The 70,794-nt window shown below is 48.0% G+C and overlaps 4 protein-coding genes and 1 pseudogene across 12 annotated transcripts; 3 read left to right on the forward strand and 2 right to left on the reverse strand.

The window, feature by feature from the left end:
• Window positions 1-17,636: 17,636 nt before the first annotated feature.
• On the forward strand, window positions 17,637-22,737 carry LOC136505207 (DNA replication licensing factor MCM7-like). The gene is made up of 15 exons (XM_066500349.1): window positions 17,637-17,731; window positions 17,857-17,924; window positions 18,023-18,082; window positions 18,198-18,427; window positions 18,816-18,993; window positions 19,197-19,319; window positions 19,435-19,524; window positions 19,778-19,920; window positions 19,999-20,176; window positions 20,282-20,473; window positions 20,817-20,989; window positions 21,080-21,283; window positions 21,463-21,628; window positions 21,708-21,929; window positions 22,031-22,737. Exons 1-15 carry the CDS (start codon window positions 17,701-17,703, stop codon window positions 22,133-22,135), a joined length of 2,163 nt encoding a protein of 720 aa, XP_066356446.1. The 5' UTR covers window positions 17,637-17,700; the 3' UTR covers window positions 22,136-22,737.
• A 120-nt stretch (window positions 22,738-22,857) lies between these two features.
• On the reverse strand, window positions 22,858-25,563 carry LOC136502807 (uncharacterized). Of its 2 annotated transcripts, none has more exons than XM_066498048.1 (3): window positions 24,951-25,563; window positions 23,910-24,025; window positions 22,858-23,515 (listed from the first exon to the last, which is right to left on the reverse strand). In XM_066498048.1, the coding sequence occupies exons 1-3, from the start codon at window positions 25,059-25,061 to the stop codon at window positions 23,176-23,178; spliced, it is 567 nt and encodes a 188-aa protein (XP_066354145.1). In that variant the 5' UTR covers window positions 25,062-25,563; the 3' UTR covers window positions 22,858-23,175. The 2 variants fall into 2 exon arrangements, with proteins under 2 accessions (XP_066354145.1, XP_066354144.1); XM_066498047.1 differs by having other exon boundaries at window positions 24,945-25,563.
• A 1,258-nt stretch (window positions 25,564-26,821) lies between these two features.
• LOC136503776 (uncharacterized) lies at window positions 26,822-31,264 on the forward strand. Its single transcript, XM_066498745.1, has 3 exons — window positions 26,822-28,305; window positions 28,691-28,937; window positions 29,804-31,264. The coding sequence occupies exons 1-3, from the start codon at window positions 26,822-26,824 to the stop codon at window positions 31,262-31,264; spliced, it is 3,192 nt and encodes a 1,063-aa protein (XP_066354842.1).
• A 1,257-nt stretch (window positions 31,265-32,521) lies between these two features.
• LOC136502809 (disease resistance protein RGA5-like) lies at window positions 32,522-34,481 on the forward strand (annotated as a pseudogene).
• Window positions 34,482-34,555: 74 nt separating this feature from the next.
• On the reverse strand, window positions 34,556-37,412 carry LOC136502808 (uncharacterized). Of its 8 annotated transcripts, XM_066498049.1 has the most exons (5): window positions 37,144-37,412; window positions 36,625-37,035; window positions 36,378-36,549; window positions 35,072-35,634; window positions 34,556-34,933 (listed from the first exon to the last, which is right to left on the reverse strand). In XM_066498049.1, exons 1-3 carry the CDS (start codon window positions 37,200-37,202, stop codon window positions 36,438-36,440), a joined length of 582 nt encoding a protein of 193 aa, XP_066354146.1. In that variant the 5' UTR covers window positions 37,203-37,412; the 3' UTR covers window positions 34,556-34,933; window positions 35,072-35,634; window positions 36,378-36,437. The 8 variants fall into 8 exon arrangements, 1 of the variants encoding a protein (XP_066354146.1); XR_010770716.1 differs by having other exon boundaries at window positions 36,378-37,035; window positions 37,141-37,412; XR_010770717.1 differs by having other exon boundaries at window positions 36,378-36,556; window positions 36,625-37,412.
• Between the last annotated feature and the right edge of the window lie 33,382 nt (window positions 37,413-70,794).

The raw sequence follows: 70,794 nt of genomic DNA on the forward strand, positions 1-70,794 counted from the left end.
TAGCAATGCAATAGCAAAACCGGAGTTGCACATCTAGATAGATTATGTTTTGCATAGGTTTTGCTAGAGGTAGAAAAAGAGGCCATAGTTTTGGAGTTAGATTTTATAAGTTGCCTAATTCACCCCCCTCTTAGGCGTCACGGTCCCTTCAAACCCGAAGGGCAGGGTTGTAACCCCTGGAGTTTTCTGAGCAGCCTTCGATAGATCTAGATCGGAGGGTGGTCGGCGCTGAACTAGAGTGTCCAGAGCCGATTCAGCGACGAAGAGGCAATCGGCGAGCTTCAGACCGACCCGATCGATGGATGCAATCAGATCATCGTTGTTGATCTGTCTCCTCTGGTAGCGAGGAAGCGGGTGGTGAGTCGTCGATGAAGGGGACCTCAGAGGCAGTTTCGAGATCGAAACTACAGTCGCAGGTGCGGGGGTGATCGGCGTAGAATTGATCTACACCGGCTCAAGGAGCTCTCTGACTCCATCAGCATTGATGATCCATGAGATGGATCCAACCGTGAAGATCTGGCTGGGCTGCGGGAGGGATGAAGAGCCTGTAGAAAAAGCTATCTTGTTCGATAAGGAAATAGCACGCACACCCCTACTTGGCGCGCCAACTGTCGACATAATATCGTCGGCAGTCCTCCGAGGAGTATCCCACGAAGGTAGATTGATCGGCAGAGAAGCGTGTGATCAAGAACAAAGAAGGCAACAGAGACACACGAGTTAGATAGGTTTAGGCCGTCAGTATGACGTAATACCCTACTCCTATGGTCTATTGGTTTGTATTAGCTATCGTATGATATTGCGTGTCTACAGATATATGTATCTTGTCCGCTAGGGGACCCCTGCCTCTCCTTATATACTATGGAGGGGTAGGGTTACAAGGAAAGTATCCTATTTGGTACTATACAATAGCTTGCGGTGCACGCCGAGCAGCGCCGTGCATGCCTTGATCTTGTGGGTTGGGCCACCTCTGATGGTGTGGCCCATGTCTTGTCTTGTGGATACCGAGGGCCATACCCCCATGGCTAGTCACCGAGCCTGACAGTAGGTGACGTAGTCACATGGAGCCAGGGTTAGAAAGTAGAAGACCAGCCGAGCAGGCAGCCAGTCCCCGGGCGTAGCCTCGAGATGAGAAAAGCGCACATTCACCGCAAGGTGAAGTGTGCCCACTTAGTCCCCGAGCCTGCTGGAAGATGAAGAATGAATCTTGTAGCAAGGTCAAAGAAAAAGAAGTCTAAAAGCTTGCCGACATCGTCTGACATGCATGTATCAAGACCCCAGACGTGCTGCCCAAGATCAGCACCCTGATCTGAACAGCATGGAGCAGCTTGATAGCACACCGATGAGACATAGCAAGATCTAACCACCAAGGGAGTCCCTGGCGTAGCTAGCGACGTCCGAGCACCGAGGAGTCCCCAGCGTAGCTAGCGATGTCCGAGCACTGATGAGTCCCCGGCATAGCTAGCGATGTTCGAGCACCAAGGAGTCACCGGCGTAGCTGGCAATGTCCAAGCACCGAGGAGTCCCCGGCGTAGCTGGCGACGTCCGAGCACCGAGGAGATCCCGGCATAGCTGGCAATGTCCAAGCACCGAGGAGTCCCCGGCGTAGGCGGTGATGTTCGAGCACCAAGGAGTCCCCGACGTAGCTGGCGATGTCCGAGCACCGATGAATCCCCGGCATAGCTGGCGATGTCCGAGCATCGAGGAGTCCCCAGCGTAGCTGGCGATGGAGCATGAACGATGAACAGTCTGGTCAACTGGTCAGCAGTGAAGTGAGCATTGAGTAGAAGCAACCGGCAAATGGTCCGATCAACAGGTCGACGACGAAGTCCATGGACCTAGCGGTCCGACCAGTTGATCGGTGGAGAAGCCAGAGCACCAGGTGGTCCGATGATCCTACCATACAAATATGTAGAACGGGTAGTACATGATGTACAAATATATGAACTCCAGAGAAAAATTAGCAATGGCGATGAAATAGCGTAAGTAGCTCGGCAATCAGTTGGTGTGATGATGTATTTAATATAAACCACCCGAACAGTTAGTGTGTAGCTGAGTCTCCAGCCCTCGCTAGCCTGTTAACCATAACGCGGAGCGCGGAGCCCGTGCACGTGTAGGAGGAACAGGCGTCGCTAAGGAGCCGCTGCCGACCACCCATAACGCAGAGGGCAGACGCTCGTGCACATGTAGGGAGGAGCCGAAGATAGGGCCGTCTCTGGAGGCGTCTGAGCATCAACAGGACTGTTTGGGGGGTTCGGAAAATTGTTTGGAGAGCAAACATGGAGAAAATAGGTCAGAGAAACATCATGGCGATTAACGTAGATTGGAGAATATTTAGAAAAATATTAAAGCATGACTTAGCTTTAGACAGAATGTCAGGTCGGTGGCGCATGGCATTGTCTAGTCGACAAGAGGATGGACGTCTCTAACCTGGTCGGTGAATCTATCCCTTAGGGCCTCTTGGTAAGCGGCGGTGACATTAGCGAACCCAAAGGGTAGGGTCGTAACCCTTGGAGTCTTTCGAGCAGCCTCCGATAGCGATCAGATCGTCGTTGTTGATCTGCCTCCTCTGGTAGCCAGGAAGCAGGCGACGAGTTGTTGATGAAGGCGACCTCGGAGGTGGTTCTGAGATCGGATCTGCAGTCGCATGTGTTGGGGTGATCTGCGCAGTGCTGATCTGCACTGGCTCGATGAGCTCTCTAACTCCTTCAGCATTGATGACCCACAAGAGGGATCCGACCCTGAAGATCTAGCCGAGCTGCGGGAGGAACGAAGAGCCTGCGGAAAAAGCCATCTTGTTCGACAAGGAAACAACACGCAATCTCTTACCTGGCGCGCCAACTGTCGATAAAAGATGCTCGGCAGTCCTCCGAGGGGTATCCCATGAAGGTAGATTGATCGGTGGAGGTGCACGTGATCAGGAACCGAATGGTGACACAAGACGCAGAGACAGCGATTTAGACAGGTTCAGGCCGTCTGATCGACGTAATACCCTACGTCCCGTGTCTTTGGTATATTGTATTGATCTGTATGTAGATGTAGTTGTAGATATATCTAGATCGATCTCCACTAGGGGACCCCTGCTTCTCCTTATATACTCTGGAGGGGTAGGGTTATAAGGAAAGTATCCTATTTGGTACTATACAATATCTTGCGGTGCACGTCGATCAGTGCCGTGCACGCCTTGATCTTGTGGGTTGGGCTACCTCTGATGGTGCGGCCCATGTCTTGTCTTATGGATACCGGGGGCCATACGCCCACAATCCACCTTTCTCATTAGGCTTGTCTTGATCAAGTGAGAGTTTGTGCTTGTTACTCGTGCTGATCGCCATCACCTAGATGGCTTGGTGGTGATAGAAAACTTGGTGATCATCTGGTGATTCTTGTGTATGACCCAAGTCATGGTGTGAGCAGTTGTGGGCGATTCACCACGACGGAGTATCAAAGAATCTGCCCGTAGAGAGCACTTGATCCTTGCGCGGATTAAGTTGCTACTTTCTAAAATGGAAGATGAGATGAATAGATTGAATTGATAGTCTAGTTCAATCTATAGTCTAGATTCCATTCCCTCGATCCACTCTCATTTAAATGATGGGATTGGGCCATACCAACCTTCACTTAGTCTTTATATAAGATTGCTTCGTATCTTCAAGGATTGGGTGGAGGTGGCGTAAAAAGGAAGGAAAAAGGAATTTCAAATCTCCAACGAGGACTAGTGGGGAGTGGCGACTCTCTAATACCTTAGAAAAACTTCGCCGTGTTCCTCTCCTCTTTACTTTGAGCATTTACATTTAAGCAATTCAATTCATGCCTTTACATTCTTAGAATTGCCATGCTAGAGTAGGATTGGAACCTATGGTGCAAAACTTTTGTGCGGTAGAACAATAGAAACACTTCTAGGCAAAAAGAGGTGAAATGGGCTAAGTGTAGGGCTTAATTATTGAAAGAAATTTAGATCCTTTCAGCTAGGACGAGCTCCACCTCCGTCGTACGGTGGGTCGAGTTCCACCACCGGCGCCGGTCAAGCAGGAGCCTTCGCGGCGACGGTCGGGACTCTCCAGCGGCGAGGGTAGTCGGCGTCCTTCCGCTCGTGCTTTTGGATTCTGTCCAATACGGAGGGATTTGCCTCGGTATTGAAGGGGAGCGATTTTAGTTGTAGTTGAATGCCGTGGAATTGCTCATCAATGCCATCTCGCAATGCCAAAGACATCAAACAACAGAATTGGGAAAACTCAATTCCAATTCCAAATCCTACCCATGAATATCTACGTCCAAACGCTACTTTACGTATATTCCATAAATACATTTGTTTCATGGGCTTGTCTGGGAAGTATTCCTCCCTCCAGTCCTGCTTAAGGGGCTGTTTAGATCCACCAACTAAACTTTAGCCGGCTAAATTTACCTGCTAGTGATTCAAACGGCCCAGCTAAAAGACCAATTAAAATTTAGCTGAATTTAGCTGTTTCAACCAAGTTAGATGAGTTTATTAGCTGGAGGATCCAAACACCCCAGCTAAAGTTTAGCTAGGAGAATTTTAGCTAGCTAAACTTTAGTTGGATGGATCCAAACAGGGCTTTAATTGCCTTAGCTAATTGATTGGTCAGCACCAGAATAGAGCATTACAAAACCATAAAAGGAATTTTTGTTATTAACTTATATACTCGCTCCATTTAGGGTCAGATCCTTCAACAGGTTTTTTCTTACCATGTTTACAGATATTTATTTACGATAAACATAAATTTTAGCAAGCCAATCGTCCTAATTATTCATGCCAATTGCCACAAAACCAAGAAGTATCGCTGTCGGAGGAGTGAGAACCCACTGTATTACTAGTTATTTTAGATGTTACTCATCTTTCACTTATCTATATCCGATCGAATGTACCGCATGCCGTAAGAGATGATGCTGGGTTCTACCCTGCAGGTAGCAGCTCGAAAACACACATCTAGTAGCTAGCCAATGTCTCCCCAGATGGCCAGATCGTGACTCTACCAAAGTAGTTTAGTGGGATCGCATGTGTATTTCACCAGTGACCAGTCTCAACGAACTAACACTACACGTGCATGCAGCTTCTTGGTTTGTGTTACTTATAAGATTAGAATGGAAAACCAAAGATTCACATATACAGAGAGCGTGTTTAGTTCCCATCCAAAATTCAAAAAAGTGCTACAGTACCCATCATATTGAATCTTGCGATACATGCATGGAGCATTAAATGTAGACGAAAAAAAACTAATTGCACAGTTTGGTTGAAAATTACGAGACGAACGTTTTGAGCCTAATTAGGCCCTGTTTAGTTACCCCTCCTAAAAGCTTTAGGAGCTAAAATCTGAATAGAATCTGTCTAAGGAACCAAACACCCCCTCCTAAAAGTTTTAGGAGGCTGGTTTTTCTTTAGGAGCTTCACCCCCTCCTAAAACCTCCTAAAGTCCTTCCTGGACCTCCACTACCCCTCATTTATTGCCCTCTCCCTCTCTCTCTTCTAAAGAAGGGTAAAAGTGTATTTGTTCAACAACATTTACTGCTTTTAGTCAGTTTTAGGAGGTGCAACCAAACACTCTTTTAGGAGGTTTTAGATGACTGCCTAAAACTTTTAGGAATTAAAGTTTTAGGAGGTCGGAACCAAATAGGGCCTTAGTCCATGATTGAACACTATTTACCAAATAAAAATGAATGTGCTACGGTAACCCAAATTCTCAAATTCAGGGAACTAAACACGTGCAGAATACTTTATCCCCTCAAATCAAAATGTAGCTTGTGCATTATTTAGTGTTGTTCCCAGTACTCATGAATGACCATTTTTTCTGGGAAAATTTATTATAGAAAATCAAGCTCTAACCGGACTAGTCAGGTGAAGAATTTTTTCTGCACTCATTATATTATCTTTTCTAAATATATTTGCCACTTTAATTTTGAACTCTATAGTATGGCGGCCATATCTATCAGTCACTCCCACCCCCCAATAGTCTGTCTTTTTTGAGCAAATATAGTTTTTTTTACCAAATCAGTTTCATATTGATGGGAGGTGGTTCTCCGCCGAGGAAGCCAAGAAGACCTCATCTACAACTACTACAAGGGCATCTTGGGCACCCCCTTTCAACGGTTGCACTCCCTGCGTCTTGATAAACTCCTCCCTCAGCTTGATCTTACTGGAATTGATGCATGCTTCTCGGAGGAGGAGATTTGGGCGACCATCAAAGACCTCCCCCCTGACCGCGCTCCGGGGGCCGGATGGTTTTACTAGTCTCTTCTACAAAGTGGCATGTGGGATTATAAAGCAGGACGTCATCAACACGTTCAATGCTTTGCGGTCGCTGGATGGCAAGAGCTTCCATCTTCTAAATGATGCACTGATGATTCTATTGCGCAAAAAAGAAGACCCAACAAGGCTGAAGGACTATAGACCGATCAGTCTAATGCATAGTTTCAGTAAGCTATTCGCTAAATGCCTTGCCAAGCGATTAGCACCGAGGCTCAAGGAGATCGTGGTGCCCAACCAGAGTGCTTTCATTAAGGACCAATCAATCCATGACAACTTTAGAGCAGTGCAGTTGGCATGTCGTTGGCTACACAATAAGAAATTCGCCTCGGTGTTACTAAAGGTGGACATTGCAAAAGCCTTCGATTTCGTTGCTTGGCCGTTCCTGCTTGAAGTCTTGTAGCACATCGGCTTCCCCCGCGGTGGACGAACTGGATCTTGATCCTTCTATCAACGGCAAGCACCAAGGTACTCCTAATCGGCAGACAGGGTAGAAGAATTATGCATGCTCGGGGGTTAAGGCAAGGGGACCCATTTCACCGATGCTATTTGTGATTGTCATGGAGGCCCTCAACTCGCTTATCCGTGAACTGGATCATCGTGTGGCATTAACGTCGTTGCCTGGCCGTGCAATCACGCACTGCGCCTCCCTCTACGCCGCTGACCTTGTCATCCATGTCGCTCCTAGCCACAATGATCGGAATTGTGTGCAGCAGATCCTGCATTTGTTTGCAGGGGCATCTGGACTTGTCACCAACATTGACAAGTGCGACATTGACTAAATCATTGATCCAGTGAAGAGTTGAAGTTATTTCTTGATTTTCAAATTTAGCAACTCAAGGATGACACTGTTGACCCACAGGATCACCAGCTCAGGTGAGTGAACCACTCACCAGTCTTATCGAGCACCTGCTAGTGTTGCCGAGCACCCACTAGCCATGCCGACCATGAACAAGCGTTGTCCATCCCCACACATTATGGCTAGAGCTAGAAGAAGGGAAAATAGAGTATGCACACATAGTACAAGACACCAGCGTTGGCCGAAGCCCGGTCTGAGAGATGGCAAATCTGAACTCTCTTTACTGAGTTGCCGTGGTAGTCTATTTATACAACTCTATCCATCTAGTCCTAGTACAACGCACATGCTGTAACAGTAACTAGATAACATACAGGGCTGACTCTGCGTCGGCCACTGCATGTGCCTATAGTGCTGCAGGTGAGCCGTGCGACGCCTACACCTGCAGCGGCTACAATATCACAGCAGGGAGCCTTTCGACGCCGCCTTCCCTTACTATGTTCACACAAGATAGCAGTAGATTGTCTAACAATTTTCTTCTAATCCTACTGTTAACCCTTGTACCCCCTCCATGCCGATCATCTCCTTCAGCTCCATGAGTCGAAGACGTCCGAGCGGCTTGGTGAGGACGTCCGCGAGTTGCCGACCAGTTTTGACAAACTCGATGATGATTTGCCCTCCATCGACATAGTCCTTGAGGAAATGGAACTTCACGTCGATATGTTTACTCCGGTCGTGCAGAACCGGATTCTTCACGAGGGCGATAGTGGGCTGGTTGTCCACCATCAGTGCTGGAGGGTGAGCTTCCACACCGGTTAGCTCGCCCAGCAGCTGGCGTAGCCACACAACTTGGCACGCCGCTGTGGCCGCCACTACGTACTCTGCCTCGCACGTAGATAGCGCCACCACCTTCTGTTTTAGTGACAACCATGAAATTGGAGCTGACCCGAGGAAGACGAGCACGCCAGAGGTGCTCCATCGTCCGTCGATGTCCCCCGCCATGTCTGCATCGCTGAACACAGTGAGCTACAGTCTACTCCCACCGGTCTTAGGAAAGATGATCCCTTAATCCACCGTCCCTTTGACGTAGCGTAGTAGCCGCTTCACCGCAGTCTAGGGATCCTCTCTGGGATCCTCCATGAAGCGACTGACATAGCCCATGGCGAACGTAATGTCCGGCCTCGTGTGGACTAGGTAGCATAGACCGCCGACGATGCTCTGGTAGAGTGTTGCTTCCACCTTTGCCGCGGTGCTAGCCTTCGTCAGCTTCAGCCGCTCCTCCATCGGAGTTACGCATGGCTTGCACTCAGCCATGCCGCTCCGCTCTAACAGCTTGGTGGCATACATGCTCTGATCGAGCGTGAGTTCCTCCTTCCCCTGTCTCACCTCGATGCCAAGGTAGTAGGAGAGTGCGCCGAGATCGCTCATTCAAAAATGAGCCGCCATCTCGCACTTGAAGCTGTTGATGTCCTCCATGTGCGCGCTGGTGATGATTAAGTCATCCACATACACGCCGATGACGAGCTCCTCCTTCCCCTATCGCCGCATGTAGAGCGCGTGCTCGGTTGCGCACCTTTGAAACCCAAGCTCGCTCAGCGTGGCATCAAGCTTAGCGTTCCATGCTCGTAGGGCCAGCCGTAGCTCGTAGAGCGCCTTGCGCAGTCGGAGCACCCTGTGCTCCTCTCCCTTGACGGCAAAACCTGGAGGTTGCTTGACGAAGACCGTCTCCGCCAGCTCGCCATTGAGGAAGGCTGATTTAACATCTAAGTGATGGACGCGCCAGTCCTTTGCTGCTGCCAAAGCTAGTAGCAAACGAACTGACTCCATGCGCGCTACTGGTGCAAAGACTTCCTCGAAGTCTATGCCCTCGCGCTGAATAAAGCCTCGGGCGACGAGACCCGCCTTGTGCTTGACAATGGCACCGAGCTCGTCCTGCTTGACCTTGTACACCCACTTCAGGCTGATCCGACGGCATCCTAGAGGTGGGTCGACGAGCTGCCAAGTCTCATTTTCCTCAATCACCTTCATCTCCTCTAGCATCGCCCGTCGCCAGTTTCCATCGCGCTCGGCTAGCGCGAACATGGGTGGTTCCTCAGCACTGATGAGTAGCAGCTCTGCATCATTGAGTAGCCGACCAGTCAAGCCTGAGGGTCCTGTGACGCCGACGTTGTTGTCCAGCCTATGGAACCGCACCTCCTCACCTTCGTAGAAGGCATCCACGAACTCAGTGATATCACCGGGAGGTGAGGTGAACTCGATCGGCGTCGATGGAATTCCTTGTTCCGCCGGAGTGCTCGGCATAGTACCTGAAGTGCTCGTCACCCCAGGTGCAGTGCTCGGCACTACTTTTGGACAACTCTTCATAACTCCTGTAGTGTTCGGCCACACTGTAAGAGTGCCTAGCCTCAGTCTTGGAGTGGTTGGCACCACTGCAAGACGTCTTGGCTCCGCCACGGGAGTGCTCGGCACCCATCCTGGAGTGGTCGCCACCACTGTAGAACCTCCTGGCACCACTCCTGGCATGCTCAGCATCCCTCTAGAAGTGCTCGGCACTCCTCTTGGAGTGCTCGGCATCCCCTCCCGAAGTGCTTGGCACTGCCCTAGGAGTGCTCGGCTCTACCGCCGAAGTGCTCGGCACCTCTTCCCCAGCGTCTCCACCACCGTAGATGACCAAGTGCTCGACGACGAAGGTGTTGGTGAAGCTGCCAGCTTCCCCCATGCTCGGACTGCTCTAGTCCCAAGCTACCTCCTCGTCGAACATGACATCGCGTGAGACAATCACCTTGTCTCCACGTGGGTCATAGAGCCGGTACGCCTTGGTACCCTTCGCGTAACCTAGGAACACCATGGGTGTGCTCCTGTCCTCCAGCTTGGTGAGGTTCGACTTCGTCTTCCTAACGTGGCCGATGTAGCCAAATGTCCGGAGAAAGGACACGCTCGGCTTGCGCCCATACAAAGCTTCGAACGGCGTCTTGCCCGTCAGGGCCTTGGTCGAAGAGCGGTTGAGGATGAACACCGCTATGGTCACCGCCTCACCCCAAAACCTTGCCGGCATGCCTTTGGCCTTCATCATGGATCAGGCCATGCCGACCACCGTCTGGTTCCGTTGCTCCACCATGCCATTCTGTTGTGGCGAGTACGGTGTGGTGTGGTGTTGCCCCACACCCTGATCCACGTAGTACGTAGCGAACTCCACCGAAGTGAATTCGCCGCCGCGATCAGTCCTCAGCACACGGAGCTTCTTGCCGCTCTCGGCCTCCGCGCGCATCTTGAACTTCTTGATCGTCGCCGCCGCTTCGTCCTTACTCATCAGGAGTTGCAGCCACATGTAGCGACTGCAATCATCCATGAGTAGGAGGAAGTACCGCCGACCACCATTTGTAGCAGGCGTGATTGGCCTACAGAGGTCACCGTGGACGAGCTCGAGAGCGTCCTTCACGTGATACTTGGTCACCTTTGGGAAAGGTAGCCTCATCTGCTTCCTAGCCAGGCAGCTGTCACACAGCTCGCCTCTGTGCTTGATGTGGGGTAGCCCTCGGACCATCTTTTCCAGCCGACCGAGCGCATCGAAGCTGAGATGTCCAAACTGGGCATGCCACATCCATGGTTCCTTGGACTGCCTTGCCGCTAGGCACACTGGCTTCTCTACCTTTAGGTCGAGCAGGTACAATCAGTTCAGGGACCTCTTCACCTTGGCAAGAAGTCGCTGCTCCCGGTCCCTGATCCTAAGGACTCCGTCCTTGATCAGTACCTCGCTACCGCGCTCATCCAGCTGACTAATGCTGATGATGCTAGAACGTAGCTGTGGGATGTAATATACATCTGTTAGCACGTGGTGCTCCCCATTCTGGCACCTGAAGATGATGGTACCACGCCCTTGGATTGCCACCCTTGAGCCGTCACCAAACTTCACCGTACCGACAACATGGTCGTCGAGCTTGAAGAAGGATGCCTTGGAGCCCGTCATGTGGTTGCTAGCACCAGAGTCCAGATACCACCGCTGCTCCTGGTCAGTGCCCACATGTTCGAGGTGGACTTAGGCGCGTGGTTCGTCAAGGTTGATGGTCTTTAGGGCCTTCCCAGGTCCTTCCACCATCATCACCTCTTCCCTCTCCTCAGCCTCGACGTCGTGCAGTGCATAGAACGTCGTCATCAGGATAGTGGCCTCATCCTCATCATCGGCTTGCGCCAGATGAGCCTGAGCCTTCTTTTCCTGCTTGTGGTTTGGGCACTCCCGTGCCTAATGGCCCATCTTCCCGCAGCACCGATAGGCGTTGGGGTTGACCTACTTCTTCTTTTCCGAAGAAGCCCTGCCGCGGCGCTTGCCATCGCCACCGTGGCTGGAGGAGGCAGCCTTCCCGGAGTTCCTCCGAGCAGCCCACTCCTCTTCCGTCAGTAGGAGTTTCCTGCTGTCCTTCGTTGCTGTCGCCTGCTCCAGGCGCTCATCCACCGCCCATAGATGCCTGTCACATCCTCAATAGTAAGGGTGGACAAGTCCAGCATCGTCTCTATGGAGAGAGCGATCTGGATGTACTTTGCCGGCATGAAGCGGAGGTACTTGGAGACCGCCTCCTCTTCATCGATGGTGATACCGTGGCTCTTCAACTTGCTAATGAGCATTTGCAGGCGGAGGGAGAAGTTCTCCACCATTTCACCATCCTTGAACTTGAGGTTGGCATACTCCTGCTTCAGAAGCTGGGCCGTCGCCTTCTTTGCGCGGTCGGAACCGACGCGCATCGACGCAATAGCCTCCCACGCCTCCTTAGCAGAGCTCTTCGCCCCCAACGGCTCCCTGTACTCCACCGATACAGCAGCGAGGATAGCCTCCAACGCTGACATATCATCTTCTTCATTGTCGGTGTCCTTATCAATAGCATTTCAGAGCCGTCGGGCTCTGAGCTTGATCTTCATGGTCACCGACCACTCTCCATAGTTGGTGCGAGTTAGCGTCGGCCAACTGGTGCCGCTGACCTCCCGCACCGTGCGAACAACGACATCCGATCGTGGCTAGGCAGCCATAGCAGTGCCACTACTATCGCCCATCTCCGAACCATCCGTCATCGCCAGCGGTTAGTCTAGCGACGGAGCTTGTACGGCTCCAATACCACTTGTTGGCCCACAAGATCACCGGCTCAGGTAAGTGAACCACTCACCAGTCTTGCCAAGCACCCGCTAGTGTTGCCGAGCACCCACTAGCCGTGTCGACCATGAATAAGCGTTGTCCGTCCCCACACACTATGGCTAGAGCTAGAAGAAGAAGGGAGAATAGAGCATGCACACACAGTACAAGACACCAGCGTTGGCCGAAGCCCTATCTGGGAGATGGTAAATCTGAACTCTCTTTACTGAGTTGCCGTGGTAGTCTATTTATACAACTCTATCCATCTAGTCCTAGTACAGCGCACATGCTGTAACAGTAACTAGATAACATACAGGGCTAACTCTGCGCCGGCCACTGCATGTGCCTACAGTGCTGCAGGTGAGCCGTGCGGCGCCTGCACCTGCAGCGGCTACAGTATCACAGCAGGGGGCCTTCCGACGCCGCCTTCCCTTGCTGTGTTCATACAAGGTAGCAGTAGATTATCTAACAGACACCTTCATATGTCAAACAAAGTACTCAAAGGATATGTTCAAGGATTTAATCATGGAGAATGGTACACCCATCAGGACCAAAATGCCAACCAAATGGACATCTTTACCTTCCAAGATGGTAAAGCAGTCGATCAAAATGTATATGAAAGAATCAAGATGTCGCCAAAAACATGGGGCGGGGAGTGGGGGTTGAATATGCATTCCAGAAATTTATAGAACTTGTAGTGGAATATTTGACCGAAGGTCTGATTAGGCCAATCTGAAAACATTGAGCGAAGGTCTCGACACTAAGTAAGGAGAGTAACACAAATTGAGAGGAATTATGCCTATTTAATTGATTCTACTTGCTATTGGATATGTAGTGAGTTGACTCCTCGCAAAACCTACAACAACAAAAAACACAAAATAAGTAGATCAGGATACATCTTCCAAAAGTCAACTTGCACAACATGAACACACCAACAAGCAAAAAAGGCACACGATTTGTTTACTGAAATTTGAATTCACCTCCGCGAATCCTATGTCTTTGTTAATGTTGAGAAGCTCCCAAAGAAGTTGGTTCTTTCTCAACCACTTACTCTCGCCAAAGGACCTCCAAAGACCGACCTTGTTTTTTTCACTGTATTGATTTTTCCTTGTGCAGAGGTGAAATCAAAACCTTAACAAATTTTCCACGGCTCACCGCAAACTTAGGAGCTTGTCGAGCAAAGCCTGACCATATAAGACTTCACAACATATGTTCTAGTTGCACACTCCATAAATGAATAAAGACGAAAGGAATAGCTAAGTCCATCAAGACAAAAGGAATATGCTCTCCACTCTAAATCTATTAGCCGCTTGAACTTTGAATGTTTTGTATGGCGGCTATATCAGTCAACCCAACCAGTGCTATATTTGAAAGGATAAGAACGAAAAGGAAGAAAATGTCTAAAACAAACAAAGGTAAAGCAGAAGCGAGTATAAATTACATATAATAAGGAGTATATCAAGCTGAGCACCCGATTCTGTTGGAATGAAAAGTTCAACAATTAGCTGCCGTTCTTTTATCTTCGTCAACCAGAAAACGATGGGAGCACGTACATTGTTTAAAATCCTTCTTTATAGCACACATATTTCCTATTGCTGCATGCATATGGGCCCATAATACAAGCATATACTAACACTTGGTCTCAAGATGTTTATCCAATACAAATTAAGCTATTGAAATGTTTGTCAACACACATTGTGAAATTGGAAATTTCTCGGTTAGCAGTAAGTGCCACGCTTTGCTCCTTTTGCTAGTACATGTTTTTTGACTTAATTTCATTACAGTACACCCATTACTCTATTTTAAAGTAAAAAAGAAAAGAAAAGAAAAAGAAGAACATGTGTGGATCTTCTCTTTCCATGGTGCAAAAGGAGCTTTCTTAAGCGCAGCCACTTAGGCGCCAAGTCCCCACAATGGTGGTTTTCTTTCAAAGTGGGTTTCTTCTGGTCACCTGCAGGCAAGAGGGAAACCTAACACAGGGTTTTAAATGACAAGGGAGCCACGCCAAGGCAATTCATAGCACAATTTTGTTGAACTAAACACAGAAGCACATGTATATGCAATAACAAAAACAACACCGTGCATGCGAGTCCAGTTTTTTTTAGTCCTAAAACTGAGGTGATCCTTTTATTTATTAGCCTACCAGCAAACTTGTGGCATCCTAATATAGTAGATCTAGAACAATGTCCTACCAAAAAGGCATGCCTCATTCAGTGGTTCTCCACTTCTCCTAGTTAATTAAGAGAGGACAGACAGAGGATGGGACTAAGAGGAGAAGATGAAAGCAGCTACAATGAAAAGAAACTTAAGAAAGTCAAGCGGGCCATGACCTGTCCCTCAAAAGAGCACCATAAACGTGCTTCAATCCAGTGGCCACTTTGGCATGTTGCCCTGCACCGATTTGCTAATCTTTATTTCCTCCTTTCCGACCACGTTTTAAGGTTAGGTCCAACTCATGGCAAGTCATTAAAATCAGTTGGTATCAGGTCTCAGTGCCTACTGAGAGTGGTGGTAACATATCTATGTACATTATTCAGGAAGAGAAATGGAAACAAACTGTACCTAGCAGCCTAGCAGTGTGCCACCGGTTCTTGCAGAGGTGGGGGCTCATGGTTTAGGAAATTTGGGCGTCCAGCGGTGTTTGATTGCGATGGTGGTCTTCCAAGTGCATGCACCCATGTGTGGCTGCATCCCAGGGTTTACGCTTCTTTTTTCTCCTCTTTTGTGTTGACAAAACCCACCTACTAAACTTCCATGATTCTGTTCAATTCCTGGATGGATAATCCAAGAAACCAAGTTGACAAAGGCACCGTGAAAAATAGATATTTTTGGGGAGGACAAGGATAGTAAAGTTGGTTGCGGAAAATATACAGACTCTACAAGAACAAAGTACCATCTTCAAGTTGTAGTAGCCGCCGGTTGCAGATAGCTCAAACCTATCATTAATGACTATACTCTGCGAACTGTTAAGCCTCTCGTGGTGGAACATATCTATTTATGTTTAAGTTTTAATCTTGTTATATGTATCTGCATTTTTTTTTGTGGATTTCTTCGACGAAGAAACAACGATATTCATTAAGTGGTGGGTTCTTCCATATTGAGACATCTGTGATTTCGTCAGTTTCAAGATTTGCTATATCTCAGCCTTTTGGAGATATTCAACTATTCATAGGTGTAAATATATGTGTGTATATATAATAAGGGTTAGTTTGGAAACTCAAATTACCTTGGGATCCCAGACTTTTCTTAGAGCCAACAATTCATGGGTATATCATTTGAATAAAGAACTTAGTTCTCCATGTTGGGCTTTTCGTCATGGGTTTCCCTCCCTTTACTTCCAAATCAGGCCTAAGTGTTTGTGTATGTATCATTTGGGGGGAAATGATTCTGCACCAGCATCAGCCCCAATTGCAAAAACAGTTGCATGGATATTCTTTGATAATCCAATGGAAGTTGTTATTATTCGTATATAATTGATGACGATGAATTCTCATGATGTTTCTCCTTTCTTTCGGAAGTCATCATCTTAAAATATCTCTTCATCAAGAAAAAGAAACAAATTCCTCATTATCCTAGCACTTTTATACTATTCTCCGCCTTTAAAGATACGAGGAAATGATTTTAATAGCACAGCATTTTAACAATGTTATTTGTTGTTATTTCTCATGAACAAACTGTAAAGCAGATGGAAATTTTGATATATACTCTCTACGCGGTGGGTATTTAAAAAAAAATCTAAACCAAATCATGTGCCTCTAAATTGTGTGACACGTTTTTTTTTGGCACATGAACTTTTGAACTCTCAATTTGTTGAGTTAATTCCACATATCTCCGATTTTTTGACATCATGCAGCGCCCGTTCAACAAAACTGCACTACAACTTCAAAAAACCGGATGTAGGCCCACCTATCATCCCAACAGAAAATAGTCCATGACTCCATGCCTATTTGATGACAAATGGACCCGCAACTGCTTTTATGAAAATTTTAGTTCCTTGCTATATGTGCCCAAAGGAATAAATGTTAGTATTTTTCAATGGTCATATGAAATTGTACACCCTCTGTCTCTGAATAAAGATTTCGAGCCAAAATTTGCCTATACAAATAAGTCGATTTCAAGGAGGCTCAGCCCATTTATTTTCCTTGGAGTTTGCTAACATTTACGGCACCATTCCTATCTCCCTCTTTTTCACCAGCGCAGCCCCTAATCTCCCTGATCCAATATTGTGCAGTAAATGCTATAAGGTCAGTCGTGGTGAGAGTTTCGCCGGTGTTTCATTTGAATTTAATAAGCTGTCACGTAAGCTTTTTGACAATGTGACAACATTTTTAAAAAGAGAGAGAAGAAGTGAGTTTCATGGTGATAAAACTCTCTTGACACGATTACCAACTCTCTATGGGTCATGAAATAAAGTATATATGGAACTATAAAATACAATAATTCATTGAGAGTGGGCGTTTCATCCACGTTTCATTTTATTCTAAATGATATGGCAGTTTATTTTGGAAACAACGCCATAAAACTCCCCACTGAAATTGGCCTAATTAGCATGCAACTTGAACAATCACTAATCAATGTGCAACTACTCCGATTAATAAACGGTGGTATGGTATTTTCTCTATCATACTAATCTGCCCTAAACTTATCAGGAATCTATTTATTTACCTCGGCACCATCGCACATGAGGATAGACAATTCATGTCAAGTCGTGCTCTCTTCCTGGCAGGCAACACATTAAGAGGGCTACTTTGATATACTCATTCTCCTATACTCCTCTCAATCCCCTTCAATCCCTATGGGAAATGACAGATCCAAACTAATCCGAAAGGGTGTGTATGGCTGTATGCACAAGAAATTGGAGTGCTAGATGGCATTCTCCTTTGTAGCAAGCTAATGATCGTTGAGACAGATTGCTGCAATTCAGTTGTAAACATGTTTTTTTTTTGAAACTCAGGGTGTGTTTAGATCCAAAATTTTTTGGGTTTTGGGTACTGTAGCACTTTCGTTTTTATTTGGTAATTAATGTCTAATTATGGACTAATTAGGTTCAAAAGTTTCGTCTCGCGATTTCTTATCCAACTGTGTAATTAGTTTTTTTTTCGTCTATATTTAGTACTCCATGCATGTACCGCAAGATTTGATGTGACGGATACTATGCAAAAATTTTTAGATCTAAACGGGGCCTTAGTTGTAAACATGTTGATGTGTTGTGATTGAACAACATCGCACCTCAAAGGCTTTATTCTCTATCTATAGCTTACAATGCAGCGGCTACCACGCAGCGCAGAGCGGCCCGATTACGGCCCACAATACTCAGCCCACTCGTGCTTCTAATAAGCCCACAAGTCATCTCGGCCCCACTTGAGGTCCGGGCCAACCTGCTCTTCCCGCCACGCCGCCCCTGCCTTCCCGCCAAAACCCTCCTCTTATTCCCCTCTTCCCGCCATTCCCCCGAACATTTTGCCGCCTCCCAGCCCCAGCCCCCCGCTCTTCTCCGCCTCCCAGCCCCTCGCCGCCGCCGCCGCCGGGATGAAGAACCCCGACTTCGCCGCAGACAAAGGTACGTCTTGCTGTGGCAACATTCTCCAAAACCTCCTCGAACCGTTCCTTCGTTTGCTCCTCGAAGGTTCCAGAACATTCCCTGAGGGCGCGTCGGTTCTTGGTGTTTGATTTTTGTGCCTGCAGCGCTCGCCAAGGACTTCTTGTCCAACTTCGCCGGCCCTCACGGCGAGCCCAAGTACCTGAACATCCTGGTAACCACGATCTCTTCCCCGTGTGTTCTAGGGTTGCCCTTTCCAGATCTGTTTTTTTAGCCTCGCAATTTCACTCTGATTTCTCTCTCTGGTTACAGCAAGATGTCGCGAACAGGAAGATACGCGCGGTCCAGATCGAGCTGGATGACATGTTCCATGTACCAACTCCTCACCTCCACAACATCCTGTTCCTTTTCTTTTTTTTCCCCTTTTACCAACTTTGCGGACGCAAACATGTGATTTTGAGTGCAAAATGTTGTTTTTGGTGTGCAGTATAAGGATATCGATGAGGAGTTCTTGCAGCGTGTTACTGAGAACACGCGGCGCTACATCGGTGTCTTCGCGGAGGCCATGGACGAGATCATGCCGGAGCCCACAGAGGCGTACACGGTCGACGAGGACCGGGACATCCTGATGACGCAGCGTGTGGATGAGGGGGCCGACGGTGGCGCCGACGGCACGGACCCGCTACAGAGGATGCCACCAGAGATCAAACGGTTCTTGTAAGTGGCTTTGTTAAACTTGTCTTGGTGAATGGCGACCTGATTCCATTAAATTGGTTAAACAAAACAGATGTGCCTGTGGTTATAGTTTGGTTCAAAAAAGATAGAACATGTTAGGAACATTACCCTCAGAGTGGCTCAAGGGAATATAAAATATCCTGCAAGCTTGTGCTTTTGTGGATATACGGATATTGGATTACTGTTATACTGCCATATAATATTTCAGCCATATATGAACATTTGTGTCTCACATTCTTGCCAAAATTATTCTTGGAGCTACCTAATGCTGTGCCTCCAACTGGAATTGCACTCCAATAATTTTCCTGTCTATCCAATTATCGAGCTATGTTGATGTTTGTCTAAAATTGATTCTATTTTGGCATTGTAGTGAGGTTTACATCAAGACATTCTCAAAGGCGACTCTGCTCACCATTAGGCAAGTAAAGGCATCCAACATTGGGCAGCTTGTGAAAATATCTGGGATTGTTACTCGCTGCTCGGATGTGAAGCCATTGATGCAGGTTGCTGTTTATACATGTGAAGAATGTGGCTTTGAGATATACCAGGTATTTGATCCCATTTTAGGCTTTCTTTTTAAAAATTTGGTTCTATATATTGACATTATATGATAAACGATCATATAGCAGTGTAGGATATGTACTGAAAGACGTCGTTAAATGTACTTCTGTCTATACTCAGCTGCATACCTAGAATTTTGTCTCCGGTCTAAGTTCTATTTTGAACAAAACTTTTGTTTTGAATTTGGCAGGAAGTGACTGCTAGAGTGTTTATGCCCCTCATTGAATGCCCATCTCAACGATGCAAACTGAACAAAGCAAAGGGGAATCTAATCCTTCAACTGCGTGCATCAAAATTTTTGAAATTTCAGGAGGTATTAACCTTTCTTCACAATCTGGTCAAGCAGGGGTTTCTTCATTGAAAGGAGCAGCTAAAATTTCATCATATTTTGGATTTCACTTCCATATAACAACTACGCTGTCTTGCAGGTGAAGCTTCAAGAGTTAGCAGAGCATGTACCAAAGGGCCACATTCCTCGCTCTCTGACTGTTCATCTAAGAGGAGAGCTGACTAGAAAGGTAAGGCAAAATAGGAGCTTTCTTTCACTTGCGCAGTTTCCTTTGAGTTGCTTTGCAGGACAATAGCTTCTACTTTTCTGTTGTTATCGCCATTTCTGTATCAATGTGCTCTACAGTTTAGCCTCGAAAGGAAGTTGCTTTTAGATTCATGCTTTGGTTTATTCAATTCACTAGCTAAATGCTCTCATGAGAGTTAAGAACTCGCTAAAGATATTCTGTAATATAACCAAGCACCAAATGCTACCACGAGCAGGTTGCACCTGGAGATGTGGTTGAGATGTCAGGCATTTTTCTCCCTATGCCATACTATGGGTTTAGAGCGATGCGTGCAGGATTAGTTGCTGATACTTACTTGGAAGCAATGTCTGTCACCCATTTCAAGAAAAAATATGAGGAGTAAGTCATCTAGGTTTCATGCTGAGCAATTCATTTATCTTCTGCAGCTGTCTGATAGCAATTGCAAAACTGTTCCAGGTATGAACTGAAAGGTGATGAACAAGAACAAATTGACCGATTGGCTGAGGACGGTGATATCTACAGTAAGTTGGCAAGGTCCTTGGCACCTGAAATATTTGGCCATGAAGACGTAAAAAAAGCACTGCTGTTACTACTTGTTGGCGCACCCCATCGGAAGCTCGCAGATGGCATGAAGGTATGTATGCTACTAGGAAGCAGTATGTATGATGTCATTTCCATCCGGGGCTTTGTTCTCTCTAACTGTTCACATCTCAATATTGACTGAAATGTAAATGTACAGATCAGAGGAGACCTGCATGTATGCATGATGGGAGATCCTGGTGTTGCAAAGAGTCAACTTCTGAAGCACATTATCAATGTTGCACCAAGAGGAGTGTACACCACTGGACGTGGGAGCAGTGGTGTTGGTCTTACCGCTGCAGTCCAGAAAGATCCAGTAACAAATGAGTTTGTCCTCGAGGGTGGAGCACTGGTAAGACCAACACCACCTTAATGATGGCATCTTTTACTGTATTTCTCTTTTCTACTGAACTATAGGTGTATACCTGTTTGTGCTTTTCACAAGCATATATATGAACTTTACTCCAGTCCTGACTACAGCTATTGAGAAAATATGCAGTTTTTTCTTTTTAAAATCTTTCAACAGTTGAGATTTCGTACTTACATTACTGGTAAAACTTCAATTTAATTCTTGTTTGGAGCTGTCTCTTTAGCACTACAAACTGTGGTAGCACCCCCAAAAAAGGGATCGTTTGGTCCAAATCACAGGCATCTTGCTAATAATTAATCTCATAGCACAAACTCTCCGGTTCCAGGTACTGGCAGATATGGGCATTTGTGCTATAGATGAGTTTGACAAGATGGAAGAGTCAGACAGGACAGCGATCCATGAGGTAATGGAGCAGCAAACAGTTAGCATTGCCAAGGCTGGCATCACAACCTCTCTTAATGCGAGAACCGCAATTCTGGCTGCTGCAAATCCAGCATGGTAAGTTTTGATATGAATATATTATTTTTTTCTATGGGATAAAAAGAAAATTTCATCAGTTGACAATGGTAATTGCCTTTAACCATTCAGGGGAAGGTACGATATGAGGAGGACTCCAGCAGAAAATATAAATCTACCTCCAGCACTTCTGTCTCGTTTTGACCTCCTTTGGTTGATCCTGGATCGTGCAGACATGGAAACTGATCTTGAAATGGCAAGACACATTGTTCATGTGCATCAAAATCTTGAATCACCAGCGCTGGGGTTCGCACCACTTGAGCCATCTGTACTCAGGCAAGGACACAATTCCTCGAGTGGCAGAGCTCATGTTCACTTAATTTCAATTTCATAGTTGAACTGCTCATATTTTAGTTGGAAGTTCCAGAAACTATAAAACTTGAAATACAGATAAAACCATTGTGTAGTATCTTTGCATTATCTAATACTAGTCTACAATCTTTATCTGTTCACAGAGCATACATATCTGCTGCTAGAAGAGTCATTCCTTCTGTTCCTAGAGAGCTCGAGGAATACATTGCAACTGCATATTCCAGCATCCGCCAAGAGGAGGCAAAGTCAAATGCACCAACCTCCTACACAACTATCAGGACACTTTTGAGCATACTCCGTATTTCCATTGTAAGTAACTTTACTGTTTTCCCTTCACAATACCATATGAAAATATCTCTTTAAACATGATGCTGCTTGCCTATTTCAGGCCTTGGCAAGACTTAGGTTTTCAGAAACTGTGGCTCAGAGTGATGTCGATGAAGCACTGCGACTGATGCAAATGTCCAAGTACTCGTTATACTCAGATGACCGCCAACGGTCTGGCCTTGATGCAATATCTGATATATATTCTATCCTGAGAGACGAAGCTGCTAGGACGAGCAGTATGGATGTGAGATATGCTCATGCTCTTAACTTGATCTCCAGAAAGGTACAGTTTCTACTTCTACATACACATACTGGTACAGGTGCACAACTCAGCATGGCCTGATTGCTGAAAAATTGGTTGGTGCTAAAATGTCTGAATCACAGGGATACAGCGAGGCTCAATTGAAGGAGTGCTTGGAGGAATACGCTTCCCTGAATGTGTGGCAGATCCATCCAAGCACCTTTGACATCCACTTCATCGATGCCTGATGCAGAAGCCAATACCAATCACCTAACATTTCATCATAAGCCAAGGAATGGAACATCAAGAGTTTGTAGCTTCATGACTCGTGACTGGAGGGATGAACACCGTCGACTGAAGCCTAATAAGATTTAAAAGTTCTACTGATAGTGAACAACAGCCCATTTCTTGATGTCAATGATGTAATGCTGAGCAGAAGCCTATATCAATTGTACTAGTAGAGCCATTCTTGTCTGACTTATGAGTAGCTTGTTTTTTCTGGCTATTTCCTTGTGACACTTGACAGTGGACACTAAAGTGGATGCCCTGCCGTGTTTCCTTATTGCTGCTGGATGTAGTTGTATCACTGCATTTATGCCATTGTTTTGGCATCAAAAGGCAACTAGCACAGGTTTATCAAATTGCTGGTAAGGTTTTATGCTTTTGGTTACCAAGGACACGGGATTATTTTTGCATAAAAGGATGGGCTTTTTAGTGGGGGACAAAACTCTTTGGCTGCTATTGGTTTTTTGGTTCGAAGTCATCGTAGATTAGATGAGCCATGTAAGGGTCTTTCTGGAAATTTTGGTGGGATGACTTCAGTCAACATTCATGTTTACACTAAACAAGTGCTTTTGATGAATGTTATGTTGGATCCCCATTCCATCCATCAATACTAAACAAGAAAATTAATGATTACCATCCAACTCAGACCAAGGTACCATTGAAAAATTGCTAAAATATTGCAAAATCAAGAAGCATCTAACATAACTCTTGAATAACTCTTGAATGATTACAAGTTACACATACCACAAAACTGTCGAGGAATTAGTCAAGCAATTTATCCTATATTCAGAAGAAACTCAACTGCAGCTGCTTTCTTGAAAACTGAAATATCCTATAGCAGTTGCTCACAGAACTTGTATGAACAGGAAGTATAACTTGCCAATATACCATACAACCCTAGGATATGGAATCAGGATATGCAGGGATCACAATTCGACTTGTTATATCATTCAAGCACCCAAGCTACTACAGCCTGAACTAAAAATTACAGCGCAGAGCAGCATCATATCTTTTGGTCACTATCCTCGGACTCATCATGCTGGTCCGTAGCACTGCCATTTGGCAAGGCACCTGCTCCTTTTCGGTTGATGTCGCTGAAGGGTCTCTTCCTTGATGAGGATGGTTCGAAGGCATCCATCTCCTTGCTCTTCACAACTTCATCAACAGCCATGTCACCTTTCTCTTGATGAGCACCAGCGGCTGAAGGTGGAGGTGGCATCATGTCGATTCCACTGAGCCGGCAGAAGACTTTCTCAACTGTTTCGGTTATCTCTTTCCCTAATCCACCATTGTCTAGAATCAGCTCCCAAACTGCCTTGGAGGCTTTCTCAAGGACTGGAGTCCTGCATTGCATAAAACAGTTAGCACTGCATTGGCAAGAAGCTGGGAATGGAGTCGAAAACTGTGAAATACGGGAGATGTAAATTTGGATTTCCCACAATACAAATGATACACCAGAACAATGGAAGAACAAATAAAATCATGGGAACTATATCACTCTGCTGCTTTTTGAACAACCAGCCACGGGCAACGATACGGTAGGAACATGACTTATGCTAGACCTGGGAGATTTGTAGAAGGTCAAGGCTACACATGTTTTTACTTTTTAGTAAAAGCTGCTATAAACATTTTGTAACATCCAGATAAGCAATTTGTGGTTAAGGCCAAATACAAACCAGGCAATGTACTGTTACTGACTTACTGACAATAGATTCAAACAGAAAGGCAGGAGCTTACTCCAGTTCCTGTCGAAGTGCATCAAACAACTCCCTCTTGGTCTTTTTCTCAGCTCCAGGAGTATTCAGTACCTTGCTTTGCTCCACCATCATCATAGTGTTTTTCTTCATATCTTCCTGAAATCAAAGTAAGAAGGTTTTCATCGCCAAGTCTCCACTGCTCACTACTCTATTGCAGGCGAGTCTGACATAGAGTGATGCCAAGAGCATGAAGAAGGGTACATGTAGCATAAGACAATGCAGAAATGACTTTATTCTACATCGACAAGAATATTCTGCCATACGCACACATAAAACTTTATGCTAATAAATAAGGAAAGAAAAAGAACAGTTTCCCGAAACGGAATGCTGAAAGGAGGGGAAAACAGAATGGCACCACTGAGGAAACAACATGTGCCAAGTGCCGGCAAAGGACAAGTAAATACCTAAATTCTTCTGTGATCCAATTCCCGATACATCACGTTGATATGGGGAAAAGTAGAACAGAACCAATGAGGAAACACCACGTGATACCAAAGGACAACTAAATAACCAAATTTGAATGCAGAACAATTCTCGAACCGCCATGTTGATATAAGGGAAATACAGACTGAAACCGACAACAAAACGAGTGCCACGTGACAGCAAAGAACAGCTAAATACCCTAATTCTTATGCAAACCAATTCCCTGAATCCCTGTTTAAAGGTCTCCTGGGACATGCACGATCGCCTCTGAACTGCAACAGCATTTAAAATAATCTACTGAACTCTAACTTAATTTTAATGATTTAGTCACAGAGCTTCCTGATTCCATCGAGTACAGAAAACACACACAACCAGCCTGGATAGCTATATCATGAATTCAGATCGTCCTAGAGTCTCATACTATGAGCATATCTCCTAAGCAGGTCTACCAACTTAAACTGGAAGTGATTTCTTAAATACTGCACTCTCATCATACAACAATCAATTTCTAACATAATAGTAATAGCAAGGAGGAGCAAAAGAAAAGGCCTCAAATGAATAGGAGGGGATCGGGAGAGGAAGGGAGGCATGCATGCACATTGGCCTTGAGCTGGGCGATGATCTTCATTCGGAGCGCGTCGATGCTGCCGTCGTTCTTCAGCGACTCTAGCACCTCCTCCGGCCGCACCACTTTCGACGACGACCCCATAGCCTTCCAACTCCCTTCACCCCCAAATCAACAACCTCTTGCTCCCCCGAAATTCCCAGACCAAGGGGCTTCAATCTCCCCGGGGATGGAATCACTCTATCCGCGGTGGCGCTCGCCGGAGATCCGAAGGGTCACCGGCGGCGACGACGGGTGCTAGGGTTAGATTTCTCTCCGCTGGAGACGAGATTGCCCCTGCCCCTCCACACGCCGGCCCCGCCTAGCCTGGCCTCGGCGTCGGCGGCCGGGAAGTACCCGTCCCCGTTGTCTGCGCCCTATGCTGGACGTGGAACGCCGCCGTGCCGTGACCACCTCCGCGCGCTCTCCGCTCCGGCCTTCGCCTCCACCGACGTGGTTTTCGAGGACGAGTGGCCTCGGTCTCAGCCCAAGGTTATTGGGGTCGCTTAATCACTCTGCAAGACCATCTTGGAGCAGGGATTTTCTGAAATGAAGCACAAAAGCAGCACTTGGCTTCCAGTAGGATTGCAAACAATTGAAACCTGAATAGTTTAAATGCTCTTTTCGGTCCTTATTTCTCCCCTACTATGTTTAAATAGGAAGAAAGAAAGTACTCCACATTTCACGTATCATTTTTCATGATAAGTCGATTGTAAAGGGCCCTGCATTTGCTGAGAGCATCTTCAACATGTCACACCCGCGTGAAGGCGCCAAGCTGTTCTATTTACGCATTGTTGCTTTTACGTTTTCATAGTAGAGTATGACCAGTTGGATCCACTGGACAGAATTTGTAAGCAGCATAAGTGCCTGCATTACTCTGTAGGAACGCTCATTCAGACATTCAGTAATACACACGACGCCAAGGCAGGGGCTTGCCCGCCGGCACCAGGGTTCCGTCAAATCCCGCTGTTCCGCTCACGTCGCCGGTGACCCGCCGCGGCCAGGGGTGTGACAGTTGGTACCAGAGCCACCTTCCTTCGGCGTGTGGGTGACGAGCTCCTTGCTCGACGCCGCCGCCAGTTACCACCACCACCACCACCGTACCACCACCACCACCACCACCACCGTCGTCGTCTGGGTCGTCAAGATCCACGCCCACGGCGACGCCGCACCTCTTCGTTCGCAACACCGGCGCGCCTCACATCTACACAACGCCTCAATCGACGCCCACCAGGTGTTCGACTGGGGTCCGGCATCAACAACCGGGGTCTGGAGGCGTCAACCTGAGTGAGCATCCCAAATCCGCTCCTTTTTTATACTTTTGCACAAGTAGGCAGTCGACAAGGGTTGCGCGGCATTTGTTCGTGCGTAAAATTCCGAAGTCCAACTGTCCTCTTGTTGCGGTGGCGTTCGGCGGCGGAATGTCCGTGAGCTTGGGTTGCTAGGCTGTTGTCATCGTGCTTGCACTACAACTGTCTTAGTGTAAAATCCCTCGGCTCCGCCTCATTCCCAGGCGGCGGTGAACGTACCTTACAGTGCGACGGGAGCGGCACAGGCCAAACCCACTGCTGGTACAACTGGCTTCTCAAAGCAAAAGCAAGGTCCAACCTTCCACACAGAATAATCTCATTATTGACATCATGACACGCCGGTCGGATGAGGAAAACACCAAGTGGGAGAATTTGCAGAAAAATCTGGATGTCATGTTTCACCAAATTACTGAGATGCATTCAGTCCAGAAGCAAATGAAAGCACAGTTGGACCTCACAGCGGCAGCTATGGATGAATACACTCACGAACAACATCTCATTTCTCGGCAAGTTCAAGCCAATGGAGAAGCCATTGCCAGAGTCACTCTCTGGCAAATGGAGGAGGAGTCCAAGAAACCTGATCAACCTCAATATGGTCAACATCATCACTCAGATACAGAAGATGTAGATTCTCTGATTTTGGATGACAATGCCTCCTTTCACAATGTGTTTGCCAAGGATACCATGCAAGGCAAAGCACAACCATCTAGGCAACACAAAACAAATCACAAGCAATACCAACAGAATGAGACGAGGCAAGACACTAAAGGCCAAGAGCACAAATCTTATGCCTTACCTAGGCCAGCCATGCCTAAAATGGATTTCCCTGATTTTGAAGGTTCTGACCCAAAGGTCTGGCTAGACAATTGTAGAGACTACTTCGACCTTTACCAAATCCCTGAAGGCATGTGGGTCACTGCAGCCAGAATGCATCTAAAAGGGAAGGCAGGCAAATGGTATCAAGCATTCAAGCAGAAGAACACATTTAGGAGTTGGACACACTTCTGTGGAGTTATAGACCAAGAATTTGGGTCTGATGATTTCAGATCATCTATGCAGGACCTGTTGGCACTCAAACAGACTGGATCTATTGATGAGTATACAGAACAATTCCAAGCGCTACAGTATAGTGTCACAATGCACAATGCAGGGTATGATGACATGTTCTTCTCACAGCAGTATGTTATGGGTCTCAAAGAGGATATCAGAGGCATGGTGGAGGCTCATAGACCCCCAGATGTCTTGCAGGCTTCAATTCTAGCCAAGATACAACAAAGAACAGTGGACAGGGGGAAGTCCAAGTACCCAAGACAACAATATACACCAAGACCCTACCAGAACAGGACAGATCCCAAGCCTGCCCCTCAATCCTCCATTCTGTGGCAGGACAGGCAACTAAGGGACTATAGAAAAGCTAATAACTTATGCTACAGTTGTGGGGAGAAATTCATTCCTGGACACCTAGAGGTCTGCAAAGTCAGAAACAAACCAAAAGTCAATGCTTTGGCATTCAATGACTTGGACAGAGAACTCAGTGATGAGGTTCTCAGTGAACTGACTATGGAGGACGCTCTACATGAAGAATTCTGCCAATTATCCCTCAATGCTTTGTCCAGCCAAGACAAACCAGATTGCATCAAACTCAAAACCAGGGTCAAAAACAAGGTTATGCTCATTTTGGTGGACAGTGGGAGCACTCATAGCTTCATCAACTCTCAGTTTGTGACATTGGCTAATATACCAACAATTCCAATCTCACCTAGAAAGGTGAAACTGGCTAATGGGGAATGGATTACTACCAACAGTATGGTATCTCAACTTCAATGCTATTGCCAGGGACAGGCCTTCACAACAGATATGATTGTCCTGGACATGCACCCATATGATGCCATCTTGGGTTTTGATTGGCTTCGTGCTCACATTCCTATGACATGTGACTGGGAAAACAAAACACTACAGTTCAGGAGCAAGGAAAACTCATTCAGCTTCAAGGGATCAGTGCCCCACCTCTCCAAATTGCTAATATCTCTGCACACAAGGTATATAAGGCTACAAAAGGGAATGACCTCTGGGCCTATGTTTTGCTGGAACAATTACCCCATCCAAACTACTCACAGTACCCCAAACCTTCTCCACCTGATGAGACCATCCAACATCTTGTGGCACTATACAAAGATGTGTTCACAGACCCCAAACTTCTTCCACCACAAAGAACCTATGACCATGCAATTCCTTTAACACCAGATTCCATACCAATCAATGCCAGACCCTATCACTACTCCCCTGCCCACAAGACAGAAATCGAACAACAAGTAACAGAGCTCCTCCAGGCAGGCCTTATTACACATAGCCATAGCCCATTTGCTTCCCTAGTCCTCCTTGTCAAAAAAAGGATGGAACTTGGCGATTTTGTGTTGACTATAGGAAGCTCAATGACATGACTATCAAGAATAGATTCCCTATGCCAGTGATTGAAGAGATCTTAGATGAACTTTCAGGATCCACAGTGTTCACCAAGTTAGACATGAAGGCTGGCTATCACCAAATTCGAATGCTCCCAGAAGATGAGTACAAGACAGCATTCAAAACACATCAAGGGCACTACCAGTTCAGGGTCATGCCCTTTGGCTTAACCAATGCTCCAGCAACCTTCCAATGTGTCATGAACGAAGTATTGAAACCTTTTCTCAGAAAATTTGTATTGGTCTTTCTGGATGACATCTTGATATATAGCCCATCAATGGACCTGCATCTTCACCACTTGGAGCAAGTGTTGCAAACACTAAGGAAGCATCACCTACACCTCAAACAGTCCAAATGTACCTTTGCTCAGGACAGATTGGAATACCTAGGCCACATCATTTCTGCTAGCGGAGTGTCCACTGATCCTAGCAAAATCTCTGATATGCTCAAGTGGCCAACACCAACTACAATGACTGAATTGAGAGGCTTTCTGGGTCTGACAGGATACTATAGACGATTTGTCAAAGGTTATGGTACACTGGCTAAACCACTGACTCAAATCTTGAAACTCAAGTCATTTGCCTGGAATCCAGCAGCCCAGTCAGCATTCCATGCTCTCAAATAGGCAATGACTGAAACACCGGTACTAGCAGTACCAAATTTCCAAGAAACCTTTACAGTGGAAACAGATGCATGTATGGATGGTATAGGGGCTGTCCTTATGCAAAAGGGCCAACCAGTTGCCTACCTAAGCAAAGCTCTGGGGAAAAACACAAAGCCCTTTCCATATATGAAAAGGAATTCCTAGCCCTTATCATGGCTGTCGACAAGTGGAGACACTACCTAGAGAGAGGCGAGTTCACAATCCAAACTGATCACAAGTCCTTAGCCTATCTCAAAGACCAGAACCTCCATTCTGACATGCAGAGGAAGGCAATGACAAGAATGATGGGCCTCAATTTTAGGATAGTGTACAAAAAAGGAAAAGACAACCAAGCAGCAGATGCCTTATCCAGAGTTGGCCATCTCATGGCCATACAAGCTGTTTCAACAGTGCAACCAACATGGGTACAGGAGGTTCTCAATTCCTATGCCACAGATAGCCATGCTCAAACTCTCATTCAGAAGCTCTCCATCACCAGTCCAGACAACCAAGGGTATAGTTTGGATAAAGGTCTCATCTGGCACAATGGCAAAGTCTGGATAGGTAATAACTCAGCTCTGCAGACAAAGCTAATTGCACACTCTCATTCCAGTGCACTTGGAGGACATTCAGGAGTAGCAGCAACTTATTACCGACTGAAGAAGCATTTCTCCTGGAAGGGCATGAAAACTGATGTAGAAAACTTTGTCAAGCAGTGTAACATCTGCCAACATGCTAAACACTCCCTGCAGCATCCAATGGGCCTGCTCCAACCATTACCAACACCTAAAGGGGTCTGGCAAGATCTCACCATGGATTTCATAGAAGGTCTCCCCAAATCAGAGGGTTTCAGTGTCATCCTGGTCATTGTAGACAGATTGACAAAGTATGCCCACTTTCTAGCACTCAAACACCCATACTCAGCAGCTACTATAGCTCAAACATTCTTGGACAATATAGTTAAGCTCCATGGATTTCCACTGTCCATCACAACTGACAGAGATCCAATTTTTGTCAGCAACTTTTGGAAACAACTATTCACCAAATACAAGATTCAACTCAACCTCAGTACAGCTTATCACCCTCAAACAGATGGGCAGTCTGAGAGGGTCAACCAATGCCTTGAGATGTATCTCAGATGTGCAGTTCATGACTCCCCATCAACATGGAAATCTTGGCTGTCATTGGCGGAGTTATGGTACAACACCTCACTGCACTCATCACTAGGCTGTACACCTTTCAAAGCCCTCTATGGTTATGATGCTAATCTGGGTGCCATACCAACTCTTACACCAGACACCACTCCTGAGGTTACCGAGGTCATTCAGAACAGGAAGTTCCATCTTCAGTCCCTGCAAGACCATCTAGCCAAGGCTCAAAACAGGATGAAACAAACTGCAGATACTAAAAGAACAGATTTTCAGTTCACGGTGGAGGATCAGGTCCTGCTAAAACTACAGCCCTATACTCAATCATCTGTGGCCAACAGGCCCTTCCCAAAATTGGCTTACAAGTACTATGGCCCTTATACCATTCTTCAGCGTATTGGTCAAGTTGCCTACAAGCTACAACTGCCACCGAACTCCCATATCCATCCAGTGTTTCACATCTCCCAGCTCAAGCCCTACACCCCGGATCACTCCCCTGTTTATGACACGACACCGGTGCTCACAGATCTCGAAGCTGCACAAACGGTTCCTCGGGCCGTCCTGGAGCGCCGCATGGTGAAGAAGGGCAATGCTGCAGTCCCTCAGGTAAAGATTCAGTGGACAGGGCTACCAGCATCAACATCGACCTGGGAAGACTACTACGTCGTCAAAGCTCGTTTTCCTGATGCTCCAGCTTGGGGACAAGCTGAGTCTCGCGCCGGGGGAGGTGTCACACCCGCGTGAAGGCGCCAAGCTGTTCTATTTACGCATTGTTGCTTTTACGTTTTCATAGTAGAGTATGACCAGTTGGGTCCACTGGACAGAATTTGTAAGCAGCATAAGTGCCTGCATTACTCTGTAGGAACGCTCATTCAGACATTCAGTAATGCACACGACGCCAAGGCAGGGGCTTGCCCGCCGACGCCAGGGTTCCGTCAAATCCCGCTGTTCCGCTCACGTCGCCGGTGACCCGCTGCGGCCAGGGGTGTGACACAACAGCTCCCCTATCCCCAATCCAACCACCATATTGGAGGAATTAGCTCAAAATCATTGCTCCAACAGATCCCAATCCCACTACCGTTAGGCTTTTCTTTGGTCATGAACTGCCTCTTTGATGCCTTTCTCGAGAAGAGGCTGATAAATCCTTTTTGCTTCTATCTTCAATCTTCAGATTTCTTTTTGTCTGTCAACATAGCGATCGTGAATACTCTAGTGCTCATGCCTTGATCTCATCGAATCTTTTGCAGTGGTGATTTTTGCTGCCATGATCTTTCGGCCCAGCCACCAATACTTTATGTAGTCCATCCGTCCCAAAATAAACACATATATCATTCTTCGAGGAGTTAAACCTTTTTAAAGTTTAACTATAAATATAAAAAATAATATCAACATTTATATTTTTAAATAAGTTGAAAGTATATTTCATATTCAATCTAATAATATTTATTATAAACCCATATAATAGTGTGTTTTTATATATATTTGGTTGTACTTTAAAAAATTTGAGTCATTGAAAAGCGAAATATGCAATTAATTTTTGAGGAAGAGGTGGTGTAGCCATATTGCTTACCGCAAGTCAACAGCCCAAGCGAACTGCCCCCAGGCCGATCTGTGATTCCCGACCTGGATCTAGTTCCACCGCACCGCCGCCAGCCGCCGTCCAGCTCCAGGGCCAACCCTCTGCGCCATTGCCCCTCTCCCCTCGCCAAACCGCAGTCCCCGCAGTTGCCCCCGAAAGTTTTTTTCCTCTGATTCACAGTCGCCACTACCGCCGAAGGTCAATGGCGCGCGGCCGCAGGCACAGTTGGAATCTAGCGGACTCCGAGTTTCCAGCGCTCAGTTCTTGCCCGATCTAAGCTGGCGTGGTCGTGGCCGCCTTCGCCATAACCGCTGTACAAGGTTGCTCGGCATTTCACCACGCTGGCCTGTGATCGTCGTCACCATCTGTGGTGGCCATTCCGTCCGGAAGGCTAGCTGGAAGAGAGTTAGGAGTAATCAATCATGGACTTCGCCGCGAGGACGATGGGTACCCTTCTCCCCAAGTTGGTCCTGCTCCTGAAAGAAGAGTACCATCTGCAGAAGAGCGTGAAGGAAGGGATCAAGTTCCTCATAGCCGAGCTCGAGAGTATGCAAGCCGCCCTTGAGAAGGTGTCCGACGTACCGGCAGACCAGCTCGACAAGCAAGTGAAGCTTTGGGCGGAGATGTCCGCGAGATGTCCTACGACATGGAGGACAGCGTCCGCACCTTCCTGGTGCGCCTGGAGAGCAAGAAGCAAGCCAAGCCGCACCACATCAAGGGGTTCATCGCAGGGCCCTGTACCTGCTCTCCAAGGTCAGGATCCGCCACAAACTAGCTGCTGATATGAAAAGCATCAAGAGCCTTGTCAGGGAAGTGAAGGAACGGCGTGATAGGTATAAGATTGACAACATTGTAAGCCTACCGCGACGTCTGTTGATCCTCGCTTGTCAGCTCTGTTCGAAAGTGTGTCCGAGCTTGTTGGCATTGACAAGGCAATGGATGAGCTAACAATGATGTTGTCCAGATGAGACGACGTGTCCACGGATAGACTGAAGATCATCTCTGTTGTTGGAGTTGGAGGATTAGGCAAGACAACTCTTGCCAAAACTGTGTATGACAAGCTTAAAGTGCAGTACATATGTTCAGCCTTTATTTCCGTCGGTCAGAATCCTGATGTGAAGAATGTTCTCAAAAACATTCTCCTTGAGCTTGACCGGCAAAAGTACGAGAACATTAATTTTGCAGTATGGGATGAAACTCAGCTCATTAAGTTACTACGCGAATTTCTTACCAGTAAAAGGTAACACTACTTAACTCATGCCTCACCTAATAGTGCTTGGACACACTGACTTTTTCATGCCAAATCAATTAAATTACATTGTAGAATTTGGAACCAATACTTCACAGATTTAATTGATTCTAATAGTGTTATATATTTGTGCTTCATTTACAAACAACACTTTGTTGAATTACAATTGTTCTAGTCATCAATTTCAATTTTCATTTCTTATTCAAATTGTTTCTTACCTGCATTATGGACTGGGTTAGATGTGATTAGTTTTTTTTTTCTTTGAGCATTATTTTAAAGTTGAGTTTGATGGCTTATGCGTACTTTGATTTGCAATATTTTAAGATTGCAAAGTAATTATATAATTTCATCCAAGTTCTTGTCCTACTTAATTCCTACGTGGGTATAAAAGGTTCACGTTCAGGCAATTCTGAGGATTCTTTCCCCCATCTTTGTAGATATCTTCTTGCAAAGCTCAGCCAAGCCTCTCTATCCATTATTTTTAGAGGAATTATTTGGATCGGTTTTACGAATATAACATCATTAGATTATTAGCATTTTTTGTAACGTAACAAACAAAGTCCATATAAGGAACATCATAATTCACAAACGGAGGGGGTATTATTCATGCCTTAACTATTGAATTCAACTTAAATATCCCCTTGCTGGTCTTATGCGAGGTTGCATGGGTTTGGGTGTTAGAGCATCTCTAAAAGGGCGCCAATCTAGCTCGGCATCATCGCTTTTAGCAAATAAAGCTGAGAGGTCGTGCTCCAACAGCATCATCATCTTATTCCCTAAAATGTGAAGCCCAATCCTCATTCTCCATGTTAATATACTTTTCTAAAAACTTGATCAAAATTAGAGAATTTGACTTATATTAGGCAGTAACAATTTTCTGATTCTTGTTTTCGGCAGGCACCTGCTTATGTAGATGCTCTGGAAACATTACTAACTCAACTCTCTTGCGATGTCACATGAACAGATATTTTATCGTCATTGATGACATATGGGATATACACTCATGGGAAATAACTAAATTGGCTCTTCTTGAGAATAACTGTGGAAGTAGAATAATAGTAACTACCCAAAAAATAGAAATTGGCACAGAAGCTGGTGATGTTTACAACCTAGAGCCACTTACTTCTGACTAGTAGTATGCCCGTGCTAACGCCATGGTAAAACCCAAAACATGATCGAATTCATGTGACAACTTTCATATAGACACTTTTCTGACAAACAAACATAATTTCACACATATAATTCCCAACTTTTTATATTGCAGCTACAACTCAATGAAAGGTCCTCTGCCTCATAGCAAAACTCCATACTGGATATACATACATAAAGCTGTCAAGCTCATGTGAACACATTATTTACAAGCGCTCATGTGAACACATTATTTACAAGCACAATGTGGTTATTTAAACAAATTTAGTGCAGCGAGTGTAGCTGTCAGTCAGCCCAGTTCACTAAAAAGAGAATACATTAAAAGGAGCTCAATTAAGGTGTCCATGTTTACTGGGTTCAGACATCTTCTCTTTATCAATACTACCTTGAAGCTTGTGATCCCAAAATGATGTAGAGGAGAGCCAAAGCATATTACCTGTAAAGCAATAAAAAGATATCTAAGTATAACCAAAACTTAGGACAGCACTGAGTTATGCAGTTTGCTTCTAGCATACCAGCTTACAAAGACGGACCATAAGATAGGCACATCAGTATATATAGGCTTCTAGCTTACCAATGCCGACTCAAATCCGGAAAGCCCATCATATTTAACTTGCTTTTCTTTCTCAATTCAAACCCAACCAACATTTCACAACAGGAATGCTCTGACATTTGACCATGCCATTTCCGAGTGCAGAACCATCTTTCTATTAATATCAATGGCCAAACAAATTCTGTCAAGAACGGCTTTTCTTGCAACAAATTGGCTAAATTTGTGAAAAAAAAACATAACGATAGTAATCAAGGATACAATATGATAAGAGGTCATCTCATGTTAGATATGTGCTACTTTCTTGTGCTCTTACAAACCTGACAACATTATGCAAGGCTGCAGCTAACTTGATCGAATTTCCTTTGTTTTATGAATCCATTTAGTAACTGGAGTAGTTCTTCTGCTTTCTATTTCTGAAAGCATGATAGCCTACTTGCTAAAAATAATTTGCAGGATTCTAGCAATTCAAGATTTTTCTAACCCTCACTACGCAGATATGAGCAGTGAGCCATCCATAGATCCATCCTCAAAACTTAGAGGTTCTGCATTTCAGCTGAGAATGTTCCTCGCTGTAGCGGTGTAGCCTGAAAATAAGAGTCAAGTGTTGAACAACAGAGTCCATGCTTTAACAGAGGAAGCCACTGTATTCATAAAGGTAATAGAATCCATGTAAAAATTTCCATAGAGCATAATTATTTGGTATTTGCAACAAAGCAAAGAAGCAAATATGAGTGTCCATGTGTGATCACAAACAAAACTATCATGGGGTCTCTCACTCAATGAAACAATGTACACGAATCCACAGAAAACTTCTAGGCTGAGGCATTTAGTTTTTTTTCTAACTCTATGAATTCTTAGAGAATGAAAAACTACCTATAACCTTAGCATAAAGCACAAGTCAGCTGGGAGCTCCTTGTTGCTTGCAAATAAATTGGCCACAGATTGTCCACACACAGTGACGCAGTGTAACATGGATGCTTATTAATTACTTTTTAATGCCAACCAAAACATGTATGTTAGTGAGGGAGAGTGTAAAGCATAGCATAGCATAGCTGAGCTGAGCTCAACTGTGAGCTTGCCTGCAGCCCAAAAGACTGCAACGATGTGGGCTTGCTTTTGACGCATTCCAATTTAATAATTACTCACTGTGTTAAGATACTCCGTTTTGCCATTCAGTTATTACCACTGCAAATATTGAAGAGTATCTCTTCTAATTATTCGTACAAATGAAAAAGATACCAATCTCTATTGATCACGATTTGTTTCCACAAAGGCACATGCACTGATGCACATACGAATGAGAAGAGAAAGCATGCCAAGACTCAACTGGCAAATGCAGAGTAGGATCCTCTTCGTCCACTTAGAGGAACATGCAGTCTCTTGGCGGTTAGTTCTGGCGGAGTACTCTCGGCCACGGCAGGATCATCCTCCTCTGCCTACCCTTGGTGGCAGCAGCAGCAGCTGGAGGCTGGAGCTCTCCATGGTGGCATGGCCAGGTCCTCCTCACTCCAGCAAACGATAAATTTGTAATAATATATAATGAAACAAGAGATAAAGCAAAGCAGCGTCCTCACTTGGTGTGGAGACCATGGTAGGCGTGCTCCGTGCCATAGACGAAGAGCACGATGCAGAAGCCCTTGAGCCCGACGGCGGCAGCTGTGAAGGCGACTGTGCTGTGCTGCCCATGTCGTGCAGCGCGGTGGCGGCCTCGGCAATCCGAGTCATGAGATGTGTGATGCGCTTGCCCCGTGGCGAGTAACCGAGAAGCAGCAGCTCCGCATGGTCCTCCAAGGCGCGCGTTGTCGTTGTCGAGCGCCAGCACCATCGACTGCGCCTGCCGCATCGCCTCCCCGGCGCCCCCGCCGTCGGCACCCTCCACGTCCAGCCCGCTCCACCGGATCCATCCCCTGGGCCTCCAAAACCACCTCAAATCCATCCACATCCAGCACGGCTTGAGATGCTGCTTCGTGGAGGACGCCGCAAATCTGGGAGGGGGGAAACAGTAAGGGAGAGGGAGGGGAACATACGACTGAGGCCTTGCCGGCCCACGGATGAAGAAGAAGGGGCGATGCAGAAAGAAGCGGCGGAACCACGAAGGGAGCGGAGCGGCGGGGAAGGGTTGCGGCGTCGCGGCGGCGTGGCTCACTCCCATCCCGGCGCCGCTGACGCCCCGGGCGCGGTCGCGGTCGCGGTCGCGCGGCTCCTTGCCTTCCAGCCGCGCCGCCGCACCCGCCGAGGGCGTGGCCGCTGCCGCAAGCCCTAGTTGTCGCCATCGGAACGGGCCACTCGGGTGTGCGGGCGTCGGAGAGGAACGACGCGTCCGAAGCCCGTGTGCGTGGGATTGAGGGCGCGGTGTGAGAAGCCTGCCATCACACATCATCGAAGATCAGTCGTTGGATGTTTTTTTTTTCTTTGCGCGTATTTTTTTAATGCACAATAGTCAGCGGAGGATATTTTCTTGAGAAAACTTAGTATAATTTTAATTGATTTATTATAGTAGAGATAACTCTAAAAAGCTATTTTACATGAGGATATTTGGTGGAGAAGGAAAGGATCCAGAAAATCAAGCAGATGAGTTACACAATGGCTAGTCTGTTGTCAGCTAAACCAAGGGAGCAATGGTTTGGTGTGTACAGTTCTATAGGTTCCGGTCATAAAGGTTACACGCAGGCTGAGAATACTAAGAGGATATTGTCGTTTAGTTACTATGATATCCCTTCATATTTAAGGACTTGTTTATTATACCTAAATGTGTTTTCAGAAGACTTACGTGATCATGAAAGATTCTTTGATATGGAAATGGATGGCCGAGGGCTTCGTGCATAGGGTACAAGGAATTGGGTTATTTGGGCTTGGAGAGAGATATTTCAACGAACTCATCAATAGGAACATGATCCAACCACTGGAGCAAAATATGTACCCTGGCTTTGTATATGTTTGCCGTGTCCATGATATGGTGCTTGGTCTAATTCGTTCATTGTCAGAGGAAGAAAACTTTGTTACAATCACTGTTCGCCTACACGGCCGTGTAGCCCGTGTACACGCCGTGTACACGCTACACGGTGGTACGCCGTTTCCGTCCGTTTCTGTTTAATCGTCCGTTTACCCCGTTTAATTGACCGTTTAGCCCGTTTAATTGACCGTTTAGCCCGAATAATAGCTAAACGGTAGGTGACCGACTGTTTACCGTTTAACGTTTAGGAAAACACTGGTTACAATAATGAACAATGAGTACGGCACATCACCACATAGCAAATTCCGCAGGATATCCCTACAAAACAGAAATGAAGAGCACCATCATGATGTTCCAATTGACATGACACATGTGAGATCTTTTGTTGCATGTTCATGCAATATTAGGCTGTATTTAGTTCGCGAAATGAAAATTTTTGGATGTCATATCGGATGTTTTGGGATGTCGGAAGGAGTTTTTGGATACTAATAAAAAAACTAATTACATAGCTCGCCTGGAAACTGCGAGACGAATTTATTAAGCCTAATTAATCCATCATTAGCGCATGTTAGTTACTGTAGCACTTATGGCTAATCATGGACTAATTAGTCTTAAAACATTCATCTCGCGATTTCCAACCAAACTGTGCAATTAGTTTTTTTTCGTCTATACTTAATACTCTATGCATGTGCCGTAAGATTCGATGTGATAGTTTGGGGTGAAAATTTTTATGAACTAAACCAGGCCTTAGTATGATGGCCTCACTTTCGAGCTTTCACGTCTTGCGTGTGGAACGATGCCTTTCCAAGCAGGGTGTTGTGGAGCATTTCCTTCTTGTGCACATGTTGGAACTCTACCTCACTTGAGGTATCTTGGACTGCCAAGGACACCTATTGGTGAGCTCCCAGAAGAGATTGGTGCTCTCAAGTTTCTGCAGACACTGGACTTGACTGACACTGGCATCATTGAGTTACCGTGGCCAGCTTACACAGCTAATGTGCCTACGCTGTGACTACAACTGCACGGAAATACCAGCAAATGGGGTCATTGGGAAGCTGACGTCTCTTGAGGAGCTGAAGGTATACCCTGGGTGTGTTGCCTTCAACGAAAGCGAGTCCACACGTAGATTCGTGAAGGAGCTGGGCAGCTTGAAGGAACTGAGAGCGCTCGATGCTAATATTGATGTGGACAATAGCCTGGAGGAAGCTTTGCTAGAGTCTGTAAGCAAGCTGCGCAAGCTGCGTGATCTACTAATCCATGGTTACTCGTCGGAGCTACATTCAAAGTGGGAAGCTGCTCGTCTTGTCCTGCCTCGATATCTTCGAGTTTTGTCTTTGGGAGGCCTAAGATTTTCCAGCCTGCCGGCTTTGGTTTAGCAACTCTCTTTTTCCACACCTCTCCTACTTGCAGGTGAATATCCGGTCTATGGACCATAAGGACATGAGAATCCTTGGGATGTTGCCTGAGCTCTGTTTCCTCCAATTGTGCGCGAGCTCCGTGGTCGTTTCGTACGGGGATGATGGATGCTTCGGGAAGCTGAGGTCTTGCCGCTTGGAAACGGATGACCCTGTCATGTTTAGAGGAGGCAAATCCGGAGCTGAAGCTATGCCAGGCCTTGAAGTCCTTGAATTGGATGTCCATCGTCAGGGGTGGAAGGACTTCTGTGTTCATCGTGGCCAGAACATATCAGCAAGTTTCTTATCTTCGGTGATTGGTTTGCACAACCTCCCTTTCGCTACGGAAAGTCTGCGTCAATATCATGGGCTGTAGTACGGATGACGATCAGGCGTTACTGAGTGAGGCACGCAGTCGACTCCCATCACAACCATCCCACCTTTGAGGGCATGTTTGGAACGAAGGAATTCAAAATGCAGGAATAGGAAAAAACGCAGGAATAAGGTATGATGAAAAGTGAAAAACTACGGGATTTCAAAACACAGGAACAGAAAATTTAGGCTGTTTGGAACGCAGGAATTCATAACATAGGAATCATAAGATTTAGGCAAATATGAGTACTGACTACAACTCGTTTTTTCCTCCTCTTCTCACACGCGCTGCCTCGGGCTTCCGCAAAGGAAAACAAAACAATGGATCGGATTGGATTTTTTCTTTCCTGTGAAGTTGCTTGCTGGCTACAGTATTCCAGAGGAAAGGGTTTGAGCGAATCCTTTGTTCCAAACGCTTGAATCAGTTTCCTTTCCTCCGTTTCTTGGTTCCTACGATTTTCCTTTGAAAATCCTCCAATCCAAACAGGCCCTAAATAGTTGCGAAGCCGACCAGGTGCCTGCACATGCTTTCTTCCTGCGCTAGCACTGTTACCCATAGTATGGTTGATTCATATTATTGTTGTTGTTCTTCACCAGTGATGAACACATCCTAATATAATGCATATATAACAATTAATTCCTCTTTTTTCAGCCTTGTATAGACAGTCGGAAAATAGTTAGCGTAGAGGTCGCCGTGTGTGCGACCAAGGATATCGGCTTTGGTTTCAACTTCACAAATTTGGCTTCACTTGAGAATGTCACAACTGTGAGTATGCGACGCCTGACCTCGTGGAGCAAGCAGAGGCAGCCCTGAAGCACGCAGTTGACGTCCACCTCAATCACCCCACCCTAGAAATGCAGAGGTAAGGCGAAGATGTAATGGACTAATGGAGGTACCAACATATCGGGAAGAAGACCAACAGGTTTGTTGTTCTTATTTCTCTATAATATATATTCAAAGTTCATGGCCGTTACGGAGTGCAGCTCTAGTACCTTGCTACTTCTACGTCCCTTTCCAAATTCCAGCTGGTCGATGGATATGATGATGCTGCCAACACAGGAACGAATGGAGTGTAACCAGTAAGGAAAATAGTAGGAATTTTAATTAGAGTCCGTTTCTATGGGCACGTTTGGTTGAAGCCCTGGGTCTCATTTGCTTGGCCGGCAAGTGGCCTGGAAGCTGCCTGAATCTCTCATTTGGATTGAACCCTGGGACATTGGCTGCACCCGGCAACGCTTCAAGGCCCAGGCGAGCAAAATCATGCCGACGAGATATTAAATTGATGCTTCTACTGTTTATTGATATCATTGTTTTTTTTTTTTTTTTGGTGTAGGTAACTATTTTTCTATTATTTATTTAAATCCTTTATTTGTCTTCATATATTATTTAAACAAAAGACATTAAAGTTTTATTAGACAAGAAAGCACACTTTATCTTCACATTAATTTTCTTAGACCCAGGCACCAACCAAACACGTCTTCTTTACACTTGCCTAGCCTAAATGTCATCGATTTTCCAGGTAACACTTTTTACCAGGCAAGTTGTCTATGCCTCCAACCAAATAGGCCCTATATGTGCCATTTTCAAACTGTATTATATGAACTATGTATATGTGGGGGCTCTATTATGTAATCATTAATATTCAACGAATAAAGAATAGTTCCTTTACTTGATGTTTCTATGTCTCCTACTTTTATTTATTATATGTTGATTATGAGAAATAGAGAGAGAAATGTCCTAACTACTTCGATGATGTCGACATCCCCAATGTTGTTTGCACAATAGACCTACACTACACCAATATCATTGTCATCAAGCAGGATATGTCTTCTACCATGCCTGTCGTGCCCTCGTTCATTATACATCACATATTTCTCTAAATCAGTAGCTGATATGTTACTTTCATTGATAACGGAAAAAATATGTTTACAAGAGTTCATATTTACATAGCTAAGGCTATTGGCCATTGGCCTTAGCCTTACATATATATCAAACATAAGTTCTAATACAGCAGTCCTACGATTCTATTCTTGGATGTGGACATAAATTTATCCTTATCCTCATTCAAGTACCTTTATCCTCATATATACGCTTATGTAGTCTTCCTTGTGCATACTCCTACAGCTTCAACCTCATGTATAGTCATGCGTTTTTTATCCTCGTGTATGCTCCAACAGTTTAATCCTTGTGTACTATATACACTTATGCAGCTTCGTTCCTAAAAATATAACATAGAGTGGATTGAGTATATCAAGTACTTAGCAAGCTCTAACATAGGTGGGGTTTAAAGATAGGCTTTGGGATGTTGCAGGTGGAAGAAAAGTCAGTATATAGGTGGGGGTTTAAAGATAGTGTCGGGTACCTTAGAACGGGGTACCCCAAGCAAACATCAAATGGGTCGCTAAAATCCCATCTAAAAAATAAAGCCAGAAGGTAAGCCGTGGGCCCCTCACCTGCCACGACCGAGCCCACTGGGTCCTCCTCCTCGCCTCGAGCCTCGAGCAGGAGGTCTCGACATCCTGACACAAACTCCGCCTCGCGCGAGGCTCTCCAGGGAAGGCCTCGGCAGGGAGCGCCATCTCCGTCTCGCCCGAGGCTCTCCAGGGAAGGCCTCGGCAGGGGGTACATTCTCCGTATCGCGCGAGGCCTCAGTCTCCGTGTCGCTCGAGGCCGGGTCGCCCGCAACCCGTCACCCCCCGCCTCGACCGACCCTCCAGACAACGCGTCATGTCTCATTAATGCTTCAACCACTCCCGCAATCTCAGCCGGACGACGGCTCAACGCCACAGAATGGCCGACACGACCCGAGGTCTCATCAGCGCCATACCGGCCGGGACAGGGCACGGCGGGGATTATCGGCCACTGTGTCCTAACGCTGTGTCCACGATCAGCGCCATACCGGCTGGGACAGGGTACGGCGGGGATTACCGGCCACTGTGTCCTAACGCTGTACCCACGATCAGCCGCCCACTCGAGGCCTCAGCACTGTACACCAAGGTCTCGGCTATCTTGGGATTCGAGCCTGCCGAGACCCCTCCACCGCGGTGCAGCCTCGACACCGGCCAAGTCTCGGCCTCGCGCACAGTCCGTCCACAGTGGCTTGCACGTTCATCCCCGCACCGCACCCACGCCGACTCCTCGGATGAGAACGAGGCATGGCCCGGAGTGGATTTCTCTGGACTCCACGACCCTAGGGCTTTGCGCCAGTTCTTGGCCGCAAGCGACTACTGCTTCGGCTACTCCGACTCCGACGACGAAGGCACCTACGACCCCACTCGCGAGTGTTTTCACGTCGGGCTCGGGATGCCGAGGGCGGGCGAAGAGGACGAGGGGGCAGGTAGCCATTCCCCGCTTCACCCAGGCGCGGGCACCATCACACCTCCACGCGCTGTCCTACCGGCCGCACGAAATGAGAACGCCGCTCTTGCGCGACCTCAGCGCCCAGACCTAGAACAGCTCCGCGAGCTCCAGGCCAAGGTCGAACAAGACCAACTCCTTCTGCAGCAGCTTCGAGACTCTCTCGAACAGGAACAGCGAGGTCGCGGCGAAGGCGGGGGAGCCCGACGGAGGGCCCGCGATGTGCATCACCGCATCCATGACTACGAAGGGAGTGAGCAACCCCCAGTCTTCAATCGCGCTAGCCAGAACGTCGCGGCTACGGCAATGCTGATCCGTGCAATGCCCGAGCCTTCTACCACGGAGGGGCGGCGGGTCCGCGGCGAGCTCCGGGATCTCCTAGAGACCGCCGCGGTTCAGCAGGCTGAGAGTTCTGCCTCCCGACGACACGGGGGCGCCTCGAACCTGCCCACGGCACCGCCTCGGCAGGACAGGGAAGCCCCAGCTTGTCCCGAGCCCGACCGAGCACCGATAGCCCACAGGCCCCCCGTGCTTCTGGACCGCCTCGGCAATCGACGCGAGGTACAGGGAGACCATGAGGTGGTCAGCAGGCGACGACGCCACGACAACGAGGGGCCCGCTTGGGGCTACCACCCACACCGAGGCGGTTGCTACGACAGCGGGGAGGACCGCAGTCCTTCCCCTAAACCGCCAGGCCCTCGGGTCTTCAGCAGGGCCATCCGCGCTGCTCTTTTCCTCGCCCGGTTTCGGCAACCAGCCAATCTTGCGAAGTACAGTGGCGAGACCAACCCTGAACTCTGGCTTGCCGATTACCGCCTGGCCTGCTAGCTAGGTGGCGCAGACGATGACCTGCTCATCATCCGTAGCCTCCCTTTGCTCTTGTCGGACTCAGCGCGAGCCTGGCTCGAGCATCTTCCTCCCTCACAAATCCACGACTGGCGCGACTTGGTGAGGATATTCGTCGGGAACTTCCAGGGCACATACGTGCATCCTAGGAACTCCTGGGATCTTAAGAGCTATCGCCAGAAGCCGGACGAGTCTCTCCGAGACTTCATCCAGTGCTTCTCCAAATAGTGCACCGAGTTGCCCAGCGTCGGCGGCTCGAAGATTGTCCAGGCTTTCCTCTCCGGCACCACTTGTCGGGACTTGGTTCGAGAGTTAGGTCGAAACGTGCCACGCTTCACTGCTGCGCTCCTCGACATCGCCACCAGCTTCGCCTCAGGTGAAGAGGCTGTTGGAGCCATCTTCCCCGACACTGACACCAAGGGTAAGCGGAGGGACGAGGCACCCGAGGCCTCAGCCCCCACCTCCCCAAGAGAAAGAAAAAGGGGCGCCTAGGGAAGCAGGAGGTCCTAGAGGCTGATCTGATCGTGGCCGCAGAACGCAAGAACCCCTGAGGCTTCAAAGGCCCTAGGCCCTTCGACGACATGCTCAAAAAACCCTGCCCTTACCACCAGGGTCTGGTCAAGCACGCTCTCGAGGATTGCACCATGCTGCGGTGTTACTACGCCAGGCTCGGGGTCCCCAACGATGACGCCAAGCAGAAGGGTGTCGCAGAACCGACCAATTTATAAGAATACAAGTACAATGGCAATCCGCAAGCGGTCGCACTGTTATACTTGAACCCATATAAACCCGGTAGTCCGTCGAGTACCACGACGGGTCTCGATAAATGATTTACAACAACCAAGATCGTACATGATTCAACATACATGCCACATATTACATAGAGTTCACAGATACATTTCGTCATCAGAGTATGAATAAAAGTTATTACAAACCGAGTTTGATAAATAAAGCGGAAGCAAATAAGTTCGAAGATAAAGTTTCCGACATAGTTTGATACAGTGCCAAGCCAGATCATGGTCCACAAAAGCAAAGATAGGAATTATTTAAAGAAGCCTGCCCAAGGCTTACTCCTCATCCACAGCGGGATAGAAGCAACTCTTGCAATACCCATGATACACAGTGCCATCTACAACAATGGGAAAATAAACCCTGAGTACGAGAAGGTACTCATCTAGACTTACTCGTCATGAACCAGAAATAAAATGACTCCAAGGATTATGCAAGGCTGTATAAGTGGACGTAACTTGAAAACATTTTGCGAAAAAGGCAACTGATCCGTTGTACAATTATGATTCCTTTATCAAGTTAATTATAACTATCCATTTCTAGATTAGCAACTATCCTGTGCCAAACATGTGGTATATCATTTAGAAGCATACAATAGTAACCATAGCAGGTATTGTAATTCCATTTTCATCCGAACCATCATGTTTCATAACACAGTTACTACGATGTTGGGACTAGCCAAGTTTCTCACTATCCGGGAGAGACGGTGATTCGAATCGATTTCAACCAGCTGGGAATTTATTCCTAACACAAACCCAGGTCTACCAGCCACGATAGCCTTAGGTCACCTTTGGTACAACTCCGATACACATTTCGCGGGTCCGTACTGCGCCGCACAATCTGGAACACCAGATGCCAGGATGCTTAGGCCAAGCCTGCCCTTGGGCTCAGTCTAATCGTTCCCCGGAAGGAGCGCACAACAGAACGATTCCCGGCCTGAGTTGAATTACTCGGCTTCGCGGTCGGAACGAGTTATCCGGCCAGCTAAGTGAGAGGCATGCGTTCAATCTTGTCAGAAGCACCAACAACGGTACGGTCCTTAATCAACATAGACGGGGATAAATCCACACCCAAGACCTCCATGTCTTGTTGCTTCTCTATTGACTTCCTGTCCGGTCTCGATTTACTTTTACCCCATGGTTCTTGTTCCACGATAGCAAATATAGCCAACCGTGCTCCGGTATCCACCTATATCTCGCAGGTGACAGGACATCACCTGACTTCTACCGGTCTAAGCATGGCTAAGCATATATATTCGATCCTGGACCTATACCGGTTAAATGTGTAATATTTGGACAAGGAATGTACATGCATCAAGTGGTTTCATTCAACTCTTATAACCTAATGCAGCAATCATAAGTATGTAAGTGAACATTTGAAAATTACTGGGAGACTTATAATGCTCCGGGGCTTGCCTCGCAGAAAGGAAGTAGGGCGGTGGTCAGGACACTCCGGAAGCTCTTCAGGGTTCTGCTCCACGCCTTCGGGAGCTGCGGCTTGCGGATCCTCCTGCTGGTTCCCTTCCTCTGCTTCTTCGAATTCCAGCAACGTGATCTCTTCCTCCGATCCTAGATGCATGAGTATGGCATAAGTATTATGAATGCATATATGTTAACAAGTGCATCATGTTTATTGAGTAGGTGCATATCTCTTCTCGATTATTACTTAATCTACTTCCATAATGCATCGATTATGCCACAAACAGTAGCTACTTGTTTCACTCATAACTGGAGTTCTACTAATCCAAAAACAGTGATCCTGGACTTTCTGAAAAGCTTAACAAATTCTCTACAACTTTGTTATTAACCATTTTTACAGTCACATCAGTTTCAACATGCAACTCATCAAACTCTAGAATCAGCCCGAAAACTATTTAATATGCAATATAAAGTAATAATACTTCTACTTCATGTAATTATTCAAAATTTGACAACATAAAATCTACCAACAGTTTAAGCATACTAATTACATTTAATGTAATATAATGGTGAAGCCCAAACTATTTATTTAATTGCCTTTATTATTTTATTTAGATATCTAGGTTAAATAATAAACATATATCAGATATACTGAATAAATTCTCAAAAATTTACAGTGCCTTACTAATGCTATCAAAGGACTACTATAAAAATTTCATGTCATTTTACTAAGTAGAACATTCTATACAAAAATGATAAGGCAGCAAGGCTTGAAATAGCATAAATGGAAAACCCTATTGAAAAGTGTCAAGCAACAGATTTCCTATTTTTCTTAGCATCCATATGGTACTAGTATTACCTCCAACAAATTTCATGAATTTTGGACTCATAATTAATTTATGAAAATTCATGCAAGGATTAACTAGTCATAAAAGAAAAATCTATAACTATAAATCTACACATGCACTGATCCTCAAATTTTTACCAGAGTCTATATATGACAAGAATAGCTTACCACAAAAATTTCATAATTTTTGGAGCACAGGAACTCTAGATATAAAATAAACAAATTTGAATGCATTCAAAAACACATTTCAAATCTCTATTTAAATCTGCCAAAATCTCTACTGTAAGTGCCAAGATAATATTTTTACTAAATACTACACTTCCTAGTGAACACTACAAAATTTATTTCATAAATTTAGGAGCTACCAAACTGGAGATATGAAAATCACAAAACAATGAAAAATCTGGAATCAAATGACCTATCCTATCTCTTACTGTCGCTGACAGCCGGGCCCCATTCGCCAGTTGGACCCACACGTTAGCGACGTGGAAACAGAGCAGCTACACTGCACGACAGTGGCGCGGCCAAAGCTCGCCGACGGCGAACTCGCTGGCGGTGACATCATCACGGCATGACCTAGGTGACCTGGCGCATTGATTGAGCTACGTGGGTGGCCTTCTCGTCGGAGCTAGCGACTACGGCGGCGGCTATGGCGGCACGGCAGGGCGGAACGACGGCGGCACGTCGGAGGAGGCCACGGTGAAGCAAGCTCAAGCTCGGATGAGCATATACTACCTAAGACACACTCAACGCGCTAGCTAACGCATGGAGAGGTGGACGGTGGCGCTCCGGCCACGGTGACGGGGCTCGCGGTGAAGCTCCGGCGAGGTCGTACGTGTTGCGGTGGCTTACCAAGCACGGTCAGCGAGCACGGGAGGAGGCAGTGGGTCGCTGGGGCACTAGTGGAGGCATTGTAGGGGTGGAGAAGCAGCGAGGGCGAGCTGGCGTTGGCTATGGCGACGGCGGAGGTGCGGGCCGAGCTCAGCTGTCGCTGCGGCGAGGAAGACAGAGCAGAAAATGGGAAATGAGGCGCGGGGTGGCTCGGGCGGGCGCTGGCGGTGTTAAGGCCGCGCCCAGGCGCGTCGTGGCCTGCGCGGACAGATCGGCGGCGACGCGTGGCCGTATCCCGCGCCACGCGGCGTGCGAAGCCTGCCGATGTCGGCCACCGAAACGATTCAGTTCGTCAGTTAAGTCCCGAAGTCGAGCCTGACAGCGAGTTTACACGGCGAATTATCTACTAAACCAAAGCTCCAATGTGCAAGCGATCTACACAACTTATGTAGTCCTATGTACCAGCTACGACTTTGGTTCAAGTACCTCATTCTAATTCACAACATAAACGGAGTAATATCACCCCAAACATCGGCTATCAGTCGGTCAGTCAATCAACAACTCAGAAATTTTTGTTAAGTCATGAAAGCTGATTTTCCTGATTTTTGTGGGACCTATTCAAGCATGTTAGAAGCTAAATCAGTCAATGACCCAAAAATAAAAGTTGTTCCTTATGTCAAACACTACAACTTTGATTTAGTGAACTCCTCCATGCAAGGTCTCTAGCACCTAGTTCAACTTTAGTCAAACATGCTACATTCAAAAGATGACTTGAACAAGAACTATGACTTAGTGATCTATTTAGCCCTAGCCATGTACACCAAAGTTGTTCATAATGTTCTTCTAAACATGTTTAAGCCATTTGCAAGGCCATTTAAACATTTCATGTAGTAGTCACTCATAGAGCTATTTAAAGTAATCACATGAAATATGCCTTAAAGACTTGATTTAGTAAAGTGACTTTCATGACCATGTTCTAATTGCTAACCCAAGTGTGGTTACATGTTTTTGTGACTCACTTCTACCAAGTACATGTTTTCATTCATGATCATTTGCATATACACATGGAAACATGAAATAATAAGAATGTTGCATATGTTTCAATTGAATGTTTCAATATCAAATGCTTGTTTATGAATGCTTTATGATCATGCTCATTTTATGCAAGTCAAGTTATGCAAGGCTAACACCCGAGGTGTTATAGCCCCTCCCCCTTATAAAAATCTCGTCCTGAGATTTGCAAGACCTACCATTCTTGGAAAAAGGTGGGATAAACTTCTCGTAGATAATCTTCTCTTTCCCACGTAGCATCTTGGTCACTATGATTGTTCCACACCACCTTATAGAACTTAATAACCTTACTCCTTGTTACTCTCTCCATCTCTTCTACTACTCGAATTGGCTTTTCTTCATAGGTCAAATCCGATTGGAGCTGCACGTTGGTGGGTGCAATCGCTTCTTTAGGTACTCGAAGACATTTCTTTAACTGAGAAACATGGAACACATCAAAGATTGCACTCATCTCTGGTGGAAGTTGTAACTTATACGCAACCTTCCCTTTTCGTTACAAAATTTTGTATGGCCCTACATATCTTGGTGAAAGCTTCTTTTTATCCCAAATCTTTTCACACCTTTCATGGGTGATACTCTCAAGTATACATAGTCACCCACTTCGAAAGTCAAGTGGTCTTCTTCTTTTGTCGGCATAACTCTTCTGTCTGGATTGAGCTGCCTTCATGTGTTGTTGGATGATACGTACTTGCTCTTCGACTTCATTGACAAAATCAATACCAAAGTATCTCCTTTCACCGGGCTCAATCCAATTCAATGGAGTTCTACACTTTCTGCCATACAAGGCTTCAAATGGAGCCATTTTGATACTCGCTTGATAACTGTTATTATAGGAGAATTCAGCTAAAGGTAACCATTTCTCCCTATGAACCTTTTGAAGATATAACACAAGCTCTAAGTAAATCTTCTAGGATTTGGTTCACTCGCTCTATCTGTCCTGAAGTTTGCGGATGATAAGCTAACTTCTGATTAGCTTGGTTCCCAAAGCCTGGTGTAAGTGCTCCCAGAAACGAGCTATGAACTATGGTCCTCGATCTGAGATTATGGTCCTGGGTACTCCATGCAGTCTCACGATCTGGGAAACATATATCTCAGCGTATTTCCCAACTATATACCGTGTGTTCACGGGTATAAAGTGTGCTGACTTGGTGAGACGATCAACAATGACCCAGATTGAATCGTGACCTTTTGGCGTCATTGGAAGGCCTGTGATAAAATCCATGCTGATTTCCTCCCATTTCCATCCTGGAATAGGCAATGGCTGAAGTAATCCAGCAGTTTTCATATGGACGGCTTTTACTCTACTACAGTTATCACACCTAGCAACATAGGCTGCGATCTCTTTCTTCATCTTAGTCCACCAAAAATGGGTTCTTAAATCTTGATACATTTTACTACTACCCGGATGGATAGACAATTTGGATGAGTGAGCTTCTTCTAAAATTTGATTCCTTAGCTCATGGTCTTTTGGTACCACTAACCGGTCCTCAAACCATAATACACCTCTTTCGTCCAATCTAAAATGTTTGGTTTCTTGCTCTTGCATTTTTCTCTTGATGTGACTTATTCCTACATCTAGTCTGCTGTAGCTCTATGATTTTGCCCTCAAGCGAACAACTGATTGTGATATTGTGTAGTATAGCAGGATGTAACAAGTTGAATCCATCTTCCAATAATGCTTCCACAGTGTTGCAATGGGACTTCCGACTAAGTGCATCGGCTACTACATTTGCTTTACCCGGATGGTAATGCACTTCCTAAATTGTAGTCCTTAATCAATTCTAACCATCTTCGTTGTCTCATGTTTAGCTCTAGCTGGGTAAAGATATACTTGAGGCTTTTGTGGTCAGTATAGATATGACATACATTGCCCAACAAGTAATGTCTCCATATCTTTAATGCATGAACAACGGCTGCAAGTTCCAAATCATGTGTAGGGTAGTTGACTTCATGTTTTCTCAATTGCCGAGAGGCATATGCAATTACTCTCCCTTCTTGCATAAGCACACATCCCAAACCTATTCCTGATGCATCACAAAATACATCAAAAGGCTTTTCAATGTCTGGTTGTGCTAACACAGGTGCTGTAGTCAACAAAGTTCTGAGGGTGTGAAAAGCTGTTTCACATTCTAGTGTCCATTTGTACTTCTCATCTTTCTGAAGTAGTCCTGGTCATAGGCTTAGCTATCTTTGAGAAATCTGGAATAAACTGATGATAGTACCCTGCTAACCCTAGAAAACTCCGAACTTCATGAACCGAAGTTGGGGCTTTCCAATCCATGACCTCTTGTACTTTTGATGGGTCTACTGAGATTCCATCTCTTAATAAAATGTGACCTAAGAAAGGTACTTTGCTTAACCAAAATTCACATTTGCTCAACTTGGCATATAGCTTATGCTCCCTCAGTCTGGATAGGACAATCCTCAGATGCTCCTCATGATCGGACTCATTTTCTGAATAAATCAATATGTCGTCGATAAATACGACCACGAACTTATCAAGTTCGGGCATGAATACCGAGTTCATCAGGTACATGAAATAGGCTGGAGCATTTGTTAGTCCGAAAGACATAACCAAATACTCGTATAAGCCGTACCTAGTAGAGAAAGCAGTTTTAGGTATATCATCCGGTCTGATCTTTATCTGATGGTAACCTGATCTCAAGTCAATTTTGGAGAATACCTTTGCCTTCGCTAGCTGATCGAATAAGATGTCTATGCGGGGCAACGGATATTTGTTCTTGATGGTCACCGCATTGAGTGGTCTGTAATCTACACACATTCTCAGTGACTTATCCTTCTTTTTCACAAACAAGGCTGGACATCCCCACGGAGATGAGCTAGGTTGGATAAGACCCTTGTCCAACAGATCTTGCAATTGAACCTTAAGTTCTGCTAACTCATTGGGTGGCATTCTATAGGGCCTTCTAGATATGGGTGCGGTACCTGGCACTAATTCAATCTTAAATTCCACTTCCCTATCCGGTGGTAGACCTGGTAATTCCTCTGGAAATACATCCGAAACTCACAAACCACGGGGATATCACATATTGTGGTGGTTTGGATAGCACAGGCTAAATGTTGGGGTTCGAAATCACGGGAGAGTGGGACTAGAAAAGCATTCCTCTCTCGTGGGTTCTCTCAACATAATAGTGCGGGTGCTAGTATCAATAAGAGCACCATGATACTTCATCCAATTCATGCCTAAGATTACACTTATCGACAACCCTGGCAAGATTATCAAATCTGTTGTGTACTCCCTCCCTTGTATCGAGATGAGTACATTTTTGACTATCTTTTTGGTAGTAACAGTTCCCCCTGCTGAACTTATGTTAAAACCCCCTTTGCTTACTTCAATTATTTCTTGATCATGTCTAGATGCAAATGCTTGACTCATAAATGAATGAGAAGCTCCCGAATTAAATAAAACAACAGTGGGATGCTTGTTGACAAGAAACATACCAGCCATGACAACTTCTCCGGCGGGCACTTCCTCCATAGCGGTATAATGCACTTGTCCCTGATGTGCCCTGGCATTACACCTACCTCTGATTGTTCTGATTCTGGTTGCTATTCCTCTTGGGGTGGGGGCATTCCTTGGACCAATGACCCAGTTGGTTGCAGTTGAAACATGGTTGATTACTTCTGAATCCGGTGGAGCTGTCCTTGATTGCCATTTCCTTTTGGTAAGGCAATAGTGAACGCCTTACAGAATGGTTTATGTGGCCTATTATTCTGAGATTTCGGTGGTGGAGGCCTAAACTTGGGTGCAGGATGGACGGAATTGTGGCCTAGCTATGATAGGCGCTTTCGACTGGAAAGATCCTGGATGCACCGGCCTCATATGCCCTCTTGCTGACCTTTAGCAACTGCATGCATGTTGTTGTGGTTTTCTTGGGTCAAGGCATCACTAATAAACTCATTGTACGTGGCACATCTAGAATTTGCCATAGTCTTCATCAGTTTAGTACCCAAACCTCGCTTGAAACTCTCTATCTTTTTCTCTTCAGTATCCACGAAACTTGGAGCATATCTTGACAAGTTGTTGAATGCGTGCATATATTCTGTGAGTGACTTTGTTCCCTGAGTGAGCCTCATAAATTCGGCTGCTTTCATGCGCATCAGGCCCGGGGGAATATGGTGTCCCCTAAAAGCTAGCTTGAATTGTTCCCAGGTCACTCGCGCATTAGCAGGCAAGGACGACAGGAAATGCGTCCACCAGATCCCTGCTGGTCCTTGCAATTGATGAGAAGCATACTCTGCTTTTAGATGCTCCGTGACCCTCAACAGATGGAATTTCTGCTTAATGGTATTCAGCCACTCATCGGTCCTACAGTGGTTCCTCAGCCACCTTGAAGATCGGAGGCTTCGTGTCTAGAAACTCCTTGAATGTACTGTGCTGATTTGGCTCGGCCCCTGGTTGATGTGGGTGGCCACGAGCAGTGTTTTGCGCGATAAGGCGCAAAGCTTCTTCCATTGTCCTCTGGCTTCCTAGGAACTGGGTAAAGAATTCCTGAGCAGACGGCGGCGGTGGGGGTGGCAAGTCATCATGGTTGCCATCCTAGCTGCTACTAGCTCCTGCATGGGTGCGCGTCATCTGCGAAGTTGCAACAATAAGCGATTATTGGTTGAGGTCAAGAGATTGCAGAGGAATTTTGTACTCATGCCAAACTGAAATTACTGTAGAAAATTCTCAAAATCACAATAAAACAGAGGCATAATAATTCATTCTCGCAACATGACATCACCAATTTGACCACTTATTGCGCTCATAACGCATGCAAATTTAAATCGTGATCACCAACAAAGGACTGGAATAACATTGATGTTCAACCAAACGTGCGCTTAATCAACATTACATGATAGTCTGGTTACTAATACCAAATTCGAGCTACAGGTCCATTATAGGAATAAAGTGATACATTAGTCCTTCCACTAAGTGCTAAGCGATCTAATCCTCATCATGATCACTATCAAGGTCAGACATAGGATCATCTCCTTCCTCAGGTTCTACTTCTTCTTCAGGCTCCACTTCTTCTTCTTCCTCGTACCCTTCTAGATCCATTTCTGCGGCTCCAGGTGGGACATAAGGGTGGAGCTGATTATTCAGTAGGTGAACCTCTTCATGCAGATTATTGTTGTATTCTTCCGCATTGGCCAGCTGCTGCACTAGCTCAAACTGTCGAGCTCTCAGGACATCTTCCCTGGTCCAGGCTACATTTCACTGGTGAGTTAACCGAGTCATCTCTTTAGTGAGCCTCTCAATCTCGGCGTCGTGCTCCCTCTAAAGCTGACGTCGGTCCTCGCGGGCATGACCAAGGGCACCAGACACACGTCTGAGGCTACCTTCTACTCCATTTAACACTCTCATCACTGCGAACATGGCGCTCATGGAAGGGTTATCACTATTCTGCCCCTCTACTACACCAATCTCCAAGGGTCTTCCTCTTGCCTGCTGCCATGAGTCAGTGGAGGGGTTGCCCCTCGGAAAAACTCCAACCAAAGTGGCTGCCAGCTCCTGAGGAAAATGATCCATGATATCTCTCAGGATCCCAAAGGCTGCCCTGCCAGCTGCTTCTTCAGCAGTCCTGCCAGTTGACTCATAACACCAGTCTGTCCACTCGGAATCGTCACCTCGGGGACGAACAACGGCTTCCACAGTAACTAAGAGACCTTCTCCCAACCGCTCATTCGCCCAGAAGTAGCGGGGTTCCATTCCATCAGGATAGCCTACATAGCTGAGCACTCTCCACAAGAGTGTAGGCATCCCAAACTCTCCAAGGAACGTGTGACGTTGACGGGTACATGGAGCAAGCTGACGGCTAGGAGCTCTGCCTCCGGTGGACTTGCGAGCAGTCTGCTTGGTGCATGCCATCTGCACCATTAACATGTACCCCTTGGTGAGACAATGCCATAATGGATAAGAGTTACATAACCGAGTAAGAATTTTATAAGGGGAGGAACAATGTAATTATGTGAATGATAATTATCATGATGCATGCTCGTTCCGTACGTCCTCACAAACTTAGGAAAAATTTGTTTCTAACGGTAGACATGGTGGCATACATACGTTCTCTCATAAATAGCATAACTAGTTGAGCTACACGTCTCGTTGTTAGTGTACCTGCATAAGAATTCCATTTTAGCCCTAAACCCATAATGAATATGCAGAATGTAATTGTAAATACTTCCATATATGTATACCCATACATATACTTCCGTATCAATCTACCCGACAATAATTTAACCCACAATTAAATACGTACCATATACACATGCAAGCATGTATACATAGCTGTACCAAAGCTAACTCTTCCCGACCGCATGCTCACATCTTGCGGTCATACACTCATCTTACCTTGGCGTAGAGGCATTTGATCCATACATTACCATTCAAGTGAATGGCATCCATACAATAGCACGTCGTATGGACGACGAAGTAAAAACCCCCATGTTAGTACTTAAATAGCCACCTAATAGTCCTTAATTTGGGCATAAGGAAAGTGATCATTGGCACACTTTAGATTTCAAATACCTATTATATAACTATTAGTTGCTAGAGAAGGGTTTTTGGAAAACAAAAACTTTTGTTTTAAATACACTTGTGACAATTAACGTTGAATCTTGCTCTGATACCAGCTGTCGTAGAACCGACCTAATTTATAAGAATACAAGTACAATGGCAATCCACAAGCGGTCACACTGTTATACTTGAACCCATATAAACCCGGTAGTCCGTCGAGTACCACGACGGGTCTCGATAAACGATTTACAACAACCAAGATCGTACATGATTCAACATACATGCCACATATTACATAGAGTTCACAGATACATTTCGTCATCAGAGTACGAAGAAAAGTTATTACAAACCGAGTTTGATAAATAAAGTGGAAGCAAATAAGTTCGAAGATAAAGTTTCCGACATAGTTTGATACAGTGCCAAGCCAGATCACGGTCCACAAAAGCAAAGATAGGAATTATTTAAAGAAGCCTGCCCAAGGCTTACTCCTCATCCACAGCGGGATAGAAGCAACTCTTGCAATACCCATGATACACAGTGCCATCTGCAACAATGGGAAAATAAACCCTGAGTACGAGAAGGTACTCATCTAGACTTACTCGTCATGAACCAGAAATAAAATGACTCCAAGGATTATGCAAGGCTGTATAAGTGGACGTAACTTGACAACATTTTGCGTAAAAAGGCAACTGATCCGTTGTACAATTATGATTCCTTTATCAAGTTAATTATAACTATCCATTTCTAGATTAGCAACTATCCTATGCCAAACATGTGGTATATCATTTAGAAGCATACAATAGTAACCATAGCAGGTATTGTAATTCCATTTTCATCCGAACCATCATGTTTCATAACACAGTTACTACGATGTTGGGACTAGCCAAGTTTCTCACTATCCGGGAGAGACGGCGATTCGAATCGATTTCAACCAGCTGGGAATTTATTCCTAACACAAACCCAGGTCTACCAGCCACGATAGCCTTAGGTCACCTTTGGTACAACTCTGGTACACATTTCGCGGGTCCGTACTGCGCCGCACAATCTAGAACACCAGATGCCAGGATGCTTAGGCCAAGCCTGCCCTTGGGCTCAGTCTAATCGTTCCCCGGAAGGAGCGCACAACAGAACGATTCCCGGCCTGAGTTGAATTACTCGGCTTCGCGGTCGGAACGAGTTATCTGGCCAGCTAAGTGAGAGGCATGCGTTCAATCTTGTCAGAAGCACCAACAACGATACGGTCCTTAATCGACACAGATGGGGATAAATCCACACCCAAGACCTCCATGTCTTGTTGCTTCTCTATCGACTTCCCGTCCGGTCTCGATTTACTTTTACCCCATGGTTCTTGTTCCACGATAGCAAATATAGCCAACCGTGCTCCGGTATCCACCTATATCTCGCAGGTGACAGGACATCACCTGACTTCTACCGGTCTAAGCATGGCTAAGCATATATATTCGATCTTGGACCTATACCGGTTAAAGGTGTAATATTTGGACAAGGAATGTACATGCATCAAGTGGTTTCATTCAACTCTTATAACCTAATGCAGCAATCATAAGTACGTAAGTGAACATTTGAAAATTACTGGGAGACTTATAATGCTCTGGGGCTTGCCTCGCAGAAAGGAAGTAGGGCGGTGGTCAGGACACTTCGGAAGCTCTTCAGGGTTCTGCTCCACGCCTTCGGGAGCTACGGCTTGCGGATCCTCCTGCTGGTTCCCTTCCTCTGCTTCTTCGAATTCCAGCAACGTGATCTCTTCCTCCGATCCTAGATGCATGAGTATGGCATAAGTATTACGAATGCATATATGTTAACAAGTGCATCATGTTTATTGAGTAGGTGCATATCTCTTCTCGATTATTACTTAACTACTTCTACGATGCATCGATTATGCCACAAACAGTAGCTACTTGTTTCACTCATAACTGGAGTTCTACTAATCCAAAAACAGTGATCCTGGACTTTCTGAAAAGCTTAACAAATTCTCTACAACTTTGTTATTAACCATTTTTACAGTCACATCAGTTTCAACATGCAACTCATCAAACTCTAGAATCAGCCCGGAAACTATTTAATATGCAATATAAAGTAATAATACTTCTACTTCATGTAATCATTCAAAATTTGACAACATAAAATCTACCAACAGTTTAAGCATACTAATTACATTTAATGTAATATAATGGTGAAGCCCAAATTATTTATTTAATTGCCTTTATTATTTTATTTAGATATCTAGGTTAAATAATAAACATATATTAGATATACTGAATAAATTCTCAAAAATTTACAGTGCCTTACTAATGATATCAAAGGACTACTATAAAAATTTCATGTCATTTTACTAAGTAGAACATTCTATACAAAAATGATAAGGCAGCAAGGCTTGAAATAGCATAAATGGAAAATCCTATTGAAAAGTGTCAAGCAATAGATTTCCTATTTTTCTTAGCATCCATATGGTACTAGGATTACCTCCAACAAATTTCATGAATTTTGGACTCATAATTAATTTATGAAAATTCATGCAAGGATTAACTAGTCATAAAAGAAAAATCTATAACTATAAATATACACATGCACTGATCCTCAAATTTTTACCAGAGTTTATATATGATAAGAGTAGCTTACCACAAAAATTTCATAATTTTTGGACCACAGGAACTCTAGATATAAAATAAACAAATTTGAATGCATTCAAAAACACATTTCAAATCTCTATTTAAATCTGCCAAAATCTCTACTGTAAGTGCCAAGATAATATTTTTACTAAATACTACACTTCCTAGTGAACACTACAAAATTTATTTCATAAATTTAGGAGCTACCAAACTGGAGATATGAAAATCACAAAACAATGAAAAATCTGGAATCAAATGACCTATCCTATCTCTTACTGTCGCTGACAGCCGGGCCCCATTCGCCAGTTGGACCCACACGTCAGCGACGCGGAAACAGAGCAGCTACGCTGCGCGACAGTGGCGCGGCCAAAGCTCGCCGACGGTGAACTCGCCGGCGGTGACATCATCACGGCATGACCTAGGTGACCTGGCGCATTGATTGAGCTACGTGGGTGGCCTTCTCGTCGGAGCTAGCGACTACGGCGGCGGCTATGGCGGCACGGCAGGGCGGAACGACGGCGGCACGTCGGAGGAGGCCACGGCGAAGCAAGCTCAAGCTCGGACGAGCATATACTACCTAAGACGCACTCAACGCGCTAGCTAACGCATGGAGAGGTGGACGGTGGCGCTCCGGCCACGGTGACGGGGCTCGCGGTGAAGCTCCGGCGAGGTCGTACGCGTTGCGGTGGCTTACCAAGCATGGTCAGCGAGCACGGGAGGAGGCAATGGGTCGCTGGAGCACTAGTGGAGGCGTTGCAGGGGTGGAGAAGCAGCGAGGGTGAGCTGGCGTTGGCTATGGCGACGGCAGAGGTGCGGGCCGAGCTCGGCTGTCGCTGCAGCGAGGAAGACGGAGCAGAAAATGGGAAATGAGGCGCGGGGTGGCTCGGGCGGGCGCTGGCGGTGTTAAGGCCGCACCCAGGCACATCGTGGCCTACGCGGATAGACCGATGGCGACGCGCGGCCGTATCCCGCGCCATGCGGCGTGCGAAGCCTGCCGATGTCGGCCACCGAAACGATTCAGTTCGTCAGTTAAGTCCCGAAGTCGAGCCTGACAGCGAGTTTACACGACGAATTATCTGCTAAACCAAAGCTCCAATGTGCAAGCGATCTACATGACTTGTGTAGTCCTATGTACCAGCTACAACTTTGGTTCAAGTACCTCATTCTAATTCGCAACAGAAACGGAGTGATATCACCCCAAACATCGGCTGTCAGTCGGTCAGTCAATCAACAACTTAGAAAATTTTGTTAAGTCATGAATGCTGATTTTCCTGATTTTTGTGGGACCTATTCAAGCATGTTAGAAGCTAAATCAGTCAATGACCCAAAAATAAAAGTTGTTCCTTATATCAAACACTACAACTTTGCTTTAATGATCTCCTCCATGCAAGGTCTCTAACACCTAGTTCAACTTTGGTCAAACATGTCACTTTTGAATGATGAAACACATCAAAGCATGGCTTAATGACCAAACTAGCCCTAGCCCTAAATACCAAAGTTGTTCATGATGATACTCTAAGCATGTTTAAGCAATTTGCAAGGTCATTTAAGAATTTCATGTAGTAGTCACTCATAGAGCTATTTACAGTAATCACATGAAATATGCCTTAAAGACTTGATTTAGTAAAGTGACTTTCATGACCATGTTCTAATTGCTAACCCAAGTGTGGTTACATGTTTTTGTGACTCACTTCTACCAAGTACATGTTTTCATTCATGATCATTTGCATATACACATGGAAACATGAAATAATAAGAATGTTGCATATGTTTCAATTGAATGTTTCAATATCAAATGCTTGTTTATGAATGCTTTATGATCATGCTCATTTTATGCAAGTCAAGTTATGCAAGGCTAACACCCGAGGTGTTATAAAGGGCGCCGGCGACTAGGACGAGGACAAGGACGATGGGTTCCCCAAGGTACACAACGCCTTCATGATCTTCGGCGGGCCCTCGGCATGCCTTACGACGCGGCAGCGCAAGAGGGAGCGCCGAGAAGTATTCTCGGTCAAGGTGGCCACCCCCCAGTACCTCGACTCTCCAAGGTGTTGATGGACAGAGGCAGCGGCCTCAACATCCTCTACGCCAACACCCTAGAGCTCTTGGAGATCGACCGGTCAAGGCTCTGAGGCGACGTCGCACCCTTCCACGGCATCATGCTAGGGAAGCGCACGTGACCCCTCGGGCGCATCGACCTTCCTGTCTGCTTCGGCACCCCCTCCAACTACCGCAAGGAAGTCCTCACCTTCGAGGTAGTTGGGTTCGGAGGAGCCTACCACGCCATCCTGGGGCGGCCGTGCTACGCCAAGTTCATGGCAGTGCCCAACTATACCTACCTCAAGCTCAAGATGCCAGGCCCTAGCGGTGTCATCACGATTGAGTCCACGTACGAACATGCATACGACTGCGACGTCGAATGCATCGAGTACGCCGAGGCCCTTACGGAGGCCGAGACCCTCGTCGCCCACCTCGACCAACTCAGTGGCGAGGTGCCTGACTCCAAGCGTCGCGCGGGGGTGTTCGAGCCCGCGGAAACCATCAAACTCATCCCGGTCGACCCCGCCTGCCCTGACGACCAAGCGCTGAGGATCAGCACCACCCTCGACATCAAATAGGAAGCCGTGCTCGTTGACTTTCTCCGTGCGAACGCCGACATATTCGCATGGAGTCCCTCGGACATGCCAGGCATACCAAGGGAGGTCGCCGAGCACGCCCTGGACATTCGGGCCGGATCTAGACCCGTGAGACAACGCCTGCGCCGCTTCGACGAGGAAAAGCGTAGGGCCATCGGTGAGGAGATACAGAAACTCTTAGCGGCCGGGTTCATCAAGAAAGTGTCCCACCCAGAGTGGTTGGCTAACCCCGTGTTATTCAAGAAGAAAAATGGGAAATGGAGGATGTGTGTAGACTACACCGGTTTGAACAAAGCCTGTCCAAAGGTCCCCTTCCCATTACCTCGAATCGATCAAATTGTTGATTCCACTGCAGGGTGCGAGACCCTATCTTTCCTTGATGCGTACTCTGGTTACCATCAAATCAAAATGAAAAAGTCCGACCAGCTCGCGACTTCTTTCATCACACCATTCGGCATGTACTGCTATGTGACGATGCCCTTCGGCCTCAAGAACGCAGGTGCCACGTACCAGCGGTGCATGACCCAGGTCTTTGGCGACAACATCGGGTAGACCGTCGAGGCCTACATAGACGACATCGTGGTCAAAACCAGAAAGGCTGAGGATCTCATTGATGACTTGAGGATAACCTTCAAATGCCTTAGAGAGAAGGGCATCAAGCTCAATCCCGAGAAGTGTGTGTTCGGGGTCCCCCGAGGCATGCTCTTGGGATTCATAGTCTCGGAACGCGGCATTAAAGCCAACCCAGAGAAGGTCTCGGCCATAACTGGCATGGGACCAATCAGGGACCTCAAGGGAGTACAGAGGGTCATGGGATGCCTTGCGGCCCTGAGCCGCTTCATCTCGCGCCTCAACGAAAAAGGTTTGCCTCTGTACCGAGTCTTGAGAAAATCTGAGTGTTTTTCTTAGACTCTCGAGGCCAAAGAAGCCCTCGACAGACTCAAAGCACTGCTCACGAATCCTCCCATCCTGATACCCCCGGCCATGGATGAGACCCTCTTACTCTACATCGCCGCAACGACCCAAGTGGTCAGCGCTGCCATAGTGGTAGAGAGGCAGGAAGTGGGGCATACTCTGCCCACCCAACGACCTATTTATTTCATCAGTGAGGTGCTCTCCAAGACCAAAACATGCTACCCCCACATCTAGAAGCTGGTCTACGCTGTGGTCCTGGCCTGGCACAAACTGCGTCACTACTTCGAGTCGCACCCAGTGACTGTGGTATCATCTTTCCCCCTAGGCGAAATAGTTCATAACCGGGAGGCCTCGGGCAGGATAGCCAAATGGGCTGTCGAGCTTATGGGGGAAACCTTGACCTTTGCGCCTCGAAAGGCGATCAAGTCCTAGGTCTTGGCCGATTTCGTGGCTGAATGGACAGATACCCAACTGCCACCCACTCAAATTCAGACGGAGTGCTGGACCCTATACTTCGATGGATCCCTGATGAAGACTGGGGCAGACGCGGGTCTGATCTTCATTTCGCCCCTCAGAGTACACATGCGCTACATGGTGCGGCTCCACTTCGCCGCCTCCAACAACATGGCCGAATACAAGGCCCTCATCAACGGCTTACAAGTCACCATCGAACTTGGGGCGCGGCGCCTCGACGTCCGAGGCGACTCGCGGCTCATCATAGACCAAGTGATGAAGGAGTCAAACTGCCTCGACCCCAAGATGGAGGCTTACTGCAAGTTGGTACGATGCCTAGAAGACAAGTTCGACGGTCTCGAACTAAATCACGTCACGTGGAAGTACAACGAGGCCGCCGACGAGCTGGCAAAGATGGCCTCGGCACAGGCCCCGGTCCCCCCGAACGTCTTCGCCAGAGACCTCCACAAACCTTCCATTGGATACACCTCGGCAATAGAGGAGGGCCCACCTGTGGAACTCGCGGCGAAGGTCGACGCCCCCTCTGCTGCTGAGACCCCCTCGACCAAGCCCGAGGTCATGGAAGTCAACGCCGAGCCTCCACAGACTGATCAGGACACGGATTGGCGAGTCCTGTTCCTCGATTGGCTTGATCGGGGGAAGCTTCTTGACGACAAAACCGAAGCGCGATGGCTTGCGCATCAAGCCAAGACCTACGCCCTCTACAACGACGAATTGTACAAGCGAAGTCCCTCAGGTGTCCTCCAACGGTGTATCGGTTCCGAAGCGGGCCAAGCCCTGCTTTGGGACTTACACGCAGGCGCCTGCGGGCACCGTGCAGCGCCTCGGACGCTCATAGGGAACGCTTTCCGCCAGGGGTTCTACTGGCCGACGGTAGTCGCCGATGCTACCAAGCTAGTACGCTCCTGCGAAGGATGCCAGTACTATGCTTGGCAGACACATCTCCTGGCCCTGGCCCTGCAAACCATCCCCATCACGTGGCCATTCACCGTGTGGGGGCTCGACATGGTCAGGCCTCTGCAAAAGGCTCCCGGGGGCTTCACCCATCTATTGGTATCAATCGACAAGTTCTCCAAATGGATCGAGGCTCGTCCGATCAATCGAATCAAATCCGAGCAGGCGGTGCTGTTCTTCACTGACATTATCCACAGGTTTGGGGTCCCCAACACCATCATCACCGACAACGGGACGCGGTTCACCGGCAAAAGGTTCCTGACGTTTTGCGACGACCACCACATCCATGTGGCCTGGTCGGCCGTAGGACACCCAAGGACCAATGGCCAAGTAGAGCGTGCCAACGGCATGATCCTACAAGGCCTCAAGCCAAGGATTCACAACCGGTTGAAAAAGTTTGGCAAGAAATGGCTCGTTGAACTCCTGTCGGTCATCTGGAGCCTGAGGAACACTCCAAGCCGAGCCACGGGATTCACGCCTTTCTTCCTAGTCTATGGGGCCAAGGCCATCCTCCCCACCGACTTGGAATATGGTTCCTCGAGGCTGCAAGCCTATAACGAACAAAGTAACCGCACCACCCGAGAGGACGCCTTTGATCAACTGGAGGAAGCCCGAGACGTCGCGCTACTACACTCAGCCAAATACCAGCAGAGCCTGCGGCGCTATCAGGCTCGACGCGTCCGAGGCCGAGACTTGAAGGTAGGCGACCTGGTGTTGAGGCTAGCACAGAGCAACAAGGGTCGCCACAAGCTGACCCTGCCATGGGAAGGACCGTACATCATCGCCCAAGTGCTGAAGCCTAGGACCTACAAACTGGCCAACAAGAAGGGCGAAGTCTTCACCAACACTTGGAACATAGAACAGCTACGTCGCTTTTATCCCTAAATTTCCAAGCATTGTATATATCGTTTCTCGAAATACAATTAAAAAACGTTCTTTAGTTGGTCTAACTTCTCGAGAAACCCTCTGAGCCCATCGTAGGCCTTGGCAATACAGTAACACGGCAAGGGAAACTCAGTTCTACCTCGGTAGAACCAAGCCTCCCTCGGGGGCTAGACAGGGGACCCCCCCTAGGCATAGGCGTCCCCCAGGTCCCATGCACCATTCTTCAGTTGTTTTTCGCAAAAATACCTACGCCAAGTCCCTAGCAGGCTCTGACGAATTAGTTGTAAAAACCCCTCGGACCAAGGTCTGTTTCCTAAGCAAGAGGCCGGTAGAGTCGTGAGACGGCCTACGCCTCCGGGCTACGGCACTCCCTCACTACCTCTCACTCAAGGGACGGCTTAGGCCCCAAGGGGGTGTTTTGCAAACGAAATCCGATCAGGAGCGACAGAGGGCAGAGGCTCGGAAACATAAGAAAAACAACTAAGAAAGACAAGTACTTCAAAAGTAAAGGCCTCGACGGCCACAAGCGTTACGATACAAAAAATAACCCCTATTCTATTTTTACATAGCCCTCGGGGCCCAGATTAAGGCTCAGGGCCTTCAGCACCGGCAGATGGTAAGGGAGGAACCACCTCCTCTTCGAAGAGCGTCGCCAGCGCCGTGCCAGGGCCTTCCGCTGCCTCCATCAGCTTCGCCACCGCCGCATCGGCCTCCTCGTCATCATCAGACAGAACATAGCCATCACTGATGGCCGGGAGGTCGACGCTAAGGTAGTGAGAGGAGATGACAGCCAGCGCCCGCTTAACACCTGTGTGCAGTGCCCCTCGGAGCCGCTCGCGCATCTGGCTGCTTAGCGCAATCAAGCGCTCCTAAGGGAGCTGCTTGATTGAACCCCTTCGACCTCCAAGGCCTCGCAGGCCGAAAGGGTAGCACGCTTCAGCGCCTCATGCTCCCCGATCTCGGTCTCGAGCACCATCTGCACCGCGCTGGAAGCCTCGGTGGCCCGAATGATCTCTGCCTCTGACTCTGCACCGCGGAAAATGGAATGAGGTCGAGCGAGAGAAAGAACAACCTAAGTTAGGGACGGAAGCCCATGGAACTCACCCTTGGCCTTCTGCACCCAGCGTCGGGTCTCGGCCTGACAGGCCTCGGCCTTCTCCTTCAACCGCTGGGCCTCGACCCGAGAGGCCTCGGCTGCCCTGGAAGCTTCACTTCCCAGCTCTGCGTCATACAAGGAAGTCAGGGAGCGAACATAAGGAGAAGGAAACAAAACAAGGGGACTGGAACTCACCCTCGACCGTCCCCTTCAAAACCACAGCCTCGATTTGTGAGGCCTCAACCGCAGCAAGGGCCCCGTTCAGTGCGCCTTTGGTCAGTCGGTGCGCACTCTCCTCTGCCCCCAGCTGCCCGGCGAGGACCTTGCCTGAGGCCGTCGCCTCTTCGGCCTGGGACCTGAAGGCATCCCGATCGCTGACCGCGCGGGTAAGCTCCTCCTCCAGCTCCTTGACCCGCACCACCAAAGGGGCGAGCTGCGCCTGGGCTGCAGCCGCCTCGACCTTCGCGTTGGCACAGCGAAGGCGGAGGTCCTCCACCTCCGCGCTTCGCACCGATAGAAGCTCATTAGCGTCGGCAAGAAGGCACCTCTGTCGCTGAAGCTGGTCCCAGATGCCCCCCTCCCGCTGGAGAAAGACCGACTTCCCAAGGGACCGGGTCTCAAGCTCCTGAGGAGGCAGAACAGAGGTCGTCGATTGCGACAAAACCGAGAAAAGAACGACATCATGCGAGAAAGGAAAACGCGAACCTAGGCGACTCCGGGTAGTTCGTCGGCCACCACGGACAAGGCCATCCGCAGCGACCGCTCCGCCAGCTGGCGGTATTGCTCGAAGGTGCCCCAGTGCCCACCTTTGGCGGCATCCTCAAGGGCGAACAGAGGCTCTCCCTCAGGGTCGTCCCGGCTCTGCCACAGTACCCGCGGGTGGTCCCACCCACGAGGCTCAGGTCGCACCCGCATGAGGGCCGAGCTTCCCTCGTCCAAGAGCGGTGCCGGCTGCTCCACGGCATCGGTCTCTTCGGCGTCGACCACCTCCCGCGCTCGGGAAGTATCGTCGAAGGAGATCGGATAGACCTCCGCCTCCCGGGTGCTCTCTCGCAACGATGGTGGACCCTGAACCAAGGGCACCACCGAGGCCTCCGCCGCCTACATCTTCGCCTCCTGGACAGACGGCCTCGCTGCCATCACGACGGCCTTGGTGACCTCGGGGGCTCCGGCCTCTGCAATTACGGCCTCGACGGTCTTGGGGGCTTCGGCCTCCGCCATCGTGGCCTCAGCAGAAGCAGAGACACCAACCGCGGCCACCGCGGTCTCGGTGGTCGTGGGCACCGTGGCCTCCGTCGCCTCAGCCTCGGAGACCCCGGGGGCCTCGGCAACCAAGGGCACGCCTTAAGGGGCGCCAAGGGAAGGTCGTCCATAGGCCGCTTCTGGCTAAGGAAAATTAACCTACAGGGTCAGCGCGAAACCATAAAAGTGAATGGAAGACACTATGACCCTGCCAAGAATACACTTGCCTTGAACGGGGCGGCACCCGCTTTGCCACGGCAAACCTCATCCGCAGCGGCGGAGGCAGCGGCAGAGGCATCGCCTCCATATCCATCGGCGCCGGTCGGTCTTCAGCGGACCCCGGCACCCCTTCGGTCCTCTGCAGGGGCGGTGGCGTCGCCTCCACCGCCACCTGCTCCACCACGGCCGCCGAGCCTACCGGGCTGATGGCGCGTTTGCCTAACGCCCGCGCCTCGGGCGTGTTGGCCTCGGCCCTGGAGCGGGCAACCGCCGGCCCCGGGTCCGCTTCTTCTCTTCCCCGGGGTGCCGGGCTGCTTGCCGGCACCCCGGGCGCCACCTCCACAACGTCAGGAAGGTGGTCCAGGGGACCTCGCCCTCCCTCGCCCTTGTCGTTCCCATCCGAGGCCTCCATCGACAACGACGTCGACGGGGATTCCTCCAACGGGAGACCATCCTTCCATTGTTGACGGCGGCGCTTATCTAGCTCCTCGCGCGTGAGGATGTGCTTCGTGCGCTTCGCCGCCTTGGCGTCCTTTCGCCTCTTCTGCGCATCGGCGTGAGCGTGGTTGATCGCCCGCCACCCCGTGTCCTCGGGAACGGGCGGTGGAGAGGAGCGCACGTCCCTCATCCCCTGAAGGAACGACAAACGCGCATGAGGGAACAAGGGGTAGGGGGAGACTGAGGAGGTTCAGAGGCTACAGCGGCACACGACTTACCAGCGAAAGGAACCCCCGCGACGGCCGCATCGCGATAGGGGTCAAGTTGCCGCCCCGCAGCTTCGCCTCTACCGTCTCCCCCACCCGACGAAGAATTTCCTCGTCGGAAAGGGCGGAGGAGGACATCCGGGTGCCCTCAATGGGCTCACCCGGCTTCATCTCGAACAGCCGCCGCCGCCGAGCCATCAGCGGCAGCACCCTCCGACGGTGGAAGGCGGCCATGACCACAGCCACAGTGAGGCCATGGCCTCGTAGCCTCGCCAGCCCCTCTAGGAGCGGCTCCAGCTTGGGCTGGTCGACCTTCGGTACACCCCACTTCCATTTCTCCGGGCAACTCCCCACAATCCGCCCGGTGTAGGGGGGAAGCCCTCCGTCGTCGTTGCGGAGGTAAAACCAACTCATGTACCACCGGCGGTTGGAGGACGCGAGTTGGGCCAGGATGTAGAGGTGCAGGCGGTCCTGACGCACTTGGAGAGTGCAGCCTCCGGCCCTCGCCGCCTTCCTCTTACCCGACGTGCCCGTCGGCTTGGTAGTGTGCCCCGCCCGAAACAGGTGGAGCCACAACTCCCAATGGGGAGCGATCCCTAAATACCCCTCGCAGACGGCAACAAAGATAGCCGCCTGAGCGATGGAGTTGGGATTAAAATTATGGAGCTCCACGCCGTAGTAGTGCAGGAGCGCCCACATGAACCGGTCCACCGGGACGCCAAGGCCGCGCTCGTGGAAGGAGACGAAGCTTACGACATAGCCGTCGCGAGGCCTCGGCTCTGGCTCGCCGTACAGAGCAATCCACTCCGGCCTAGTGGGGTCTGTCATCGGGCGAAGGAGTCCACCGTCGACAAGCGACTGGAGCATCTCCTCGGTGACATCCGACAGATCCTAGGGGTCCGCCTCGACAACAACGATGTCGCCGGCCATGGGTGCGATGGAGGAATCAGGTGCGGTGGTGAGTTTTTTCTCTCCCTCCCACGCTCTCGCTTTTTTCTCGCTTTCTCCCTAGGCTCGCTCTTCCTCCTCTTCTTCTCGGCACCCGCTGCTCTAGCGACGGCTCGACGGGGGTGGTGCTAATGCAGGCAAGGTAAGACGAGGAGGGGTGAGAGTCTTCAGGTATTTATGTGGGGAGGAGGCGAAACGAACGGACGACGAAATCGGGGAGGTTTTCCCCCCGATCCGGCGCGGTTAACCACGAGCCGATTTCGCCGGCCCACGCGCCCACGCCTCCCGCATTAAATGCGAGGACAGTTACGTCTCATCCACCACGCCACGCTCGCCCACTACGGCAGCAGGTGTTGTTTCGACTCCCCATGAAACTGCCTCAAAAGGCGCGCCGCCCGTACCGAGCCAATAGGGAAGATATTCCCTGCGGCCTATTCCTTTCGTATGAAGGAACCGGGCTCTGAACCTATTACGATCTAGGGGTTCGAAGGCTAGGCCCCAAAGGGTTTCGATAGCCGCCCCAGGATAACAGAGTTAGGGACGACCGCGGGCGAGCCCATACGGGGCCGAGGCCTAAGCAAGCGAAACGCTTGGGACGCCCAAAGTTGTGTCCGAGACCGGAGGAAAGTCTCCGAATGGGATCCCACCGTAGGGAGGCACCGAGCCACCGAGGCCTACCGAACGGCCTCGGCACCCACTAGAGACATCCTCTGGTACTCTTGGAGTGTGTCTCTGGACCGCTAGCCGTCCCCTAGCGAACGGGGTACGGGCCTCCACTCGGACTACCCGATAACAGCTCACCAGAAGTGCCACCGCTCGTGCCCATCGAGGGTAGCGAGGCACATTCCACCCCTCCTTCTGAGCGAAAAGGAAGTGCGAGGGTCGCACAAAAAGTCAGGGGAACCCCTGACGGCCTTCTCGTTTTATGCAGAGGCTAGGGGACTCTTCCTGCAACCTTGCCGAGACCCAGCGACCCCAGCTCGCACTCAGAGGGGCTCGGCAAAACAAACCCTCCTTCCGAGCGAAAAGGAAGCGTGAGGGTCGTACAAAAAGACAGGGGAGTTCCTGACGGCCCTCTCACCATGTGCAGAGGCTAGGGGGCTCTTCCTGCAAATATGCCGAGACCCCACAACTCGGGCCCGTGCCCAAAAGGGGCCTCAGCAAACAAACCCTCATGCGCGAGGGGCATATAAAAAGTTAGGGGAACTCCCGACGGCCCTCTCGCTCTGCGCAGAGGCTAGGGGCTCTTCCTGCAACATTGCCGAGACCAGAATGGGCTCGGCAAACAAACCCTCCGTCCGAACGAAAAGGATATGTGAGGGGCGGATGAAAAAGTCAGGGGACACCCGACCGTCCTCTTGCTCTAGGCGGAGGCTCAGGGGCTCCTCTTGCACCCAAAGACCAAGACAAACAGTTCAAAGCCACGCTAGAGGTTTCATTACAAAACACGATAAAGGGCACCGAGCCCGTTATGGTCCAGGGGTTCAAAGGCTAGGTCTCCAAGAGGTTTCGACAGCCGCCCCAGGGCAATAGAGTTAGGGATGACTTCGGGGCAAGCCTACGAATGGCCTAGGCCCGAGCGAACAGTCACTCGGGGCGTCCTAAGTCGTGTCCAAGACCAGTAGGGAAGTATCCGATTGGGATCCCACCGTAGGGAGGCATCGAGCCACCGAGGCCCAACGAACGGCCTCGGCACCCACTAGAGAAACCCTCTGGTACTTTTGGGGTGCGTCTCTGGACCGCTAGCCGTCCCCTAGCGAACGGGGCTGGGGCCTCCACTCGGACTACCCGATAACAGCTCATCGGAAGTGTCCACGCTCGCGCCCATCGAGGGTAGCCTGGCACATTCCACCCCTCCTTCTGAGCGAAAGGAAGCGTGAGGGTCATACCCAAAGTTAGGGGGGCCCCTGACAAACCTCTTGCTCCATGCGGAGGCTAGAGGGTTTTTTTTCTGCAGCCTCGCCGAGACCCCCGCAACCCGAACTTGCGCTTATGGGCTCGGCAAATGCAATAAGAACTAATCGCTCAAACATGAAAATGGAGAAAGCCCCTGGAGGAGTAACTTCACTCCTCTAGGGGCTCAGGGGCTACACCCGGCGGGTGCACTCGCGCGCACCCACCGGAACCTCAAAAAACAAACCAATTCCTATGGAGTAGGCATAAACCCAGCCTCGACAAACCCTCAGGGAGAGTGCACGCACTCCCCCCGAGGCTCGGGGGCTACTGTCAGGTACCTTAGAATGGGGTACCCCAAGCAAATATCAAATAGGTCGCTAAAATCCCATCTAAAAAATAAAGCCAGAAGGTAAGCCGTGGGCCCCTCACCTGCCACGATCGAGCCCACTGGGTCCTCCTCCTCCTCGCCTCGAGCCTCGAGCAGGAGGTCTCGGCATCCTGACACAAACTCCGCCTCGCGCGAGGCTCCCCAGGGAAGGCCTCGGCAGGGAGCGCCATCTCCGTCTTGCCCGAGGCTCTCTAGGGAAGGCCTCGGCAGGGGGTACATTCTCCATATCGCGTGAGGCCTCAGTCTCCGTGTCGCTCGAGGCTAGGTCGCCCGTAGCCCGTCACCCCCCGCCTCGACCGACCCTCTAGACAACGCGTCATGTCTCATTAATGCTTCAACCACTCCTGCAATCTCAGCC

Source organism: Miscanthus floridulus, chromosome 14 (genome assembly GCF_019320115.1).
Source record: "Miscanthus floridulus cultivar M001 chromosome 14, ASM1932011v1, whole genome shotgun sequence".
In the NCBI taxonomy this organism is placed as follows: Eukaryota; Viridiplantae; Streptophyta; class Magnoliopsida; order Poales; family Poaceae; genus Miscanthus; species Miscanthus floridulus.

Excerpts from the sequence above, each read along its gene's own strand:
- LOC136502807 (XM_066498047.1), bottom strand. The coding sequence starts at position 25,061 with ATGGGGTCGTCGTCGAAAGTGGTGCGGCCGGAGGAGGTGCTAGAGTCG. Across the intron at positions 24,026-24,944 it reads AGCTCAAGGCCAATGTGCAT|GAAGATATGAAGAAAAACAC; the intron begins GCATGCCTCCCT and ends CTTTGATTTCAG. Across the intron at positions 23,516-23,909 it reads GCACTTCGACAGGAACTGGA|GACTCCAGTCCTTGAGAAAG; the intron begins GTAAGCTCCTGC and ends TATGCAATGCAG.
- LOC136505207 (XM_066500349.1), top strand. The coding sequence starts at position 17,701 with ATGAAGAACCCCGACTTCGCCGCAGACAAAG. Across the intron at positions 17,732-17,856 it reads CGACTTCGCCGCAGACAAAG|CGCTCGCCAAGGACTTCTTG; the intron begins GTACGTCTTGCT and ends TTGTGCCTGCAG. Across the intron at positions 21,284-21,462 it reads CTTGAGCCATCTGTACTCAG|AGCATACATATCTGCTGCTA; the intron begins GCAAGGACACAA and ends ATCTGTTCACAG.
- LOC136502808 (XM_066498049.1), bottom strand. The coding sequence starts at position 37,202 with ATGGGAGTGAGCCACGCCGCCGCGACGCCGCAACCCTTCCCCGCCGCT. Across the intron at positions 37,036-37,143 it reads CCCGCCGCTCCGCTCCCTTC|ATTTGCGGCGTCCTCCACGA; the intron begins GTGGTTCCGCCG and ends CCCCCCTCCCAG. Across the intron at positions 36,550-36,624 it reads TACCATGGTCTCCACACCAA|GACCTGGCCATGCCACCATG; the intron begins GTGAGGACGCTG and ends TGGAGTGAGGAG.
- LOC136503776 (XM_066498745.1), top strand. The coding sequence starts at position 26,822 with ATGGAGGAGGAGTCCAAGAAACCTGATCAACCTCAATATGGTCAACAT. Across the intron at positions 28,306-28,690 it reads CTAATATCTCTGCACACAAG|GAAGCTCAATGACATGACTA; the intron begins GTATATAAGGCT and ends TGTTGACTATAG. Across the intron at positions 28,938-29,803 it reads TCCAATGTGTCATGAACGAA|GAGGTTCTCAATTCCTATGC; the intron begins GTATTGAAACCT and ends ACATGGGTACAG.